This window comes from Diospyros lotus, chromosome 11 (genome assembly GCF_014633365.1).
Source record: "Diospyros lotus cultivar Yz01 chromosome 11, ASM1463336v1, whole genome shotgun sequence".
NCBI lineage: Eukaryota > Viridiplantae > Streptophyta > Magnoliopsida > Ericales > Ebenaceae > Diospyros > Diospyros lotus.
In genome coordinates, this window is record NC_068348.1 from 24324650 (window position 1) to 24396738 (window position 72089).

Here is a 72089-nt window from a genome sequence, read left to right on the forward strand (position 1 = left end):
GAAAATCAATAATAATAATAATAATAATAATAATAAACAGCTGAAAATGATTGGAAGTTGTTTGTTTTTCCTATTAATAGTTGTTTGATTTCCTTAAATTAATTTTTGTGGGTGGTGGTGACGCAGACGCAGAAGCAGAAGGAAAGCCAAGCTGACCTGACCTGACCTGACCTGCCTGCCCATTTCGTCTTGTCGCCCAATTATCAACTTCGGCATGTGTTAGTGTTTTATGCAGAATAAGGTTATTTGGTAGTTTTTATTTTTAACATTATATTGTAACTGAACAATTTAAAGGCTTAATACATGGATGTATCCTCATATGATTAATGGGTGGTTTAAGAGTTAATTAGATTTTGATCCATGAGGAACGGAGCCAGGGGAGCTTTTAAAATGTTAATTTTTTTCTTTGATTTTAAATTGAAACTCAACATACGTTATTTTAATTTGAACATAACATACACTAAAAGAGAATTACTTGTCAATTTTGAAATACAAGAAAATGGATTCCTCCATTTTACTTAACTTACCAACTTGGCATGGCGTGGGGAGTGCAATTTTGTGCATCTTCATTTAATGGACTGAATTAACCCCTGATTAGTTTAAGAGGTAAAAAAGTTATTTTAAGGGGTTTCTTTTTACAAAAAATTCACCTTATTTTTATCTCTCCATTCTCTTCTTTTCCTTTGCTCTAGTCACCTTTCTCTCGCCGTCGACTCTCTTGTCGTTAGTATCTCGTCATTGCATCCTCATTATTATCGCTATATCCTCGTCAATCGTTATTGTATCCTTCTTCTCCACGACAATCAAGAAGGCACCAAAGATGTTCCGATAATCAACACATGAGAAGAGATGAGGTGAGATGGTGAGAGGGTTGCTAAAAAAAAAGAGATAAGACGAGAAGAAAGAGAGACGAGAAAAAAAAAAATGAAAGAGACATGAGCCCCCAAAATTAACAGAGATTACGTGCACATCCGTTAGATTAGGTGCACAAAGTTGCACTCACTTATGGGAGAAGTTTTGCTTGCTTTTAAGAGGTTCAAGAGCAGGGTGGGGTTACAAAGTTTGATATTTTATATTGTGTTTGTTTAAAGAATTTCAACTTTCAGCTTCCTAAAGACTCTAAACCAAACCAAACCAAACTAACCATTTAACCCCGAGTCAAAGTTTGATAGGATATTGTTAGGCTGTTTCCTAAATAGACTTAACCCATTTCACTAAGCAAGGTACATACGTAACATGGGATGTAGTAGTGATGGAACAAGTCATTAATTAATTAATTTTTTATTTTTCCTTTTAAGCAACCATGGTAGCCGACAAATAATATTGGGATTTAAATAAGATTGAAGCCATCATACGATTGAAGCGTTTTGATTAAGATTGGGATTTTTAATCTCATCCATTTGTTATATGTAAATCAGACAAAAAGTTAATTAAAGAATAAAGAAAAAGAGGAGAAAATGATAGAAAGACAAGTGTGTGTGTGTGTGTGTGGGGGGGGGGGGGGGGGGGGGGGGGAGAAGGGGTACATTACATACCAAATGGCCAGCTTTCAATTTGTTCGTATTCATGAGATTATGTTGCCCTTGAGGCTCCCCTTTGTGGGCCCCTTTCATTACAACTTATATACATCTCTAAGTGGGACCCATTTTCATTACAACCTATTTATACTGGTCCCATCCCATGATGCTATACATATCCACGTAAGGACTAATAATATTTATTTTAGAACACATATAAAGTGGTTGAAATATATTAAGTTGAGATTCGCATCAACAGATCATGACTTTGATTCCTTATCTTACGTAGTGAGACAAAATCTCCATCTATTATTTACCTCTTTTGTCAAAATTGAAAACACGAGTGACGGAAAACCGTGTAAGGATGAAAATTTTAAGGATTAATAATATTTTAATAAAGTATATAGCTTATTAAGTGGGTTGAAAAATAAAATACAATATTCTTTTCAATTTACTAATTACTTACTCTAGAGAGGATAATATTGTAGCAATCAGTGGCTACCTTTTTATCCAAATTCCATTTCATGGATAATTTCAATTAAGGAGAGGAAATAGAAAGAATTAACAATCAAATCCATTTTCTTTTTTTAGTATGGTTTTGGGTTTGATCTGATGGCAAGACAACAGAATTATTAAGTTGAATTCTAATTCTTGAATAGGAATGATAATGAGTACTTACCTACTTATATATTTATTTTAATAAATTTTTAAATACGACGTGTCTACCTCTCAATTTTTATATTTATCTTAATTTTAAATGAGTAATTAGGAACTATTGAGCCTTTGCATGTTTGTTTAATAAATTTTCAGATAAGTTTTATTTGTTTATCTCAATTTTTATATTTATTTTAATTTTAAGGGTTATATTGATGAGCACTCTTAGTGTATCTAATGCACTTTAGTCATTGGGAGTTGATATCACAAATATCAATTTTAATATAAAACAGTGATTTAAATTTTTAAGTTGAATTGTAATTCTTTATAAATTATTTTACTTCTACAATTTAAAGATAAATAGGAGACTAATTTGATTTTTTGATTAAAAAATAAATTCAATTTCGCATAAATTATGGAATTATTAGTCTTTTGCACTTTATTGGAAATAAATTAGAATTTTGCTTTGATTTAGAGACTAAATAGAGTTAGTAGTTACATTTTTTTTTCACTTTTTCTCTAGTTTTACTTTCCTAGTGATCAATTATTGTTACTTTCTTCCATTTAAGTACGTTTAATATCTTTATTTTTAATTAATTTACAATAATAGAATTAAGTGTAATTGTTTAAGATTAATTGAGACATTGTGATTATTTTCTTTTTTTGAAATGTAAATATAGTATATTTTTTGGACAAAACAAATGTAAGGGATTATCCGTAAAAATAAAATTATATGGAAGTGAAGTGTCCTAAGTTGTAAATTTTGAAAGAATTTAGTAAAATTTAACCTGCAATTAATATAGAACTGGTCTATAATATTAATAACTTGGGACATTTATTTTAATTCTACTTGTGTTTTATGTAACATTTTGGTTATAAAAATAGAATAATATTAGAAATCATAATTGATAACGGTGTTATTAATTATGTGACGCTTCCTTATTAAAAGAGACTAAGAAAATCGAGTTCTTCTACAGGGCCAGACAAGCTTACAGAATGGGAGCTAAAAGATTAAAATACCCTCACTCACATTACATTGAAAAAAGTGCAATATAACGTGAGCGAAGACATTTTAGTCTTTTAGCCTTCATTTTGTAAGCCTATCTGTCTGACTCTAAAGAATTTTTCAAGAAAATCATGCAATATTATCTTCTTTGTTTAGTACCACTTTTAATAAAAATACATCACGAGGTGACTCTTAACATTACTCATAAAAATAATATAAACTACTAATATTCAGTATAATCATACCAGAGAGAGAGAGAGAGAGAGAGAGAGAGATTGGCAATGTGGTTACCGGTTAGTAAGTCATTATCATTGCTTAAATCATAATACAGACTAAATTATAAAAAACTACGAAACCCTTGCAAGCCAAGTATATATTCTAGAACAGGTCACTGGGAGTTGTAGGGTTTTGCAATTATTGTGATTTTTTTTTTTTGTTATTTTATAAAAATACTTTTTATAATTTAATTTAAAACCCAGATCACCCATGTAATGTTTAGAAAAGAACACAAATTTTCATTCATAAATTGAATTCTCATATCTCAGTGACACGCGTCCTAAACACTGATTGCAGAATCCTATGCGTGACGCGCACAGTAACAAGGACCGCGGTCCCCAATGCGGCCAGCCACGTCACCCCATTTAGCGGACTTTTTCTTTGCGTTTTGTGATTGTAGTGGGGCGCAATACGATATTCGTGAGGGGCCGGGCCCACCACACACACTATATCTGCAGCTCCACGCAAAGGACCTGTACTTGATCGCACCTCTTGTTTCGTGCCACGTGCCATCATTGTTCATCATCGACCTTGAACTTCATCATTGTCATTCTGAAGCCGGAGCAAAGTCAAAAAGAGAACACAAACTTGAGGGATAAGTTTCTGTTTGGCTTCCATTTTGGTTGCATGAAATAAATTTATCTTTTCTGATATCAGATATCATTTCAGTATGAATTCTAACATCAGGTAAAAATTACTCAATATTTTGATATACTATATAATTTGTATTAAATTTATTTTTTCTTAAACCCATTAGACAGACTGTTTTTAATGAAAATTGAATATTATAACAAATCTTTTCCTAAAAAAAAGAACTAGTATAGCAAATTTTGATTAAGTTGATGCAATTATAAGGCAAACAAACGATCGTCCGTAATTCAAGCGAGTTTCATCCTTTCACGGAGTTGGTGGCGACTGGACGTGAAAAAGCACTCACTGAAGGCGCAGGGAATGGTTTTATGTTGCGTCACACGTGGAGGCACCTGGTTCAAGGGTTACAGGAGAAGTATGAACTCTCCGGTGACAGGAGCGCCCTTTCGGCAGCTAGCAATTGAGAACGAGGGCCGATGCACCTTGCAGCGAGCAGTGGACCATTTCCAGCTGGCAAAGCAACTCCAGCAGCATCACGAGGCGCAGTAACGGTCTGAAACGTCCAGCTGTAACCCAACTACACCGGCGCATTTGTTGCCCTCACCGCTACCGTAAGCCTCTCTAGGCGCGTACGTTAGAACACATTCGGTGGAATTATAATAATTCTTATTTGGTACATTTCAGATGTATAAATGAAATTTTTCTACACAATACACGTGCCAAGTGCCGTTCATAAAACAACAAATTCAATGCGTCATCGCATGTACACGCGTGCTACGCTGCACTCGCACGTGGGAGCTCCACCGACGAAGTCCTACCTGTTCACTCAACACAGAGGGAGAGAGAGAGAGAGAGAGAGAGAGAAGGGGGGAGAGAGAGGAGCGTAGCAAAGAACCAGGACATGCGAGCTAGAAGTCGCCAATTTTCCGATGAAGCCGATGTTTCGCTTTCGCACCCTGTCTCCCAATCTCCTGTAAATTCCGAAGGCTCCGAATCGCCAGAACATCGCCTTTTTCGATCTCCAAAATCCGTCCGACATCGTCAATTCCGGTCGAATCTATACAGAACATATCGGATGGAAAACTATCAGCTACAGATAACACAACCAAACACTTCTAGTAAACACAAACTGCTTCTTTACCATCCGCATTATACCTGTAGGCATGGATGGCCGCTTGAATCCGTTGAACAGAGCCAAATCTGACACGAAAATTACAGAAAGTAGTCTGAGAAAAGCTGAGCGAGGACGAACAATCATGCTCAATCGCAGTGGTCGATTAGTGGTTACCTTTCTGAGACGGATCGTGAGAGGAGAGATAGAGGACGAGGAAACAGAGGACAGTGAGGAGCGGAATGATGTGCACGAGTCTCTCGGGTCTCGCCGGTGATTTGTAAGGCTTCTGTGATTTGTCCTCGTCGGCGAGCGAAGACGGTTCGTCCTTTCGCTTCTGGTCTTCTGCAACGAGGCCATCCTCCTTTGCTACGAAGCCTCCATGGCTATGGTGCTTGGAACCAGGTGAGCCAAGAGATTGCCGGTGCATCTTCAATGTAGAGAGAGCAGAAACAGAGCCAGTGGAGAGAGAGGGGGAGAGAGAGAGAGAGAGGTGATGTCTGATAGAAGCCACTGCTTAACGCCCAAGGTTCGGAATTAAGATAGTTGGCGTTAATGTTTCAGCTAATTGCAAAAGACCTCTTTATTTGCCTGGTCATATTTGAAGAAAATTACACATGATACCCCTAAATTATGGTTAAAATACATAAGTTAGTTTTATGTTTCAACTATTTCCACATTATTTAGTCACATATAAAGATTTGCAACTTTTTTAGTCTACTTATAAAACTGTAGTAAGAAAAAGCATTAATCTTTCTCTTACTCTGACCAAAACAAAGTTACTCGAAATACAAATTATTTCTTATTTACTTAAGTTGCCAAGTTTAACAACTTAATTAATATTTTTTTTTCTTTTTTTAGATTCATTATCTTTGTTTTAGTATTTTAATAAAAATTTTAGGTTACTAACAGAGATACTTCAAATAATATTATTTTAAATCATTTTATTTTTTGGTTTTGAACTGGGTTCAAATCCAAATGCTTATAATAATTATGCAACCAAAAAATAAAATTATAATTATAAATTCTAAATGACAAATGATAGAGTTTAATAACCTATTCGATTGCAATTTTAAATTTTTTTATGTATCGTGTTAATGCACGTCTCTACTTATTGAATACAACAATCGTATGTCTTGAATGTTGTATCATATGAAAATAAAGATATACTCTAAAGAATATTAACTGGAAATGTTACACGTAGACTCTAAACACATAATATAACATCGCATAGATTGCCACCTAGTAAATAAAGTAAGGCTCCTAACACGTAATATAACATCATATAGATTGTCACTTAGCTGATAAAATGAGGCGGTTGTTGAAGCTAAAAGATTAACTATACCTAAAGACTTATCATAATTCACTAAAATAATGGAGAAATAACAATCTCAATTTGTAAAATGACCTTTCATTTTATTATTGCATTAATTATATGCTTCAAAAAGCAAAATGACCTTTCATATGCTGTTCAACTCCTTTTAGTTTCAATTTTTATTATCTTTTAGTTTCCATATGTATTTGTTGAACTATTTCTTAAGTTTTATAACATTTTGCTGGAATTTGGTACATGAGAAATTTTTAAATTCTTAAAAATGTTAGGTTGAGAATTTACATTCCTATATTTGATACAACTTTTTCTAAAAAAATTCTGAGAAAATAACATTCTTAGAATTTATTTTTTATCAATTTTCTCACAAAAAGATGAACTTTGGGAAAGTTTTTAACAAATAAAAAAATAAAACACCCATTACCCTCTTATAATTCCATAGCTCTTTCACGATTATTTTTGCCATAACTTCCTTCTTACAAATATATATTATGTATATATAGATAATATATATACATAATATATTATACAAACATATAAAATATGTATATATACACACACATATATACATAATGTGTTAAAAAAATAACATTTTTTTTTATTTCCTAAAAGATTGTGGGTTTTAATATTTTATATACTAGAAGAAATTTATTATTTTTAAATAAAAAATCAAATAAGTGTAATTTTGAAAAAAATAACATGAATTCTCATAAATATTGTATTTAAACTAAATATAAGAATGTAAAATTCTCAAAAAAAAAAAATCCAATATTTTATAAAAATATTTAAATATAATCAAATATAGAATTGCATAAATTATAGAAATCAAAGATTTTCAAGAATCATGAAATTCAAAAATCTAAAAAATTTTCTTATACTAAACATCCCGAAAGGGATACAAAGTAGACTTCAAGTAAGAATGACAATTAAATTGAATATCCGAGTATTGTTTCTCTAACTCAACTACCTAAGGTTAATTTAGTAATAAGAGATTATAATAATTTTATTTCTCATTATGATTTAGATCAATTAAGAGTGAACTAATATATAAATTTTTGGGTATTTATCTAATAAATGTAACTTTTGAGATTTTACACCTACTTATGAGTTTTATTTAATTTCCACCTAAAAAGGTAACGATTGTGAAAATTTATCGATTGAGGAATGTATTTAATTTCTTGATTCTCATCTATATAAAATAATAGGTATCTATTAATCCTACTAATTGAGTGATATATTTGGTAAATATAAATATGTGGTATTAGAGTGCTTCAGACACTTTAATTGTTTTTTGTTTGGAATATGTTTAATAATTAAAGTGCTTATATACTTTATTATCCAAGGGGATAAAATTGGACCAACCCCTCCCCCTTATATTTATACTTATATTTATTTTTATATTTATATATACATATATATAAAGGGCTACAAAAGTAGTGCAAACTGCTCAACTCAATCATTTGTGCAATAATCCTAAGAGTAAGCCCTTATATAGACGGGCTTAATAACTAAGTGAAGCCTAAGAAATACAAATCACACTTAACAAATCTCCACATTGAGTTGTATTCCAAATTAACCAAAACACCAAAAAAAAGTCAATCCATCTCTACCTCTCAATTTAACCCCTCTTAGTGTCACTCACATGTTGCAAACACTAATCAAGTCTAAGCAATATTTGACTATCAGTATATTTTGCACTTTTATGTAGTGGTTCAATTTTAGCATTTAATTATTCAATGAATATGATTGCTACTCATTTTGGGTTCAATATTGTCAATATAGGTACACATCATATACAAAGCAAACATGGAACAAAAAAGAAACGATTTTGATGCATGATAGAAGTGGAAATAAAATTTGAAGGCATAGTCAGCTATCAACTTGAAATGAGATGGAGAAAGTGAAAGTGGAATAAGAGTGAAAAATGAAAAGCGAAGAAGAAAGAGGATAAGGAAGAAATCTAATGGCCTACAACGAAATGCATACCGCTATAAGACCGCTATAAGAATTAGTTTCTGGAGCTCTCTTACAGTGAAATGCATACCGCTGTAAGACCGTTTTAGGAATTGCTATCTGGAGTTCACAGGTTTGCAACAACAAGCATACCGCGGTAAGACTGCAATAGAGTTCTGAATTTTAATTCAAAGCGTGATTTTGGCCTGTTTTCGTCCAAATCAATGAGAAACGAGAGTTTTCACTGTGCACAACTTTAATAACCTAAAAGGCATTATATAATACTTATTCTTGAGGGATTTGAGGAGTTTTTTGGAGGAAAGAGAAGCCAACGGAAGATTGAAGACTATACGTTTGGGTTGTATTTTTCTTTTCTTTCTTAAATCTTTGTTATGGATTCCAACTCTTTTCTTTTTCTTTTGATTGTAAGAATGCATTGCTAAGTATTTATAGCCAGGGTGAATAATGAAACCTCGACTTCTAATGGTTTGATTTAAAGTTACTCGGTTTATTATTTCCTTATTCATTCGGGTTGATTGTTTGTTATGTTCATAATGTCATTTTGATACTTGATCACCATTGAAACGTATTTGTGATTTGTGTTGCTTTCGAGAGATTCAATACGGATTAGACATGGTAGCAAACAACGTAGGGTCCTATAATAGGTAAAGATACCGTTATGCCTTATGAAATCATTTTGTGATGATCACCGTGATTGAATGCATGTTTATATGTTCGAAGGTTAACTAGAGATAGTTAATCTCATATATATACATAGAACTAAATGACCATCAAGAGAGGATTTTAGTTGTAATTGGATTATCGATTTTTAACCTAAGATAAGGAATAGTAAGATTCGAGTAATGAACAATTGAATCATAGAAGGCCAACGATGGATTCACAAACCCTAGTGCCTTATCCTTGTGAGTTTTGAATCAAATGAATTGTTTTAGTTGCATCTTTTATTAGTAAATTAGTTTTCATTACAGTTGAAGTCATTGTTAACGTGTGTGTTAGGTTAAGGTTAAATCAGTTAAGAGTAAACGTCAAAAGTTAGTACTCGTGGGTACAACACTTTATTTATCATTGTATTACTTGTCATGATCCGTCCACTTGCAGAATAGAAATAGGCAGACACTTGAAGGCAATTGGGACTGCTTAGTTAACATGTTAAATTATTTTCGATAGCAACCTTTTTTATTGAAACTGTACCTTATGAGAAAACTTCTTGCATGAAATGATACCTAACATTAATATGTTTAGTTTTTTTATAATGCATTTGATTTTTGGTTAAGTGTAAAGCACTTTAATTATCACAAAACACAACAGTAGCTTCTTGTTGCAAACCAAGATCTATGATTAAACCCTTTAATCAGATAGCTTTTGCAGAGTATGTTAGCTTAAGAAAAGGTGAATTAAGATTTTTTATCTTTAAAATAATAGGAACTTAAATCAAAAGAAATTGAAAATTGTAGCACACAAAATGTATAATGGTTCAGCTTAATACCTAGTCCACTACCTTGACTCATCACCAAGGATTTAGTTAAACCAATCTTACTTGGGTAGCTTTTGAACAAGCTCAGCTACAAACCTTTACACAATAACTTTTAACTTTGGTTCAGCTACAACCAATGCCTTTTATATGATAAGCCTTAACTTTTACAAATTTCATAAAGAAATGTGAAGAATTTCAAGAAAAGAGAATGATATTACAGATAATAAAGACTTCTCTTGAAAAAACAAAGAGATAAGAAAAATGTGAAATTTGGAACTATCTCTTTGAATGGCTAACTCGAGTAAGATGATCTTTGAAGGCTTTGAGCTCATGAGAGTAGTAAGTTGGGAGTTCAGTTGTTGTAGATGTTGTAGACCTTTTTCATCATACTTCATCTCCCTCTTATACTCTTCTAATATTGAATGTAATACCTGACCTATCCTTAAACAAATGGAATGTTTGTTTTTGTCACAATTGCTACTTTTTATATCTACAAAGTTCAAACAATTAGTTAAAAATTCATAAAGCATCCCTTTGTTGTCTGAAGAGCATTTAATACATTAAAAGGTAAAAACAGATTGAATTTAATGAGCTGTAACGATTATATTTTTCAAAATTTGTCAAGTGTTACTTGAGTATAAACTAATACTTACTCGATTAAGTTTGATCTTTACTCGACTACATAGATTTTGTAATCGATTATTTTTACTACTTACCGAGTACAAAGATATTTTTATTCAATTAAATTAGTGTTACAAAAAAAATCTTTATATACTTGATTACAAAGTATTATCTAGTCGATTACAAAAAGATCTTTACTAGAATACAAAGTCTTATACTTGATTAACTTTAAGGTAAAAAAACTTGGTTTATTTTTTACATATGTTTACTCGATGACATTAATAATCTACTCGAGTACAAAGTGAACGTCATTTGATTACAAGATCAAGTACTCTATTATAGAAACATTCCAGAATCCAATAGAATTTTTAGAAATATATACTCGATTACAAAAATAATTTACTCAAGTATAAATTAATCATTACTCGATAACAACCTTAATTACTCAATTATTTTTAACAGGCTTGAAAGATGCATTATATATTCGAATACAAAGACTTAGTTGAGTATACTTCAACTTTACTCGATTAAGCCTCAATTTGTAATTGATTACTTTTAGATTTGACATAGCATTACTCGATTACAAGATTCTTACACTTGATTAAGCCTTTTTTGATTATTGAACTACTCGATTAACAAATCTTATTACTTGATTAGGGATCATGCCTTGAGTAAATTTCTTGATTAAAAACTTGACTTTCTCAATTATGTTTTAATATCATTTTTAATTATTTTAGTCATCATCCTTTAACTAAATTTACTAATTTTCTCACCAAATCAAAACATCAAATTTCTCAACAGCTTCTTTCATAGCCTATGTTGTTACCATATACCTTGCTTCTATAGTAGACAAAACACCAATAAATTGTAGAGTTGCTTTCCAACAAATAGTACTACCTAACTGAGTGAAGACATACCTAGTCAAGGACTTTTTCCTATCAAGATCGCCTATAAAATCAGAGTCCACATAACTAACAATTGAAGTATCAACACTACATATGCTAAACACCATACCTAAATCCATTATGCCGTTGAGATATCTAAATATCCTTCTCACAATTGTCTAATGAGCTTTCTCAAGTTATTCATAATTGCTAACAAAATTAACTACTTGTGTAATATCAAAACGAGTGCAAACCATAGCATACATGAGACTACCAATTGCAATAAAATAAGAGACATGTGACATGTATTCCATTTCTTCCTTACTCTAAAAGGGACAATGAATCTAAAAGTTTGCAATCACATGCCATAAGAGTACTAATAGGTATACAATTCAACATATCACATGGTTCAAGCACTCTTGTAATGTATTTATTCTGCAAAAGATAAACTTTTTGACCTTTATGTCTCTGTCAATCTCCATCCCAAAAGTCTTCTTAGCAACAGCCAAATCTTTTATTTCAAACTTATTGCTAAATTGCTTTTCCAAAACATCAATCTCTTTCATGTTTATACAAATGTTGAGTTTGTTAAGTATCTTTTGATGATAAATGTTTTATGCAAAGCTTTAATGATTCTTATTATGATCTAATATCCATCGAGGATTTGTTAAGGTTGCTTTGAGAATATACAAGCTAAATGAACTTTGATGGGTTTATCTATTAATATATATTCTATCTTTTAAGATTCTCATATATATTGAGATTATTTTATTATACTTTTTAATAGATATATCCGTAATGCATGAATATCATGTAGAGCTCATGGTATCTTAAGTGCTCAAAATATGTGTCAGCATTACTTATTGCTTAAGAAGTAATCTATCTCAAATATATATATTCTTGATATTAAAGTACTAAATATCCAATTCTTGAGTAAATAATCATATGCTTAAGCAGTGTTTCTTGAGTTTTGATCTATGGTGATTAAATTGCCTATTTGATATTTGATATTAAATTTTTAAAGTTCTTAATATTCTGAAATTTAATGGAAGAACAATTGAAGAACTTAAATATTTACTACTTTCTAAACAATATATTCAAGTGTTGTTTTATGTGCTTAAGTCAAGTCTGACAATCAAGTGATGTTTATTCAATCACTTGAAATAGAATTTTCAATGCATTTGAGTAGGAATGTGTTGGATTATTTATTTTTCAAATAGTACTTGTAATAAACAATATTTGTATGTGTAAAGAATAAAAATCATATATGCTCTAGTTTAATCGAATTAGAGGCAAGATATTCGACTTACGTGTGAATGGATAATTATGAATGAAAAATCGTGTTACTCAAATTACTTCATTTTTTTGGTGCTATGTATGAACTAGGTAGAATGATCTTTATTTGAATCTACTCAACCTATTTACAATCAAGAAAAATTATATTAGAATATCTTATTATTTTACTCTTATTGAGCTTTATAAGAAATCAAGTAAATGTGAATAGAAAGTTAGTTCTAATTAACTTTTTCAACAACACTTGAGTATTCAATGTCATCAATAAAAAAAAGATAAGTGTTTGGACTTGCTATGTTAGAATATCTTAATAAATATTAAATTTGTCAATCGATATTTCAATAGATATTATAAGGGTCAATCAAATACTTGCTTGTTAATCTTAAATATCTATTTATTAAATTTTTAATCGAGTGATTAACATTGTATTTAAATTGATCAGTTAGCAATCAAGTGAGAAGAGTAAGTTTAAGTATCAAGTCTGTATACTTGTATCATTAATCGATTAACATAATCTTTTAATAGAGTATTTGTTAGGCTTCATAATATCAAGCTCTAAAGCACGAAAACAGCTTAAAGATGTCGTTTCAGCGTTTCCAAATCGTTTTTCATTTTAAAAACGAAAAAAAATGGTCCAAAATGTTTTTCGGGTCATTTTTGTAATTTGGAAACCATTTCGGGACAATTTCGCAAATTATAGAAATGGGTCGAAAATGCATTTCCAACAACAAGAGGTTGTGGAAAAGAAGGATATAGTGACAAAGAGAAGAGTGTGCAACGGGAGCAAGAGACGATGAAGAGAGAGAATGCAATGGCAATCGACGACGAGAGACAAGGGTCGGGGCAATGACCGGCAAGAAGTGAGAGGAAATGGACGAGAGGCAGTTGTTGGAGAAGAAGATGAACATGTAATAAGGGACGGAAAGAGAGAGAAAGTTTATTGGGGAAAGGAATATAAATATATCATTTATCTAAATATGATATGTATGTATATATGTTAAATAATATATTTAAAAAATTATATTTACAAAAAAAACCTCATATTTTTTAATTTACACTTTACCCCACATTTTTGTTTTTTATTTTTTTGAAAAAAATATCATTTTTTTATTTCCATTTCTAATATAAAACGTTTTCCATATACATTTCCATACAACCTAGGTATTAGGCCTCTGTTCCTTGATGGTTATTAACTAGGAGTTATGCTCCATTAAATATTTGTCTTTCTTTGTTGAATAATTTTATGTTCTAGTCAAGTGAATTGTGCTAAACATACAGTGATTCTCTATATTCATTTTAGCAATCGATTGATATGTTTAGATCACTTGAGTGTTGGCACGGTGTCAAGAAATGCTTGATTGTTTAAAGTTAGAAGTATAAGTTATCGATGATACACCTTTATTTGATATAGGACATGGCTTGATAAGCATTAAAAGTGCCTAGATCAAGTATCTAAGTTAAAATGAAAATTGCTTATGTTATCATTATGTAATTGTGTGATCAAATGTCCCACTCAAGTAAGAATCTTTGGATGGCGTTTTAATCTTTGTATTTTGATCATCAATCGAGTGATGCTATGTTCATTTGAGTGTTAGAAATGTCCATTAGAGTGCAAATGCTTTGCCAATTGAGTGAGAGAAAGGCTCACTCAAGTAGTTTTTAGCTAGCAAAAACTAGTCTCTATTTTTGCAAAAGTATTCGATCGGCTTAAACTTTCAATTTAGTGACAGCTATGTTAATATGAATCCAATCGAGTAAGATTTTCTATCAATTGAGTGAATGGCAAATCCAGTCAAATGACATTAAAATTCACTCGAGTGACAATGTACCAAAACTAAAAAATATAATCGTTAAACTAACTGTTGCAAGTTCATTTCATGTATAATTTTGACCATTAAGGCTCTTAAATAGCACTAAATTTTCTCTCATTATCGTGATTTTTAAATATTTTAATAATTATTTAAAAGAAACTATTTATGCAAAAAATCAGATATTTTTATTCTCTAAACAGTAAGACCAATGGCTATAAAGAAAAAAAAGTACAAAGAGGGAGAAAAGTCTTAGGGAAAATATTGTTGTTCAAATACTTCCTGCCCTAAGCCAAAAGTCCATCCAGCTTTCATTTTCAATTGAATGTAAAACCCGGGAGGATTTTATCATCTATGAATGATAAATCATAGATTGAACCGCCAAATTTAAAAAATTGAATGCTATCATATAACTTTGTATCAGCTAAATTCATGAGTTGGAGATAAGCGAACTCGAATTGCTGACATTTGCCCAAGGTAAATTATCGTCTCTCAAGTCCCCTGACTCTGATTTTACCGTAGAGGCCAATGATAGACAATAAGTGCCTCTCATTTTTATTGTGAGTTATTATTGTAAAACTTCTCTTATACCCTCAAAACTTTGCTTTTTGTAAGTTACTTCTCGTAATTTACTTGTGATTACACCTGATCGCTAAAAATTAAAAAGTTTTGCCTAATCTTTAAACAGACAATAATTACATCTAATTCTTAAAAAGGCAATAATTTTAGTTAATCATTGAAAAACCGTTATAAAGCAATTATAACTGATCCCAATTAAAAAACTACTTAGTGTTAGTTGAAATCCCTAATAAGTAGACGTAAACAATGGGCCAAACCACTCTAAATATATTGTGTTGCTATCTCTTCATTTATCTTACTTTCAGCTTCTTTTCTACTATAAAATTTTTGGTCTTTTATCCTACTGCTTGCTTTGATTGCATTGAGCTGGTCATATATAGTTTTCCATTAATTTTTACACACAGCAACATTTTTCGAAGGCCGAGAAAGAAATTCAATTTGTTTACATACTCACTGGCATCGAATTTGCTATAAACTTAATACATACTACTTTCTATCAAGCTGAACTCTTATAAACAGTTTTCAAAGCCATAAAGGTTAAAACAGTTTGTGTATAGCTATTATTCAAATTTAAAAAAAAAATAAACACCCAATTCACCTCTTCTTGAGTATACATTATTTGCAATAAGCAAGTCATCAACATATAACAACTTTCTATAATAAACACAACTGTTATAGTTACTTTTAAAATAATCATAACTAAGCATAAAAGAGTTAAACCTCTCATACCACTGTCTTGAAGACTATTTGAAACCATATAAGGATTTCTTCAATTTGCAAACATAGTCTTTGCTTCCTGAACTAGGAATCCCTCAAGCTGATTCATATAAATAGTTTCTTCCAACTCATCATGAAGAAACCCTGTTTTAACATCTAGTTGCTCAAGCTCCATGTCATTTATAGCAACCAAAGCTAAAAGTGCTCGAATAGAAGTATGCTTCACAACTAGAGAGAGCACATTGCTAAAATCAATACCTTTCTTCTTACTATACCCTCTTTGCAACCAAACAAGCCTTAAATCTAGCATTGTCAACCCCAAGAATTCCTTATTTCTTCTTGAAAACCCATTTGCAGCCAATAGTTTTCTTGTCCTTAGGCAAAAACACCAGGTCCCAAGTTTCATTCTTATGAAGAGACTCCATCTCTTCAATCATAGTAGTGGTGCACTTAGCAAATTCATCACAAACCAATAGCTTCTGCACAAGTAGATGGTTCCTGTATACCCAAATCCTTAACAACAGAGAGTGCACAAGCAACTAAACTTAAAAAACTACATCTTTCAACATAGTTTGAATAGTCATATTGTTCGGGTGTCCTCATTTGTCTCCTTTGTCTATCACGAGCCAGCATATATGAGTTCAAATTTTAATCTGAAGAGTTTGAACCATCTTCTATCTCATCTGTCTGAATTTCATCTGCCTGTTCGTCAGCAACATGTTGCACTCTCTTTGGAGTCTCCAGCTGAAACTCTACCTTCTGATTGGCTTCGTGATTTTCAATGTCAGAATCCACTAATTTCTGTACATAGCCCAACATAGCAAACTCATTAAAAGTCAGATCACAACTAGTCACCAACTTCTTAGATTCATAGTCCCATAGCCTGTATCATTTCACACCATTGCCATAACCCATAAACAAAGCCTTTCTCGCCCATTTACATGATAGTAAGCAGGACAATCAAAAATCATCAAAACAGAAAAATCAGAAGGTTTTCCAAACCATACCTCATTTGCTTGCACTCAATGGTAGTCGCAAGTTGACATATTCGCCAAATAAGTTGTAGTGCTAGCAACTTCAGCCTAAGAAGTCTTACCTAAGCCAGCATTTGAAAGCATACATCGTGCTTTCTCAATAAGGGTCTTGTTCATACGCTTTCCTACGCCATTCTGCTGTGGAGTCTTTCTCATTGTTCTATGTCTGGCAGTGCCATGATCTGCACAGTAGTCATTGAACTCTCATTCAACAAACTCTAAGCCATTATCAGTTATGAGATACTTTTATCTTTTTACTAATCTAATTCTCAATTAACACCTTCTATCTCTTGAAGTGTGTCACTTTCCTCAAATAATCATCAATGAAAGTCAACATATACCTTGCACTTCCATGAGATGGCACAACAGAAAGACCCCAAAGATCTGAATGAAAATAATCTACCATACTTTTAGTGGTGTGTGCCGCAATACCAAAACTTCACTCTGCATTGCTTGCCAAAGACAATGTTTGCAGAAGTCAAGAGGTCCAATCTTCTGCCCACAAAGCAAGCCTCGATTACTTAGCCAATCCCTTCTTGCTCATATGCCCTAAATGCATATGCCAAATGCATGTAGTTTCTGTCTTAAATTCTGCTGTCGTAGCAGCTGAACCAGTTATAGTACTTCCCTGCATCACAAACAAGTTGTTTTTAACATTCCCTTTTACCACAACTAGGGAAACTTTTTTAATCCAAATGTTCCATCTCCACCTGAGAAGTCATACCCATTCACGTCCAGCTAACTCACTGAAATAAGATTCTTCTTAATGCTAGGAATATGTCGAACATTAGACAAAGTCTGCACCACACCATCATGACATTTGATTTGTACTGTACCAATACCCTGCACCTCGCATGTGGTATTGTTACACATCAGAACAGATCCATGCCATGGTTCATATGTAGTGAATTGTTCCCAAGAAGGTGTCATGTCATATATGTAGGTAAAATCTAGAATCCACTCTTCTGGATATCAAACCCCAGCATTACACACAACAAGAACATCAGATTCATTAGATTTGTTCTCAACCACACTTGCAGAACTCCCACCATCTTGCTTGTTCCTCGAATCTTTGATCTTTAGTTTTGGACATTGATTCTTCATATGACCTAACGTGTGACAATAGAAACACTCAACACCATTCTTGTCCAAGTTAGATCTAGACACTGATTTCCCTTTAGATTTACCCCGATAATTCCTTTTGCTATATTGTGTCTTTAATCTACTAGCTCTCACAACCAGGCCATCTGGTGTTCACCACTATCTCAAGCAGTCATCTTTGTATGCAAGTTAACAGAATTTGCTTGAAATAACCTGTTCTAAGGTAATTGAATCGTTCCATACAGCATAGAATTCACAAAACTCTCATAAGATCTAAGGAAAGAATACAACAAAAGAAAAGCCCGACCTTCATCTTCTAATTTCAAATCCAGGTTTTGCATATCTATAATAATTTGATTAAACTCATCAAGATGCAGTCAGATAGGAGAAACTTCTTTCATCCTTAAAGTGTATAATCACATCTTCATGTACAACCTCATTGTAAGTGACATTTTCATATGCAGCGATACCTAATTTCTGCCAGGCTTTAACATGCTGTCCGCAATTAAGAACTTGACGAAAGACCCCATCTCCCAACGATGACTATATTGTATTAAGAGCATTGTTGTTCATCTCTTCAAACTCAGCAGGTATCATATCAACAGAAGAACTTCTCTTCTCTGTACAAAACCCAAAACCTTGCTCTGATGCCAGTTTGTAAGGATTTAGAGACAAAAGAAACAAGAAAACAAAAAAGAGCACACAAATTTACGTGATTCAATCCAAACTCAGGTGTACATCCATAGAGAGGGAGAGAGATTGCATTACATAAAAAATAAGGTTATAAAAGTGGGGGTAACTGCTCAATTCAACCACTTATACAAGAAAACCCTAATAGTTGGCCATTGTATAGATGGGCTTAATAACTAAATGGAGTCACTCAACAATAATTTAAAAAAGAAAAAGAGTTAAGAGGGATAGTTGGCCAATATTAGGAATGGCAACAAAGTAGTGTGGGACCACCTTTTATCCCGATGTATAGATACTCGAATTTCATTAATGATAGGTGGACAGTTTTTTCTTACCTTTGTCCTTCCTCTGTTTCACTTGATAGCCACCAAAGCTTCATCACAGCATGAAAACAATGCGTTCTCGCATGCAAGCAATACAATACAATGCAAAACTGTTACAAGGGTTTCATGTTCTTAACAAATTGTAACAGGAACTGACAACAATTATGCATCAAGGGATCGTCCTCGATTACATCCACAACATACAATCAGATTAAGCCAACTGAACACAAAGGGATTATTAACAGCTTCAAGCGAAACTAACCCAGCCTCCTTAGCTAGGCATCTATTACCATAAACATGTTCTTTACCCAATATGAGACAGACCATCTGGACATGGTGCCAATTCTTCAATGGTTCCATCAAATGCATTCAGGCATTGGGTACCCAGAAGACAAAAGAAAGTAAACCAGAAAGAACCGTTTAAGATTCAGGTGTGATGTACCCGTTTAGTATTGTTTTCAAAACTTCTTAAAAAACAGCAAAGATAACCTTTTTTGGAACCGTTTCAAAACACTCTTTGACAACCTAATTTAATGGAACCGTTTCAAAACACTTTTTGAAAAATCCATCTAATTTGAGAGTAAATGAAAGAGAACTGAAAAGCAGAACTTCTGATCAGTTCCATTTCTGAATATTAGAAAAAGGAGAAGCCAAATTGGCACGAAACCAATGAAAATAAGCTCAATCAGGTCCTTGGAAATTCTGCAGTCTCTTCTTAGGGCAAAATCCACACTAAAATTTGCAGGAATATTGGCCTAGATATCCATGCATTTCCTCCATTCACAGCTACTAAAAGCAGGATAGGACATGGCATGACAATAATGCTGCTGCTTTCTACATATGATTCGTTGGTTCTTGAAACAAAAATGAAGGTTTCGGATTTGGAATCCTGCAATAGGAGAACAGAGATTTACAGTTCCACCGGAAGAGTACAGTACATAACAATTCCATCCCCAGGTCATAAAGCAACTGAGATGGACAAATTTCCAGATTCAAATCACCAGCAAGCAATTTCAAATTTTAGGTGGATCCCCTTATTTAATTTTACTGTGGGCCTATTGCTCATTTCCTCCCATAATCGAGATATGCTAATCAACCCTCAGGCATTGACTAGAAGAACCCATCCCCAGCAACACATTGCAAGGTTTATGCATGAAAATATTTGCCTTGATGATTTGCAAACACCATTCTGGCCCAGGTTTCCCCAGTATTTCAAAAGCTTATTTGGTCAACAAGAGCCAACTGACACCCTTCACACATAAAATATCCCAAATTAATAGACAAATCTTGTCACCATGCCTAAAGAGCCTCCAGAAGCTGCTTCCTATCTATTCATAAATTAAGGCTAGTGACCAAGAAAATGAAATAAGCAGCTTGTAGAGTTCTTTATGTTCCGCCATAAAACAATGGCAGTCCTGTGTAACATGCCCTTCTTGTTATATTATTTATTAAAAATTTAAATGATTCTAGGTAACCTCCTCCATCGACTGTGCTAGTAGCTTTAATACCAGTTTTATTACTAGTTGCTTCAGTCTCACCTACTTTTTTTTGGATGAACTAGTCTCATCTAGAGGTATCTTATTGGCAGCTATCTCCATGGCCAGATGGTTGAAGCACCCATCTGATAATTGGTGTCTAGGTTATTCTGTCACCTTTTAGCATGCACACCATGTTCCTATTCATATTTCATGTCCTATAACAAGCCACGTTCAAGGTAACATAGATCTCAATTTTTAATTTGCAAGTACAAACTCTAACAGTTTATATTCAAATTGGGAAAGAAAGACAATAGGCTGTCCCTAGTGCATGAGATTCCCCCATTTTTTCACAGTAGGTGTTTTTTTTAGTCTTTTATTTTGCAAAAAGGCTATTTCCCTAACATAAACCTGTGGCCTTCCAGTCACAAAGGAACCTCACCATTGCAATGGAGGTTCAATCTTACAAATGAACTTAGATATAACAACATTTTAAGTCTTTATCCAGCTATGTGAGGTTGACTACAAGAATTATAGTTCATTAGCCATTTCTTTCTATTGTCTTATCTTTTGTAAAACCTTATCATGCCTAAATGTCTTCCACCAACCTTTTTCTTGGTATTCTTTTATCTCTTTTGCTAAATGCTTGTTTCATTCCATCCACCGTCCTAACAGGAGCCTCTATTGATCTTCTAATATAATCAAACTATCTTAATTGTGTCTTTTACATCTTATCTTCAATAGGAGTTACTTCAACCCTAAGCACATTTCTAATATTTTGTATGACCTTACATCTCTCTTAATATCTTCATCTTCATTATGCTTGTATTTTGTACATGTTGGTGCCTTAATACCCATCATAATATCCTATATCATAAAAGTTGGTTGTATAAATTTTTCCTTTTGTTTTTCCTGAAAGATAACATGAAACTTTATTAGAAAAATCAAAATTCAACAATTCCAACCAAACATGATGTAATACATCAAAGTTGACAGAAATAGTATAACACATTCATAGACAATTAGTTATTTCACCAATATGAGGTATATTTCATTTATAGCAAGCTATTTTTATTACAAAAAATATTTCAAAAAACAGAACAATAATAAACATGTCAAATTTTGGTAAATGTTCATATTATCCAGTCACCACTACTTCATTTGTCAATGACAACCTCAAACTTTCAATTTTTCTACTTAAACACTTCAACTTTCATATAAAAATGAATGTGGAATAACTATGAATTGACAAATATTACAAAAACAATTTTATTAAAAAATTGTTTTCTAATTGAGTTGATATTTAGATTTAAATGAAAAAATAACAAGCAAATATAGACAAAGAAAATTATTGACCAACAACCACAATTACAAGCCTTAAGACCACAAGATAATTATTGATCATCATTTGGCTGGAGCACAATTTTACTTTTAGTTGAACAATCAATGAAAGTTTATTGAAGTTAACCATTTTTCCACACAAAAAATTGTTGATTGTCCCTTCCAACTTAGTTTCTTAATTTATATTTTTTTGCTTTAATTAGACATTTAAAATTATTCAGCTTTGAAGCAAATAATTTAATAAAAAAATAATTTTGTTCACCTCATAAACAAATTGGACAGCATTTATGACAATATAGAAGTTGGATGGCCTAAATAGAAAAAAAAAAAAGAGTATGGCTGACATTGAAATTTAAAAGAAAGTTGGTGGGACAATATAACAATTAACCCTAAACACTTTGCAAACATAAAAACAAAAGAGAGTTAAGAGGCAAACTTAACACCACTCAGTTTTCTTTCTTTCTTGATAAATTAGGGCCATTTTATAGAAACATTATGACTGCATTTCTTCTTCCAAATCATCTAATCTAGTGTTTTCATGGACCTTCTGATGCAGTGTAGTGCGTGTAGAGAAAACACATGAAAGAAACCTTGAAAGAAGCAAGTTTCAACACCAAAACGTGTCCCTCAAGTAGGCGCAAAGCTGAATCTAGCTTGCTGATAAAACCAAATAGGCTTGCAGAAAGTTCAAATTAAGAAACTATTTACAAACCCTAACTAATAAGTATATATAGTGTTAGGCTAATCCATCTAATATGTAAATAAAATCCAACTAGAATCCTAATCGAAATAAAACCCTAACAAATATGAAGTCGAATTAAAGTCCTAAAACATATGAAGTAAAATAGAAGTAAAAGTCCTACAATAATATGAAGATATGAAGTTTCGGCCCTTGTTTGGGCCGGGCTGGCCACTTTTGGGCCGGTTTGGACCGGCTCTTGAACTGCCTTCCATCTTGTCTCTTGAACCAGTTAGTGACCGCATCACCTTCTCATATAGTTAATGCCCTTTTGTTATGTGTTTTCAACATTTGTAGTCATTTATTATTATAAATGGACATTCACATTGCCTAATCCTGAAAGCAAAAGATAAAGTGGTAAAACATTTGAATGGGTAGTATATTGAAAGAAGCATAGAAATGGATGGGAGAAGAAAACATTTTATGGTTAACAAAATTATTCAATGTGATCATTAACTACAAGAAGATGCGTAACAAGTGGAGAAAGAGCATTCTAGTGCCTCATTTACAAGAATAAATGAATGTTTAAGGTTATAAAAGTTATAGAAGGATTAAACTAATGATGCATATTATGAAATTTTAAGAGGGTGATTGAAGAAGTTAAGGAGATTAACCAAGATCTCTGTAAACACCAATTTGGTTTTATACTTGGCAGGTCCATAATAAAAGCTATTCACTTACTGAAGTGTCTAATAGAATGGTATAGAGATAAATATAAGATCATATATGATATTTGTTTATAAATTTGAAAAAAGTCTCTGATAAGAGTTCCTAAACAGGTATTGAAAAAGTTGGGGGGGGGGGGTGTTGGAGTTGATTATATAGAGGTTCTTAACAGGCCGTTTGGTACGTGGATTAAATAGTGATGGGATAAAGTTAAGAATGGGATAAAATAATACTAATCTATGTTTGGTAAAGTAGGTACAAACCAAAGTAATAGCTATTCTATGTTTGGTATGTCAAATTGTAGATGAGGAAACACTAATCATTAATTGTCAAATGACCAATTTGTCCATTAGTTCAAACATATTATAACTACAAAAAAGATAATTTTGTTATGAAAATACTATAATATAAATATAGATATTTGTATTTATATAAAAATTTAAAAAGTAAAAAAGAGAAAGTGGGCAAGTGGCAATTGATTTTCACTGGAAATGAAACAGAGCAAGGGAGATGGAGAAATCAGAAGTCATCTGTGTGACAGGTGAGGGACTGGTGATGAGGGTGGCCAACAGTAGTCTGAGGCCTCTGAGGAATGAAGATCTAGAGCAAAACAGGAGAGAAAAAGTAGAGAGGGGGATTGAAAATGGAGGTCAGAGGTGATGCTATAGAGGTGGTGATGGCAGAAATCAAAATCTGGAAACCAGGACAGGACAGTGGCGGTCACCGTGGCAGTGGAAGTACAAGAAGAACAGATGGTGGTGGACGTTGACAGTCATGGTGGAAGAAGACAAATAGGAGAGATGAAGATGTGTCGAGCAGAGCAAGAAGAAGAGAGGCAACACAATCGCAGATATGGTGGAGAAGAGAAGAAAAGATGATTTATATAATGGTAAAGTTGTCCAACAATGGCAAATGTTTTATCCCACAATGGCCGGATTAATTAATACCAGGTGGGGGAGATTATTTTATCCCACAGGCATGGGATTGTTTTTGTCCCAGGATAATTTCGTCTCTCTTCACTTTTGGTTCCAAATAAGGTATTATCACTTCATCTGGTAATATTGTATCTTAAAGCAGCATACAATGCTCTAAGAATCAAGTAGAAACATATGTTAACATTGGCATTTATGATTAATGTACTCACAAAATACATCCAAAAAAATATTCCTCTCTTTATATTATTTGCATATGATGTTGTATTGGTAAATGAGACAATAGAAGACGTAAACATTAAGCTTGAATTGTGGAGAAATACCTTAGAATCTAAGGATTTCAAGTTGAACGCACAGAAAATCAAATATATAAAATGTAAGTTCAATAAAAATAGAAGTATCAATAATGTCATAGTGAGATATAAAGATCAAGTTATTCCTAAGAAATATCAATTTATATATCTAAGACCAATTGTTCAAAAGAAGTGAAGATTATTAAAGATGTTACTTATTAAATCATGGCAGGATGGTTAAAGTGGGAGGTGCATCTAACATTTTATACAACTGTACAATTACTTCAAAGCTAAAAAGAAAATGTTTCCAAATGGATATAAGATCATTTATATCACGTGGCTTAGAATAGCAAACAATTAAATAGCAACATGCAATAATATATGAGCATAATTAAAATAAGGATACTAAGTGTGTGTATGTGTGTGGCCATACAAAAAAGGATAGAATATGTAAGTTAGAGTGGCTTCTAACAGAAATATGATGCTTAAGGCATCATTAAGATAGTTTGACCACATAAAAAGAAAAATCAATAGATATACCTGTGAGGAGGCAAGTGAATGGAATTGAAAGAATTTGTAACAAAGAAGGTAGAGAATAATCAAAGAAAACTGAGTGAAAAACCTTTAAACATAAAATGAGATATTATTATAGAAGGTATGGCAATAGATAGAGATGGTTGAAACACAAGATTTCATGTAGTCAACCCCGTCGAATAAATCTTGGGATAGTTGTTGCTGACTTGCTGTAGTGGTTACAGAAGTAGAGCTTCATTGTAGAATATTTATCCATCAACCAAAGGGCATTTGTACTCTCTAGCCATGAAAACGATCAAGATAAACATAACATATACATAAGACAGCAAAGATCCACATCATATGGTCAAATTCAACATTCCAGTTACCTATGACATCGTTCCCAACCTAGGGGTGGCAATGGGTAGCCTCCAAGCATGGGGTGGCTTTGGGTACGAAAAAACAACCATCAAGGAGGGTTTAAGTGGGTTTTTGAAAATACCCATTCGGGATGGGTGGGAGGGCCAGGATTGGGTCCCCAACTTGTCCCCTACCTTGTACAATATAACATTAATACATTTCTTTTATGTTATATATTTATAATTCTAAAAAAATTAAAATTATTAAGGACCCAAATCAATATTACTATTGTTCCATGTTGAGCCATAAAAATGTCAATAACCAAATCAAAGAATTATTTAACAAGTATCTGAATGTTGAAATCCATTTTAATCTCATTCACTTATGCCTTGAATTGTGGAGAAGTCCTATATTCGGCACTTCCACACAATCTAATTTTGGCTATAAATTATAATACAACCTTTTTTTTCTTGTCCAAACACTTTGTATTACTAGCATTCTTCTGTAATATGAAGCTATGTACTAAACTATACAAGCTAAGATACCTACAAAACTAACCTTGTTTCTCTATATTAAATTGGTTACTTGATTGAAATTATTTGAACTATTAGACTTTTTAGAATAAAATTTACTAAGCACGGGTGCCTATCAGGTACCCATATCTTACAGGTAGAGGGATGGGGAGTTAAACAAAATACTCTTCAAGAAAGGGATGAGAATTGGGATGCAGGTATGGAGACCAACCACCCCGGGGGGGGCATATCTATACCATCCCCATTGCCATTCCTATCCTAACCTATTTCAATCAAATTAATACCCTTTCTTTGATAAACAGACTATCAAAAAACAGAACAATACAGTAAAGTTTAGCAGATAAGCTAGTGACCATATAAGAACAAGAGATATCAGATAGAAAACTCCCAATTGTCAAATAGAAATACCAACAAAAGAAAATTTATTAACCTACCTCTCTCCAACATTTAGCACTTGCTTCCCTTTCATCTACCAGTAGCTTATAGCACCAATTTGAAACCCTTTGTAAGGAAATCTTTCCTGAGAGAGAAACCCACTACATTATGACATGAAGTAGTACGACAGTCACTTAAGTGGGATTAGAATTTTCAACTCTTACTACAATAAAACTACAGGATGAGATCTCTTAGACAGGCCATGAAGTTGAAATACAAACCAAAATTGAACAAACACGCACAATATGCAAGACAGATACCCACATACACACACATATTTAAAAGGCCACTCTAATTGCAAATGACATAATTCAGTTATTTTATGGTTTGCATAAAATGCCCTGCAAGTATTGAACAGATATTTCATCATGCACGCATCCAAATTATGTTTACATTGAAAAATGGAAAGCAACATAAATTATAGCAGTAGCAAGACAACAGGTAGATTTGAAAGAGCTAATTAGATTAGATGATAGCTCACATATTCCTCTCCTCTTTTTCTTGCTGCTTCTTCCCATCAGTTTCACCACCACCATTCAAAGGAATAAGGCTTCCCACACACAGCTCCATTTGCATCATCATGTCTTGCGTGCCTTGAATCCTAACATCCCTGGCCCTCTTCAGTTTCAAGTCATACCAAATAAGCCTGCTGCTGTCTTGTTCTAAGAGTACTTCCCTGCCATCCTTTGAATAAGTAACGGGCCTCAAATACTGAAAAGGCCCGATTACTCCTGGTTGGGCAACTGAAATTAACCGAGTCCATGATGCCTTTACATCGTATTCTTTCATCACCCATATATCAACACGGGACAAGTAATAATTGCAGAATATCGAAAGGCATCCCCCTAAACTATGGACTAACATAAAGAAATTCATATCCGAATAGTCTGGTTGTGGCACTACGTGATAATCCTCTCGCGCGAGATCAAAAGCAACTATCGAGCCATCCTTCCGGACATCAAAACCTTGAGTCACAACCCAGTGCAAAGATCCATTGGCTAGTACACCACAAGTTCTTTTCAAGTTAGGGTAATGAGGGAACTTCCCAGCCCTGTGCCAAGAATTCGCTTTCAAACTATAAACCTTAACCTCGTAACGAAAAGCAGAAAGATCATTGCTTCGGAGCGCCACTATCCTCACCACCTTGTAATCATCACTAGCACTATCATACCCAAATCCATATACGCGACACGCATGAAACTTGGATGCGTCCTCAAACTCAACCGGCGAGTAGGGCAATTTTCGGGACTTCCTGGTGTTAGGGTTCCACAAAACAACGGTGTCAAGAGCATTGGACATACAAATCAACCCGTCGCAAGAGCCCCAAACCTCCGTGCCGTAGTCCTGACACCGGAGAGGGTGGTGATCGAGGCTCATCGCCTCTGCGACGCCGTCCATCGAATCGAAGTCCACCGAGTGGAGGTGGTCGTCTCTCAGGATGAAGCTCAAATTGGTCTTGGTCTCCAGTGACCGATTCAGATGCAATTTGACGAAGCTGGAGCTGTCTATTAGGGCACACCAAGGCTTGGAGACGCATCGGATACGGAGAAGCGGCTTCACGGGCAACCGGGAGAGTATGTCGGCGAGAATCTCTGCCGGCAGGGCCGACATTTCTGCAGAGGGGCGGATTGGCAAAGCTGAACGGAGAATCAGAGGAGAATCTATGGAAGTATATATGCTTGTGACAAGTAATCTACGATGTGGGTAGGATTATGAGGAAGAAAATAAATTGAAGCGCGAGCAACAGAAAAGAGGGATTGCGGCGAGCAAGAGCGAACTGGATTATGTATCAGGACGTGTTTATTTTATGTATCTTTCCTTTGGGGTATGGAAGGGGCAATAGGTGCAGGCATATTCTATTTGCACCCATCATTTTGCTTTCTACATTTATCTTTTATAATTGTATTAATTAATTATTTTTTAAAAATACTTTTTAGTCTACACAGTTATCTCTTTGCACACACCATCATCTCACCTGTCCATCATCACCAACGACTGCTCATCATCGCACTCGACGGCTACATTCAATCACCCATCATCGCATCTACCCGCGACTATAACAAACGCAGTCACCTATCATTGTCAATGGCCATCCAAAGCTCTCACCAATAGCCACGTTCCTCACAACATCCGATAATAATGGGCAATGATGGTCGGGTGTGATGATAGGCGACTGTTGGCAGGTGCAATGATGGATGACCACATTCGTCACATCCAAATGTGACCGCCAACAAATGCAATGATAGGCAGTCACATTCGTAGCGGCCACTAGTGAGAGCTTTGAGATGATGGACAGCTACATTCCTCGTGGCCGCTAGTGATGATAGGCGATGATGGTCGGGTGTGGTAATGGTGTGTGCGAAGAGATTGTTGTGTACACTAAATGGTATTTTTAAAAAATAATTGCTGCAATTGTAGAAGGTGGCTGTGGAGAACAAAAGAGGTGGGTGCAAATAGAATTACCCTAAGAGGCACAAGGCGACTTTGCATATTCAAGGGCTTTTAGCATATAAAGGTAGGGATATAAAGTAAAAGACAAATGAGATTTGGAGTTTATTTTATATCAACAATGCTTGTGTTGTTGCCTTAACTATAACAATGAATTTAGGTATGGAATATCGTTTAAGGATAACACAAGAGATGGCTTATCCGGATGATAGATGACTCTTTGGAGCGATAAAATAGCTTGCATGGAAATAGAAACATGAAATATTTCAATACGAAACAGAAACGGGAAAACAATATTTTTTCAAAAAAAAAATAGAAAATAGAAACGTAGGATAAAGTGTAAATTTAAAAAATATAAGAGTTTTTTTATAAATATAATTTTTAATATAAAAATTACAAAAAATAATTCACACATAATACAAATAAACACAAACAATATGTTGTATCATATTTTTTGATATATAAGAAAATGTGTTTGATGAAAAACCAACATTAGAATGAAAAAATCTTTATAAAAATCTCATATTTCGAAATAAGTTTTTCATATTTCGAAACATGTATGATTAGTATTTTGGCGCGAAAGCTCAAATATTTGAAAAATTCAAAATTCATGTATCATGTCTCGAAACCATGTTTCAATGTTTCGAAACATAGTTATGTTGTGTTTCTATACATATTCGAAATGCCCTTTGTTATGTTTGGATAAATTTAATTTTTATGCATCATGTTTCGAAACATTAGTTTGTCATGTTTCTATACATATTTCGAAATGTATATTGATAAGATTTCAAGTTTTGATAAGTTTATATGTTGTATTTTGAAACTTATTTGAAAACCAAGCATATGTTTCGAAACCTATATAATATGTTTCGAAACCTCTGTCATCTCTAACAGCAGTGTATTTAAAATCTTTGTTTAACATGTTTCTGAAGTATATTTTGAAACCTTCATATCATGTTTCGAAACATCTGACTATGTCAGAAGAATATTTGAAAATTTGTCATGCTTTTGCACTTTATTTCAAAAGCCTTTTGAAAAGCTTATTTTTTGAAATAATCTCCATGCCATGATGTTTTAATTTCAGATATGTTATAAGTGGAGAATAAAACCAAATCATTTTATTTTTAAAAGATGTCTTCCACTCATTCTGTCTATTAGTACATATCCAGTTGTAAAAGTTGTATGTTTCGAAATATGGTATGTATGTTTCGAAACATCTGTGTAAAAATGTGTCATTTCAAAATTGAAAATATGTGTTTCAAAGCCTACTTTATTATCTTGTCTCTAACGGTTATAATTAGCAAAAAAAAAGCTATCTCTTTGATATATATATATATATATATCAGTTTTTAAAGACAAGAAGCCACCATCTTACAAGCATACACAAGTTTACACATCTATAAGAGATTTTTGCCACAAGTACAAGCAAACGAAGCTCTTTTAACAAGCTTTCAAAGAAGATCCTTTCAATCATTCTTTGGTATGCATTGTAGTGTGAAAAGGAGAAACAAATTGAAACCAAAGCTCTCATCCTTTCAAGCTCTCCTCACTCCATACTAATAGGTTTGTAATAATTACTTGGTAAGGTGTTTATTTACATTCAAATTGTTGGGTTGTAAAAGATAAGTGTTATTTATCTTGTTGTAAGGTTTGAGTTGAGCCTATAAAAATTCATTGTGTAAGGTTTTAGGGCGAACCATGATAAAACCCTTGGTGTCGTTGATAGCTAGTGAAAGTGATTGTGGTTTGCAAATCCTTCAAGTGGGTAAACTTGGAGGTAGTGGAGTAGACGAGTGCCGAACCACTATAAATCTTATGTGTACTTGATTTCTCATTCTTACTTATTGTTATCCTTGTTCATACTTTCAAAAGAATTGTTTTTGAAAAAACTAAAGGAGTTTCAATATTTGCAATTGGAGAATAAGGTTTCGAAGTATACTATAATAGGTTTTGAAACATACCTGACAATAAATTTGATTTTGAAACATATTTATCCATATTTCAAAACATACTTAATAGAAAAATTAGTTTCAAAACATACTCCCTCGGGTTTCAAAACATAGTGTCCTGCAAGTAAAAGTTTTTAAGTTATTGAAAATTTATTCAAATCCCAATTCACCCTCTCTCTTGGGATATATTTTCCATTGTATAGAACTAACATAATAAATAAAAATTCTATAATACATTCAAACAAACATAAATATAAAGTTCACAATGCATTCAAACAACCATCAATAATAAAAATTATAAATTTGCTTCCTATGTTATTGGCTGCCTCCTCTCTCATTTCTCCCATTCTTTCCACTGTCGCTTGCTACAATTGTCAGTCGCCGCCTCACCTCGCCTCACGCTGACTGCTGTGTCATCTCACCTAACGCCAACCCTTGCCTCACATTGACTGTTGCGAAGAAGGAGGATCTGGGATGGTCGGTGCGAGGCAGGGGGAGGCAATGGTTGGCGTTAGGCCAGGTGACGTAATAGTCGAGGTGAGGCGTGGTGAGGCGACGACCAACGATTATAGCTAGCGACCATGGAAAGAAGGGGAAAAAGGATAAATGAGGCAGCCAATGACAGAGGAAGCAAATTTATAATTTTTATGAGAGCATTTTAATTATTTGTGCACTTAGATGTAACCCAAGGTATGACCCTCAATCTACAAGAAGTATTTTCTCCATAATAATGCCATGAAAGTCTTCTTCTCCATATAAAAATTGAAAATAAATCAACACAGTTCACGGACCTGAAATTGATAGAAGCTATCAACAATAATCTACACGGGAGATGGAAGCTATCATCAATGAAAATTTAAACATAATGAACCAAAACAAGTTGACAACCCACCATGCCAGACGCATTTGTCCGGAGAAAAATGAGAACTATTCGGCACTTCAAGTAAAATTAAAGGATCAAATCAATCATTTTATTATACATCTATTCTAAATAAATTTCACAATCAAAGTTGAAGTACTCAATTAATAATATAAGATTTGAATCCTTATTTTAACAAATTTTAGAAGAATGTCCTATTACATGCCACAAAGCTTTGAATCCTTATTTTATTTTGATTAATGTGTGGAACTCATGTGTATCAATGTAAATACAAATACGAACACAAACATAGCCTCTGAAATTAAAGAAATACAAACACAAAAAAAGGAACACAAACAATTAGATGAACATAGAGAAGGGGGATGGGTTACTGAGAGGGAACGACAGAAACAACAAAAAGGAGAACAACGGTGGTGACCGATAGTAGGAACAACCGGTGGTGAGGCTTCGAGATTTGACACCGAGAGGGGGGCAATTTTTAGCTAAGGAATGGTGATCGAAACAAGCAAAGGAACATTGGCGAGGGAACACTGGAACAGTAAGTACTCGCTTGAGAGATGGAACTTGGAATTTAGAAACAAAAACAAAGCGAATGAAGAAAAAGAAAGAAGACTGAAAAGAGAGGGGAAATGGGGCTTCAACTTCGGGATGAGTGACATTGTCGCCAGAAACGCATTTTTGGCCAATTTACGTAAATTGCAAAATAGCCCAAAACTTTTCTCAATTTACAAAAATAGCAAAAAAAAAAAAAACGTTTCAAACCATTTTCTCTGTTTGAGTGCTTCACTAGCAATATATAACTCTTCTAGGGTGGAGTGACAGTGATGGATGACTCTCCCAGGATGGAATGATAGAGATGAGTAACCCTTCTGAGCAATGGATAACTAGTTTGAAAAGAAAATCGATTAAGGACACGGGTAAGCATCCCCGCACAGACCATCCAATGCCTAAGTTAGTATTTCAAAAGTATGTAATACTTGAATGCAAGAAAGAAATGTGAGTGAGAGAGATGACGTATCTCAAAGGACCCCTATTTATAGTGAAGGAAGAGGCCAACAAGTGTCAGGCGGTCTGTTATTCTTGACGAGTAACTCGAAGGTAGTTTTAATCAGGTCTTGCGAGGGCAAAGGCACGCGGTACGAGGCCGAATGGTGCGTAGGCACGTATGCATGCTCATGATCTACTTATCCAAGCCTTAGGACTGAAGGTTTACAAAAATTAATATCAATTCAGTTATCAATTGAACCTAACACCATGGTTTGTGATAATTAATATTATTTATCTATTGATAATGAAATATAACCTCCTTTATAAGTCACCAAGTTATAAAGAAATGACATAGCCATGTATGCATGTTTGATGACATTAAATCGGAATTTAATACGAAACTTTAAGCACAAATATTAATATTCCAACAATTTGGTACTATGTAATTTCATAAAGTCAAATATGTATAAGATGTCAAACAAGTGGTGACATATGCAATAAATAATAACTCGTATGATCTCGGATTTTGAATGAGATTTGAGGGCATAAAAGAAAATTTTCAAATATGTTAGAATATAACAAAATAGAAGGTTCTTTTGGGGGGGGAGGGGGGGTTTGAAAACGTGATGCAGAAAAGTTTAAGATTTTTAAAAAATTATGCATGCCTTCCTTGAGTTTTTGGAAATTTCACGCATGCCCTCTTTCTTCTATAGCAACTTCATTGCCCGCAAACCTCTGACCACCCTTACACTGAGCTTTTAACCACTACTAACCATTGAATTAACTACCTATCATCTTCAGAGCACCACGTCGGAGTCTCCTAGCTAAAAATTATTGGAAAGTACTGTTTAGTCAATTTTTTGATTATTAAGTTTTTCGAACTAGTTTTTCTAGTGAACTCGAATCTCTTCATCTATTCTTGTTTTCTCTTGCTTTTTTGGACACTCTCACCCTCCTTTGTCACTTTTTTGTTGCTTGGTGCCTTACAATCAAAGAATAAATTTGTTGTCTATGTTAGAATTGTCTAGCAATGACACCATACACCCAAGATGGGATGAATTAGATGATTAAAAATTTTAGTTTAACTTGAAAACTTTTTTAAAAAATGAGGATTTTAGTGCAAAATGATCAATATTGAGAGCAATACTTATCAAGATAAAAGGAATGAAAAATAAAAGTAATGGAGACACAAGCAAATTTTAGAGTAAGTCAGCCAAATGGCCTAATCCACTAACTTAACTTCTCACTAAGAATTTTAAAAACTCCACTAAATCATCTTACTTGATCACAAGTAGGCTCCTCTGGTCCCTAAGACTAGAAAATACAACCTCCTATTATCAAAATAGACCCTCTAACATACTTTCTAGAAAAATACAAGAAGATTACAACAAGAGATGATCTGAGAGATGAATCTCTCAGTTACAAAATCTCTCTAAAATTAATACAAGACTTGAAGCAATAAATACAAGAAAAAAAATTTAGAACACTTGAGTAATTCAGAATGATTTGTACACTTGAAACTTTGTAATAAATTCTCTAATCCTCTTAAATGCTTTACTAGGTCTAAATTTATAGAGCTTGACGAGGGCTTTGAAAAATTTGGTTGTTGGTGGTAGTTGGGGGCATTTAATGAGCTTCAAAACTAGCCATTGGAGAAGTTTGCTAGAAAAACGATCGACAAATTCATAGAATTGGTCGACATGTTAGTATACAAATTGGAAAAATGGTCGACATGAGAAGAAAAACAATCGACATGTTGAAAAATAGTCGATCGATTTTTATGTTGTGGTTGTCGACCGCACTTGGGGGAGAGCCATGATTTGACAAGTTAACAGCAAGTGCAAAAGCAGTCGATTGTTTTTTAGAATTAGTCGACAGTTTGTCATTTGCTTTAAAAGATTTTTGCTCCATTTTTCAAGCACTTCAAAACCAATTTTGATGAGTCAATTTTGTAACGGCCGCCTCTCGGAGCTCCTGCTAGCATAGAGGATCCGTGAAAAGATTATAAATAGGATAATATAGAACAATTCTCACAAAGCATCTTGTAAAAAAAACAACACATGACATTTCATAGCCATTCTTACATAGCCAACCTCATGGTTACACAAATTAGGTTCCCATGCAACATATGACAATTTGAGACTATATAACACGTATCGTTCTCAAAAACAAAAGTTTATCAACCTGACAAAACAAAAACTATGCCTAGGACCCTATCTTCAATAGACTCTGCATACAATACTATGATCTGAAGGATAGGTCCCAGCACCACTGAGAGAACCCACCAACTCAGGCATCCTCCTTACCTGAAATGATGGAAAGTAATGGTGACTCACAAGACTCAATAAGTATATTCAAGAAGCAAAGGCCAATAACGCTTTGGGAGAATAACCTAGTACAAATAGTACACCATGTGCCCAAGGCATATACATTCACAACAGGAACCACATGACAGAGAATAACTGCATAAATTGACATGCACATAATAGTCTTTAGAGCCTACATAAAAAACACCGGTACCCAAATCCCTAACAAACCTACTGCTGCCATGAATTAGCAAGCATAAATACTCTGTGCTCCAACACTGAATCCCCTATTATGAACACCAACTTCAATCGACACTCCATCGTAGTCCCAAGCTTCCTCGAGTTGGTCCTCCTACTCGTGAATTATGTATGCAAAACCTCATATCAAAACAAGTCTTCCCTCGGGCTCTTCTCGAGCTAATCTAAAATCAAGTCTTTCCTCAGGCTTCTCTCAAGCTAATCTAAAATCAAGTTTTCCTTCGGCCTTTCCCCGAGCTAGTCTAAAAATCGAACCAAAGCTCCATCGGGTCAATACTCCCGTCACCCGGCCCGACACAGTCCTCCCGTCTAACTTAAAAATAATAATAGCAATAATAATAACCGCAAGCAATGGAACCATGCAATGCACAAATAAGAATGCAATGGCGTAGTAAGCATAAACGTGATACGAATGCCCTTATAAGTCATGCATCAGGTCATGCTTCGTCCATATAGTAATACACATTCAATGCAATGCTCATGTGAGACACATCCTAGACACCCTAAGATGCCCATGCTAAAGCACTCACAAAATATGGTCCCCCATTGATATAATTTCCAAAACCTGACACACATTGTTAACATCAGACTGTAATTAAATAAATATTAAATTCACATATAAGAGACCTAAAAACCCACCATCCGTCACACAACCACCCATTTGGAATTTGACCTAACAAGGTGAGAGATCATTCCACAAGAAACTAGGGAGCGATACAAGCCCTTCTCGGCTATGAACAAGACACAACGAGAGACACAAAAATTCCCCAACCATGATCCATTCAATCGTCTCCATAACTATATAGTCAAGATTTTTAACTTTTAATAAAATAGGCTCATGTTTCGAGAAAAAGAGGGTACAATGACTTGCCGTGGAAAATATAACGGAACAAGAATTTATATTTGGGAATAAAATGAAACAAGAACTTGCTTGAGATAATACTTTTTATGCTATTAAAAATTATTTGAAAAGTCAACGCCACGGCTCCAAACCACTTAAATAAAAATTCAATATGCTAAACCATAAAAATTATTTATTACAAACATTATATCAAATATCCTTCACTTAATTTTAATTATTTTTATACTTGATACACAATATCTGACTTTCTTTTAATTTTCTTCCCACAAAAATTCCCCGTCGAGAATCCAATTTCTCAAGTCCTATTTATAGGCATTTTTATGCCTTGGCTTGGCAGCCAAGCCTCTCGCATTTTCCCAAAGGCCATCATTTAAGCCATTAAGTCAATGAGAATTATCCTAATTCACTTGGCCGAGATGGCATAAAATGGAGTGAAATTTGAAGAGAAATTGGAAGCTGGACGCGTGGCTGCTCATGGAAGACTCCTCCCACTTCCCTTGCTTTTATATTGCACGATTTATTTGCTAATTTAATATACCATATGTGGTATATAATATATGTTATTAATATAATATATATCATTATATACACATACATACAGTTATGCACGGCCACCCACTTCTAATTTCCTTTATTAGTATTATAATATAATACATGTATTTTAATTTCGTATGCATAGCCTCCACTTTCACCACTTATGTATATATATATTTTTTAATCTCAAGAAGTGCTTATTTGCGTCATGACTGATGACAGTCATGACCCCAGCTGGCAGCACACCATTAGGTGTGCTGCGCCTCACATGAGAGGCGCGCGCCTCTCTCATGTGGTGTGCTGCCACGTAGGCGTCATGACTGTCATCAGTCATGACGCCTAGCATTGCTCCTTCCAGATTGCTCTCTCTTTCTTTTGATTACTTTACTCCATTTTCTTTGCTGGCCACTCAACACATGGAATAATAACATTTGACCACCTTTTAATACATAATGATAATTTAATTCCCTATCTTTCGAAGGGTACATAATTCTTTTTGTTTGAAAAAAAAAGATATGGATATAATTCTTCAATTAAATTTCTTCAAATTATAAATTTTTAATAATTTATTTTTAATACTTAAAATTACATTTTATTATTTTTTAAAAATACCAAGATGTTATAAATTTTAATTGAATCTTATGACATAAAAACTTAATTTTTCTAGTGCTATCAAGAGATATTTGACATTAGATTTTAATATGTGAAATTGATTTTCATTTTAAAGTTTATAGGCTTATAAAATGGTTCAGGGCATAAAGACAAAAATAAAATAAAATATTTATGTCATCATAAAAGAATATTATTTTTCATCATCAAAACTAAAATAAAGATCAAAACAACAATATATAGATAAAGCTCCTCATTTGTTTTTATCTTCAGTCACCTCCAAAATTCTTACGAATTTAATGACTGTCACCACCAATGCCATGCTATCAGCTTTGCCAATCATCCTCGCATTTGGATTGATTTTTTGTAGGGATGTGCATCAATTCTTGTTATTTTTGATTTAATTTGGACAATTTTTCCTCAATTCTCTTTCCATTTTTTGTTTTAAGATTAATTAGATCGAATGTGGAGCAACTCTCAGCAAAATGTGATCATTCTAGGGCTTTAACGGATGGTTGTTTGATATTCTTTTAGTTTTTTTGTCTCAATATTTCTTTAATCTTTAGTCTTCGATTTCTCATTTTTTGTGACTGAAATTTCGTACAAAAATCACTGAGTCACCAACTTTCATGTTATCTTCAAGAATCATTTGTCGATTTACTTCGATGAACATTTATTCTAAAATTGAGTAACTAGTTTAACATTTTTGATATGTTCACCAAGTTTAGTGCGTTATTTTAGACTTGATTAATCAAATTTGGGAAGTTAGAAAGCTCAAAATTAGGTCGATTAATCAAATTTGAGAAGTTAGAAAGCTCAAAATTAGATCGGTGGTTTGGTTGTCTTAAGTAAGTTCTAACTTTAAATGTGAATATTTCTTGATTCGTCCAACATTTTTCAATAAAACCAAGTTCTACAGATTTGCCTTCATTATGTTTACGAGACCTAGTAATGGACTTGGGCTAATTTGATTTGGTTTGCTGAATTTTTTGCATTCAAAGTTAACTCCTTGGCTTTGTAAAAAAAAACAAAAAAAAAACCATCAAGAATCACTCTTAGTCCCACTTCTTTCTAAAATTATCTTTGGTTCCCATAATTTTTTTTGGAAGGTTGGATAATTTTTCTAATTATCATTAAATCCCTTATCAGTCTTAAATTAATTTAAAATTTATATTTGATTTTTATTTTTTAAAAAAATCACATATTACAAAAAGATCATTAAATGGAACCCTATGAGTTTTTTTTTTAATGATGATCTAGGTGTCTGGGTTTCGCCTGCCTAGTTCTGGAAGAGATCGGTCTTTCCCCCTAGTTTGGTCTCTGGGTAAATCAAATGCGGTCGCAAATTTATACTCTTCTAAGTGAACACGCAATCAGTCCCCACCAAATAGGATATTTCTGTCTCCACCAAGAATTAATTTTCCGCCACTCTAAAAAAAAAAATCGAAATTTTATCACTTGTGCCATACCTTAGAGACAAACCCCATGAGTTTTAGCTCAGGGAAAGATTAATTCTTTTACACCTAAGGGAAAATAAGGGGGAAAGTGAAGAAAAAGATAGAAAATTTATTGTCAAAGACGAATGAAGCCATAAAGGTTCAATCAAGGAAGACAACTAATAGTGTGTTTGATTACACATATTTTCTATGAAAAATATGTAATTATTATATATTTTTTATAGAAAACAATCAAACACTTAATTTTTTCATGAAAAAATATGTATGGTACAACCATTTAAAGTTTTTTTCTATAAAATTCATTTTTTAAGAGGGTGAGATGCTTTTTATTTTCTAAGCAATATTACTTAAAATTAAATTCTAAATAATGCAATCAAACACACCTTAAATTCAATGATCTAGGATGAACCCAATGCGTTTGATCTTAAATGTCGATCGCTCATATTTTTGCATGGTTGGAAGCCATCTTCATCATTTTTTTTTTCTTATCCCCTTTCGGCTCTCTCTTTTTCTGCATCAATTCCCTGGAACTTTTCCCTAGAATTTATTGTCGACAGCAAATAACCCATTAGCAATAAGTTCTTCGTCCACTAAAATGTTCTAGTAGAAAATTATTTTTATTTTTCTACTTTTATTTTAATTTATTTAAATTCATTTTTTGATTTAAATAAGTTAATTAATGTTATGCAATAAAAAACTACATGGGAGCTTGTAAGGCTAATTTTGAAATATTAAGGGTGTTTGAACAAACAAATCAAACCAGTATATGCAATTTACCTTTATTTAATTAGCTATGAATAAAAATTTATTAGAATAAAAATTTATTCGATACATAGATATCCATCTAATACCTGTCACCTTAGGCATACCAAAGAATGAAAATAAAATTAGATGAGAGGAAAAAATGCAATACCCACACCCCGCATTCCTTTTAGGCATAATGTGGTTGGTTATGCCCACACAACCCATCCATTATTGTGGTTGTAGACTTAGAATAATGTTACTTGCACATTAGATTGACACTTATATTAATATTCTCTTAATTACTCTTTATTTATTGCATATTTATAGAGGTGTATTAATAATTTATTGTTTGAATAAATTATTAATATATTTTTTATTTAAATAATTTAATAAGAAATGTATTAATAATTAACTAATGCAATGTTAATTTAAATGTAAAAGTAGGATTACTTGTGGGCTTGTGGCTCGAGTGGTTGTAGTTGACTCTTCCAATGTCCACTATTCTCGATTATACTTGCATCCACCACAAAAATCTTTATTTTATGCTATGTTCAAATTCAAATTTCAAACTTCTAAGGATACAATCTAGAATCTTGACAATCTTTTACATTATACGAAGACAGATTTTTTTTTTGCTTAAACTGTAACAATATTACTTTTTAGAGGAAAACTTCCAAGTAAAAGAAATGAATATTTAAATTATAACTAGCTAGTTCTTTTTCAATTAAGAGAGCATTTGTTAAGATTAATAAAATAAAATTATATCAAGATAAGTATAAAATATTTTTCAGATTAAGATATAGAATGATCAAGATAATATTGAAAGATATTTTAAAATTTTTATTAAACTGTTTGTTAATTTTTTTAGAATATACTAGAGGACATATACATAATTTTTTCTTATTGTAAAGTTTAAAAAGGAAGAGAGATAAGCATATTTAGAAAATATTAAATAAGAAGTTACATAATTTTTTTTTTTAAGTATCACCAGATAAGTTTAATAAATACATTAAAAATGACAAAAATTTAGAATATGTTACGAGTATTTTCTGGACCACTCCTAATGGACTAGACTCAACCGTGCAGGCTGCCCCAATCTCCCGAAACCCAATGGGCTTAAGGCTAAGGTCATCACAATAAGCTTGCATATCGCTGAAACCCGAGCTCAAACCGCAAAAGTAAGCGAGCTCCCAGTAATGCCTTTAGCTCACTAACCGAACCGATCAGTTCACGAAATGAACCAAATTGTGGGATAATCGGGGGGCAATGTCCACCTACCTTATCTGTAGTAAATCAAGTCCCTGATAATGCGGAACCCTTTCTCGATTTTGTGGAGCTGATAAGGACATATTATCCTGGTAATATTATCTTTCTATATTTAAAAGTCATTAAAATTATAAACACATCACTCTATAAATAAGGGTTGAAAAATCATTGTATGGGCATGATCGATTACATATTGTTCCTTTGCCGAAATTATCAAAGAACAGTTGTAAACTAAGCATCATTCTGACCAAACCATGTAAAAACTCTTTTGCGTATCGTTTATTATTGGTGCTATTTATTTCTTTTCTTTGCATTCATGTTTATTTTATCAGTGCGTGCCAATGAATCACTGTAGATCAATTCTGAACGTCGACAGAATATTTTTTATATTTTACTTTTTTTGGATCAATATCTTAGTTAACAAAGACTGATTAAGTAAAAATTAAAAAATGGGGTTAGATCACTAGTCAGATTTGTTGAAGCAGTTGAATCTTTGCAATGGACACACAAATTCACACGAGCTGAAGTGAAGTGCTCATCAGTCATGAGTCATCAGGCATATAAAATTTCCCAAAATTAATGTTCTTTCATGAACAGAGATTTCAGCCAACCTTAGAAATGACATCAGTGGCTTTCTAAGGATCAGTGGCAGTGACATTCAATGCTAAGAGCAAATCAAAACTAATTCCCTGAACAAGGAGGCTAACCCAGAAGACTGGGGAAGAAAATCTTTCCACACCGATCAAGCACAACGATGGAGGATGAATCTACAACTCCTACAACATCAAAGATCTAGAAATTTGCTAACCGGTGAGTAGAATTAGCTCTCGGCCGATGTAGAGAACAACCTGCAGGCAGATGGATATGGGATCATGGCCTAATCTGGCATAGAAAAAACGAAATCGAGTCAGAATTTCTTGGATTGTTATTTAGCAAGCAAACAATAACAATTTCAGCAGCCCTGTTCAAAGATTCTTTGCAATGATATCTCTCTGTTTTGTTCGATCATCACTTACTCAAGAAATATAGTGCCTCACAATTTTCTTTAAACTAAATAAAAGGGAAGAAAGGGACTAATAAAGTTGTTAATTAAGTTTAAGGAAAGAGATATTATCCGTTCGCTCTGAGGGAAATAGGTTTGGATTTGGTCTTCTGCATGCAAGCTTGTCACATACTCGAAAAGACAAAAGAGAAAATAACAGAACAACGGTGAAAAATTATGGCACCTGAAAATTTCCCAAAATCAAGCCCAAGAGTTGTCAAAGGCAGCTGAAGTGATGGCCTGAGAGAACTCCTGAAAGCTAATCCGGCCGTCGCCGTCTGTGTCGGCCTCCCGGATCATCCCGGTGAGCTCCTCCGCCGTCAAAGCGTGCCCGAGCTTGGCCATGGAGTGTGCCAACTCCGCCGCTGTGATATACCCGTTCCCGTCGCGGTCAAACATACGGAACAGCTGCCGGAGCTGCTCCTCCGTGTAGGGCGACTTCGCCGGCAGAAGCTCCGGCGCCACGAGCGCCACGAACTCCGAGAACTCGACCAGGCCGTTGCTGTTGATGTCCGCTTTCTGTATCAGCGCCTCGAGCTGGTCAGAACTCGGCTTCAGGCCAAGAGATCTCAGCAGCGAGCCGAGCTCCAGCTGCGTTAGGCTCCCGTCGTTGTTCCGATCGAATGACCGGAAAATTTCTCGCAATTCCGCGAGCTGTTCGTCGTCCAACTTCGCAGGCTCTTTGCTCATTCTACCTGCAAATCTTTATCCACAACCCACAATCTACAAAAGTCGCACCTTTCAATCAATCAAATCAATTCAGCTTTCTTCCGATCAGATCCCCGAGTTCATACGCCCTAGAAACATCTGAATTCGAGCGCACCTCTTCAATTTCCGAGGGTGCTCTTAATATGAATCTTTCCCAGAATTCGATCGATCCGGATTGGGAGCGAATCGAGGATCCAATCGGACCATTTGAATCGTCGTCGTCTGGGAGCGAACAACGCGTAGTGGAGAGGCTTTTTCTACTCAATTCGGTTGAGAGTTCAGCATTTTGTTGCGAGTCAACACCGATACCAACAACAATTTACTCCCAGAAACTTTATATTTTATTTTACTTTTCCTTCGCTTGGGACTTGAAATTTTCCTTCGCTTCCCATATTTTCCCGTGAAAGTTCCGAAATGGCTAACTGAATCGGCATAAGTGGCGCCAATCTCGTGAACGAGTACATCTGTCTATGACTTTGTCAACAGATTCTTAAAGTTTGGGAAAAGTGGGTTCTGTGCGGCCGAGATTCATTTGGCTTGTTACAGTCGGGTCGTTTGGACCAATAGATACCCGACACATCACGGTAAGGCATTGTTGTTTGATGTGCTTGTGGATTGGAGCTTTCAAAAAAGGTGGGTTGAGGAAGAAATTCGACGCTGGTCGTGCTTAGCATTATTTCTATTAATTATTGGATAATATTATTTATTGTTGGTAAGGTAACAATTAAGTAATAATAAATATATTATTTTTAAATAATATTAATTTATTACATTTTATTTTTAATATTTAAACAATTTTATTAAGTAATAACAAATATATCTTATTTTAACTCGTTTAACTAATTATTTGAATGTTAAAAATAGCATATAATAAAATAAAATATATTTATTATTGGGTTACTATTATTGTAACAGCCCACTTCTTTAGGGCGTGTTATATCTTAGGAAATTTGGTCTTTTCTTTTTTTTTTTTTCTTTACATTATCCCGAAATTCCCTAAGACCTCATCTAGTGCGAGATATCTACACTAGAAAATAAATACAAAGCGGAAGCTGAATCGAACCTGCTCATATAATAATAACTAGACATGACATTCATTACAAAGTTAATTCATAAGCGTCTGACAATACAATGTACATAATTCTTAAACTACTCATATTACAACATAACATGATACATTTACTCGCTTCTTGACGTCTCACGTCACTACATATCACTATTCTCGGAATCATCTTTGCAAGTCCCAACTGGAACGTTGAATGTTCCGGGGGCGAACCCAAATTAGATTATGAACCATCTAAGTAAGGGTACATAATGCTATGTCATGAGTGTATGCAATGTCTTTCATCGTAGGTGTCAACTGCACCCCTCATGCTACCTACCATTTTAGCGGCCTCCTCTTTTGAAGCCGGGGTGTATGGGTGCACCCTTGGTAAGGCAGCGGTGCCAGTTTATACTCCCTACGGCCTCATATGCGTGTGATCAATGATATCAACGTGTATTCATGCATTTCATAGTCATGTATGCATTCTACGTGATAGATACATATCAGGGCATGTCAATATGATGAAAATATTTTCGAGAAAGTACTACTTACCTTCTAGAGCTTATCGGGCTACCTCGATATCCGTGTCTTGCCTCGATTTACGTGCCAACTTCAAAATTTGCACGAGTCTTTTCAACTTCAGCCTCAAAGTATCCTAATCACCATAATTATTTAAATAAACATTAAAACCTATTTTTTCCATAATTACTGGCATTTTCTATAATTTTCTCTCCATTTCTTCCTATTTTTCCTCAATAAATCTAGATTAAATATTTCTAAAAATATTTTCTCAAATATTTCACTACGAAAATTCATAAAATAATATTCTAGAATTTTTGGAATTTTCTAGGAAATTTTACTCACCTTAACTTAGCATCTTGGATTTCGTTGGTATGCGTGCCCTATCCTTGAAACGCGTGCCCGGACCGTTTTTCTCACCAAAATCTCCGGGATATCACCGAAACATAATTTCCTATTTTTTTGGGATTTTCTAGGATTTTTTCCCATCATTTTTCTATTTTTTTCTTTTTCTTTTTCTTTTTCTTCTTCCTCCTTCTTCTTTCTTCTTCCCTCCCCTGCTTCCTCGCGAACGTCTGCAACGCACCAGCTATCGTCGCCACCGCGAGCCGCTGCCAGCGCCGCTGCCGCCCGCGCCATGCCCTCCGCCGCGAGCCACCGCCCGTGCGACCACCGCCATCGCAGCCATGGCCGCACCTGCTTCGCGCCCAGTAGCTTTGCGTCGGCCATGGCTGACCGGTGCTGCTGCTCGCCTTAGCCCTCGCCGGACGCCGCACCCATAGTCGCTGCCTCGACCTGCTGCCAGCGCCTTCGATCGTTCCAGCTGCCTTGCTCGAGCTTGCTTCGCGAATAGCCATGGCCGACTTCGGCCCACCTCCTTCCATCTCACTCTCTCTTTCTCTCTCTCTCTCTCTCGGATCACCCAGCCCTAGCTCGATCCCCCCTCTCTCTCGCATCACTCGGCCCCCCTCTATCCGAAGCTCCCGTGCTTCTTCTTCTCCAATTGCTCCCTATTTATAAGCGCTCGGTTAATCCCTCCCCTCACTGGCCGTACCCCATTGCGTGCAAATTTTCTTGGCGTGTAAAATCTCCCATAAATCTCGACAGGCATGGAGTTTGCGTGTAAAGGCTTCCAAAATTTACACAGATGTGGGTTGCGTTTTACAGAGCCTCTGCCATGCGTGTATACATATATTATATATATATATATTACATATAAATTACCTTATAATAAATGAATATATATATATATAAATGCCCAATTTTAACCCTACATTTATTAAAATAATTCTCTAATTATCATAATATCCTTGAACACTGAATTATTTGGCATTAAAATACTGAAAACACAAAATTAATAATTCAAAATTACTTGATATTGGCAATTCCATCCCAGTGTCCTCACCGGGCTGTCATTTCATCCCGAAACCACTGAAGGGTTGATCCTTACGAAAAACCGGAGCTCCCCTAGGGTCCTGCAACAATTCGGTTTTGCAGCTTAAATGGCAGCTGGATTTTAACTGTACCGAAAACTGTTCCCGATTAGATTTCTTTCGATACCATAAATTCTATTTCGGAACGCTCATCGAAACTATATCATTTTTCTTAGATAATTCTATCCCGAGACACTCTCTGCAGTTGATTCGGTACTTGTAACTGCTATTAATTCAATTTTTCAGTATCCTAAACTCATCAAAATTACGTGACAGCTCACACGAACACACGAACATGGGGTATTACAATTATCCTTAATTATTTTTATATTTTTTCTTTATTTATGAGTTAGACTTTTTAATAAGATGCAAATTTTGCTTCTGACGGTTTCCAAATGTTTAGTTAGCAAAATGATTGACTGCATAATTTATTATCGGTTAGATATATGTGTTTGATTATTCTATTTTATTCTCTATTTTATGTAGTTATATATATATATATTTTGGGTTTAAGACAGTTCTTTTAATGTTTAAATTTGCTCACTCCAATTATCAAATGTGACATTTTCTTGAATTCAAATTTATCTTATTTAATTTGGATAAATTTCATGAATTATCTTTGAGTTTTGTTTAAATTATACATTATTCTTATGTTTTCAAAAATAATATAAAATTCTATTATTTGTAACCAGAGCCGACCTTGGGCATAGGCTATCTAGGTAGCCACCTAAGTCCCCATCCATCCAACTACTTTTAATTTTTTTTTATAATTTTAGTGAGGTTCATAAATTAATATTTAAATTATTTAATAATTATCAAAATCTAAATTATTTTATCAGTTATTATAATCTTAAATTATTTAATTTTTGTCAATTAAATAATTATTAATATTATTTCTATAAATTATTTTATTTTTTATTTAACAAAAAAATATTTCAAAGAAAAAAAAATAATGATAGAAATGCCCCTCCTCTTTCCCTTGACCAAATCTCTAAATTTTCTAAGTTCAAATTTCAAATCCCCATTGCCTTTATCTCTCTCACATACTTCCCTCTTCGTCGTCTCTAGCCCGATCGTTGTTGCTTGTCAGTTGACGTTAACGGAATGCCACTATTCTGCTTTGGTATGCATTGCTTTTCAATTTACTATTCAAGCTTAAAATTTTATTTGGCTTTTCTTTCTTTTTATTCTAAATTTTACAGTTAAAAGGAAAAAAAATGGAGGACAACAAAAATTATTTTTAACGAAGAAACAAGTACACGCTAAGTTCTCAAAATTTTTGGTAGTAGTGGGTCTAGGCTTGTTTTGTGGGCGATGGGAAATTCTAAAAAGTGTAATTAATTTTTTTTATTTTTCATGGTTATATTCTTCTATTAATTTGTTTTGCAGATTTCAATTTAAATATTAAATATAACTAGGTTCTATTGTTTCTCAATTACATTTAAATTTGATATTGCATTAATTTTCGTATTTGAATTGATTTATTATGTTTACTAAAAAATATTTGTTAATTTTTCATCTAAAATTATGAAGAGTAAATTTAAAATGAAATATTGTCAATTTTAAATTATTATTGTGATAATTTTGAATATTTTTATATAATAAAAAAAATTATTTATATTTATTATATGTAATTTTATTTTTAAATATAGAAGACCTCATATATAATCACGCTTGGTACTCGGCTCTTTTTGTAACCAACTCTAAATTTATCTATTTTATTTTATTTTTATTTAAATTAGTTGTCTTCTGTCCGTTTCCTCTCCTGTTCCCCCACCCTTTCTCCCTTCTAGTCTCTCTCTTTAGTTCTTCTTCCTTCCCATTATCTTCTCTCTCTTCTCTCCTCTATTTCTATTTATTCAATCAAAACCCAACATCTAATCAAAGATGATCATCTAGCTAGGACCCAAATCGTTCGAAACTCAGAAGTCATTTTGATCTGAGTTCAATTTCATGCGAAATTAAATAAAGCAAATCTTGAACCTAGCTAGCTAGTTCATTTTCATCTAAGATGAAGACTTCGATGAACATGATTTTAAATTGAATATGAATCCTAGACGGTTCGATTTCTGATTGAAGGATCTAAATTCACTTACTAGGAGGGGAAGACCAAAAAAATATATATATATATATCTATATATATATATTATAACAAAACAACCGTTAAAATTTTTCCCACCCATTTTTAATTACTATTTTGATATTTTATTATATTTTTTAATTTTTTTACTTACCCAGAATAAAATTTTTATAAGTCATTAATTAAGTCTAGATTTATGAAAAAAGTGTAGTTTTTGGAACACATAAATGGTTTTTTTTATGATTGAATAGTGTTTGGAGAATGTGTAAGCATGTTGGTATATGAAGAGACAAGATCTAATTTATATTATTAATTTTTAAATATTAACATAAAATTTTAATTAAAATAAATTACAGAAAAATGAGATTTTTTTAAATCGGGAGAAATCTTGAAATATAAAGTAATACCGTCAAATACCGACTGCCAAATAAATTTTTTATTTTATTTTAATTTTATATATAGTCTAATTAATTTAAATTTATTTTTTTATAATTTTAAATGTTATAATTTTATATATAATTTAAATGTTATAATTTTATTTTTTAACTTTATTTTTTTATTGCTTTCTTTAAAATGTGACATGTCTTAAATATGATAATTGATTGCTAGAGGGAATATGTAAAGTCATGTATGGATAATCAATTTTAAAATTTTGATTATTATTATTTATATAATTAATTAATTATTTAAATTATCTTTATTTTATATATAGTTTAATTATTTTAAATTTATTTTTTTATAATTTTAAATGTTATAATTTTATTTTTTAACTTTATTTTTATTTGTTGTTTTCTTAAAAATGTGACATGTCTTAAATGTGATAATTGATTGCTAGGAGAAATATGTAAAGTCATGTATGTATAATTAATTTTGAAATTTTCATTATTATCATTTATATAATTAATTAATTATTTAAATTATTTTTATTTTATGTAGTTTAATTAATTTAAATTTATTTCTTATAATTTTAAATGTTATAATTTTATATATAACTTAAATATTATAATTTTATTTTTTAACTTTATTTTTTTTGTTACTTTCTTAAAAATTTGATGTGTCTTAAATGTGGTAAATGATTGTCAAGAAAAATATGTAAAGTCATATATGGATAATCAATTTTAAAAATTTGATTATTGTCATTTATATAATTAATTGATTATTTAAATTATTCTTATTTTATATATAGTTTAATTATTTTAAATTTATTTTTTTATATTTTTAAATGTTATAATTTTATATATAACTTAAATGTTATAATTTTATTTTTTAACTTTATTTTTATTTGTTGTTCTCTTAAAAATGTGACATGTCTTAAATGTGGTAATTGATTACTAGGAGAAATATGTAAAGTCATGTATGTATAATTAATTTTGAAAATTTGATCATTATCATTTATATAATTAATTAATTATTTAAATTATCTTTATTTTATATAGTTTAATTAATTTAAATTTATTTTCTTATAATTTTAAATGTTATAATTTTATATATAACTTAAATATTATAATTTTATTTTTTAACTTTATTTTTTTTGTTGCTTTCTTAAAAATTTGATCTATGTTAAATGTGGTAATTGATTGTCATGAGAAATATGTAAAGTCATATATGGATAATCAATTTTGAAATTTTGATTATTATCATTTATATAATTAATTGATTATTTAAATTATTCTTATTTTATATATAGTTTAATTAATTTAAATTTATTTTTTATATTTTTAAATATTATAATTTTATATATAATTTAAATATTATAATTTTACTTTTTAACTTTATTTTTTTATTACTTTTTTAAAATTTGACATGTCTTAAATGTGGTAATTGATTGTCAGAAAAAACATGTAAAGTCATGGATAATCAATTTTAAAAATTTGATTATTACCATTTACATAATTAATTGATTATTTAAATTATCTTTATTTTATATATAGTTTAATTAATTTAAATTTATTTTCTTATAATTTTAAATATAACTTAAATGTTATAATTTTATTTTTTAACTTTTTTTTTTACTTCTTTAAAAATTTGACCTATCTTAAATGTGCTAATTAATTATTAGGAGAAATATTAAAGTCATGTATGGATAATCAATTTTGAAAATTTGATTATTATTATTTATATAATTAATTGATTATTTAAATTATCTTTATTTTACATACCATTTAATTAATTTAAATTTATTTTTTATAATTTTAAATGTCATAATTTTATTTTTCAACTTAATTGATTATTATCATTTATTTAATTCTCTTTTTTCCCATTGGTTTACTCGGAAGATGTGCTATATGTTGGATTTGGAGAAATTAAATTTGTGTTTTGAAAATTATGTTAAGTAAGATTTGGATTGTGTGGCAAAGCGTGGGAAAAAAATGAAACTTAATGTTAACGTGTGATTTGATAAATTGAGAGAAATTGGAGAATTTAAAGGAAGAAAAATTAATAAAAGAAAACAAATATCTCTCTCTTCTTTCTCTTCATTCCCATTCAACACTTCTATTTCCTCTCTTCTCCTTTCTCAATTCTTCTTCTTAAATTTTCTCTTCTTCTTTACTTTTATTTAGTAAATTTTAACCATATTTTTTTTATCCAGTTTAGTCTTCTGGTATAACATAGCACCACTATTATGTCAAGTGAGTGATATGAATGCAACTAGGAAAAATTAGGCCTTGAGGGTTCGTATGGTACACACATATGAGACAAATACACGTAAAAATTAAAAAAAAAAAAACGTCTACCCTTGAATGTATATTTTAAAATAAAGAGGTTGGTTATCGTTTATTCTTTTTTTTTTTTTCCTGTTATCGTGTAATTTTTGTATTTTTTTACGCATTGCTTATTGTATTACATGTTAATTTAGGTTTATATTTTACATGGTTTCGGGATAGAGTTATGTGTTTTTTATTGTTCGTCTACCCTTAAATGTATATAAGGAAATCTTTCAAAATTTGTAATTATTTTGTTGTATTCTCATGATTGTAACATGATTATTTTGTTTATTTTTTACTTCTTTATTATGATTTTTATTTATTGTAACTACTAAATTATATAACTTTCGCTTTAACGATTTTTTTTTTTTTAAGATATTCATGCATCACATGGATGATCCACTAGTATATATTTATATCATTAAAATGATACCAATGAATGAAGAGGAGCGATTGAGATTGACTCTAACCCTAATTTATATTCTATTTTTTATTATATTATAAATAATTCAATTATTGTTTTAATCTCATTTTGAAAATTGTGTCGAGAGACACCTTATTCTCTCCTCTATTTGACTCAATATTTTATTTATTTATTAATAAACTTCAATTTTATTTATTTTATCTTATATTTAATTTTCACAACTATAAAAATTTATTATTGATGTTATAATTTAATAATAAATATTACTGTATTAAATATTAATAATAGGCAAAATAATTAGATACACATAATCAATAATCAAATATACAAAATAATCATATACACACACATCAAATCAATAATTAAATACACAATATCACTCATTCAATACAAAATAAATAAAAAAAAAAATTCAAAAACACAAACCTTGCTCGATTTGCTCCTTGCCGAAAAAGACTCCGCCATTGCTGCTGTTAGTGGTTTTGCTCATTGTCGCAACCTCAACTGGTGGTCGCCTCAATTTAGTCTTTTGTTGTGCTTGTAATTTGCTTTCTCCGATTGTCTTTTCTAGATTTGCTAGTTATCATGTCTGCAAAGTCTCTTTTCTAGCCGATTTTGTCTTTGTCGTGTCTGGTCGACCCTCTTCTAACGTTGATGGCCATTGTGGGGGGGGGGGGGGGGGGAGAGATGGCGAGGTGAATTGGCGTTAGCGAGCAACGTTTGGAGAAAGAAATTGAGGTTCGGCTCCCTATTTTTTGGCCTGGCGATCTAGCAAAATAGAGAATGGTTTGAGTTAGCCTTATAACATGTAAGATGATGGATCGCCAATTTATTTAAATGAATTAATGATTAATTAATACGGTTCTTTTAAATCATATGATTTCTCATTTTATTTTGGTTCCTTAATAAATGATGGGATTACACAGTGAAAATAACTAACTTGAGGGAGGGAGGGATATTTTGAGATTTTGCTTTGTGGGATAGGACCCTCTCAAATCCATTAATTCATACCCCATCTCAAGGCCGGTATTTACTAAATCAAATCTTCTGCTTGAGAAAGGTGTCCGTTGTAAGCTTAATTTAATTTAATTTATCGAATGCCTTGTGCATCCCTACAAATGTTTCTGATCGTCTTTGAATGGGTGACCCGACTTTCTTGGAGCTGCTATGATTTTCTCTCGCTTCATGCTCATTTCATTCAAGTGTTACTTGAAGTGATTGTGGAGGTTCATTGTCAAGATTTCTCCCTTGTTCGGAAAGGAATTAAGTAGTCATTCAGCCAATATATTTTGCTAGTTTTGATTCTTAATGTTTTTTTTTTTTTTCTCTTTGTAGGCCATTGATTTGGCTGCTAAGGATGTTTCTTAAGCTCTTCTACTAATAAAAGTTAATTTTTCAAAAAAAAAAAAACCATCAAACATGTCTCAAATCAAAACAACAAATTAATAGCATCATATGTCTATCATATATATGGGCACCGTTTAACTGGCCAATACACATACATCTCAAAGTTTCGTTCTCTTTGTGGTCATCTAAAAATATTGAGCATGTAATTAAGAATGAGCTAAAACAACCTAATAAGTCTATATACAAAGCATTAAATACTTTAACAAGCACGTAATCATCAGTAGCTTATTTTAAATGAGGGACCCAGTTATTTGTTTTCATTTTTGCTTCTCTACTCTCTTTAGAGATGGATGCTATTAGACTAGATTTGAGTAGAAGATTTCATTGCATCCTTGTTAATATTGAAGATATTTTGTTGCCCGCATCGGCATAGCCTAGCGATTAAAACCGTACATGTGTTGATCTCAAAGAGTTTTGGATTCTTGATGCTATATAGTCAGTCACAGATTCCGTGTTCGAATCTTATTGTTGGGTTCCTTAATTTACCTCTCTTGCAAAAATCTTGATGCTGAGCTGCGAAAAATTCTTAAAGTGAAAGATTTCACCTTCTGGCCCAAAAATATTTTGTTTAACTTTACATCTCATGTGGTTAGATAATGACTACAGGACTAGATCAATAAATTTCATGCTAAAAATAGCTAATATTTATATTTTAAATAATTTCTAACAATTTTTTTAAGAAAAACATATTTTTTTTCTCACTCTAAATTAAGTAGAAAATCCCCAACGATTTTAGTGTGTAGGTTTTCTTATGATTGGCTTCATGATTTATATTTTTAATGCTTTATTCTTAGAATTGATTGTATTCTTAAAATATCCATTAATGTACTCGTCAATAATAATAATAATAATTTAAATATATATCTTGCCTTAGCCAATTTCTGATGGGATCTTTGATTTTTTTTTTTTTTTTTATAATCTAAGTGTCGAACTTCGCCCACCTAATCTTGGAAGATATTGGCCTTCCCCTTTGATTCGGCCTTTGGATGCGGTCTCAAGCTTATGCACTTTGGATATGCGGACAATTTTCACTAAGATAGTATTTATTAAAACGAGTAAGATAAAATGCTATCAAGATAACTTATTCAAGATAAGTTATCCGAAAGGAGAGAAAAGATAAATTTATCTTGAAAGTTAAAAATAAGAAGTCAAGTGACTTTTTCATAAGATTTAACAAATACAATATAAAACACTTTTGTTCGATATGCTTTTCATATCCCATTTTTTTCGATCTATATCTTGATAAACAAACGCTATTTAAATGAAATATTTCTACTTCAATCAAAAGTTGATTCCTCACCACTCCCAAAAAAAATTTGAAAACTTTACCCCGGGGCAAATAACAAAAACATATTCATCAACACCTGATTTAATTTTTGTTAATGCCAAAGTTGCTCCATGTAGATCATGGCATAGGTTCGGCGAGTCCTAGCATAGGAGAGTTTCCGTGATAGTGTGATATCAATTTCCCTTGGGGTGGTTGAATAAGGATATATATATAAAGAGAAATTAAGGTTGGAACTGGATCGTTGAAATTATTAATTAATTTGTCATGCAATGATTCGCGATTTTGTTCATTTTAAGAACTATGATTTGTCATTCCCAACTTTTGTCACAATTACTTAGGCTGTGAACATGTATAGGTAGTGTAAATTTTCTGCATTTTTCATCTCCATTTTCTTCATTTCCATCTCCATCTCCATCGTATCATAATAAGAAAAAGAACTGTCATGAAGAGAGAGACAGAGAGAGAGAGAAAGAGAGAGAGAGAAGCCACTTACATCATCAAGAACAATAATATAGTAGCTAGCTAGCTAGCAATATTAATTAATTAATAATTAAGAGACAAAGACAAAGGTTTAGTAATAATTCATATCATGTAACAAAAGCAGAAGTCAATTCCCGAACCACCACCCTTGCTGACTTGCCACTGCCCAGCTGGAATATGTATAAACATACCCCAAGTTCCAACCCCTCCAGTTCATTAATTAATCTCTCTCATTAAGCCTGCCTAATTACCAAGACAATGCAGCAAGGGTCCTATCTGGTGCGCTCTTGACTTCCCCACACAGCTACCTCTCTATCTCTCTCTCTCTCTCCCTCCTCAGAATCCTTAAATCTTCTTCTAAGAGAGAGACAGAAAGAGATCAGTCTCTCAACTACCAACCCCGTCGATCAATATTCTAAATTCGTTTCACCTTTTATTTACCAAAACAAACCAAACCAAACCCAACCCAACCCCAACCCCACCCCATAAATTTAAACCATTGAAACTGAAAATCTACCATCCTAGCTAATTACCCACAACATCCCAACTCTCTTTCTGTAGAAAGAGAGATGCGGGAGGTTTTGGGTAATCGGGATTCATAACCCTACTACTCTGATTGTTTGGCCGCTGCCGGCTCCGAGGAAGAGCCAGCAATGCTGCCGTTGTCGCCGCCGGAGCCGAGAAGGGCGGCGTTGATTTGGTGCAGTGTGTTGCAGAGATGGTTGTTGATGGCGGTGACGCTGGAGAGGTTCAGCTTCGCGGTTGGGACGGTGCTCGCCAGAACTTGCAGCGCGACTGTGAGTAGGCAGCCTGATTCCGGCCGGTTTCCGTCCTCGGAAGATGGGGCAGGATTAGTGTCCCCATTGTTGGCGGCGCCTTGCTCCATGGGAACGATGATGAAGCCTAATGGCAGGAGCGGGATGCAGGAGGGGTCCTCGCTGCTCATGGCCAGCTGTATGGCGTCCACGTTGACAGTGGAGTAGACGACGAGGCTGCCGGAGTCATCGGTGCAGCTCTCCTGCAGCATCAGCTCAACGTTCTGTGATGAGTTACTTGCTACCTGCATAAAACCCAAAAGTGAGTTTTTGAGATTTCAGTTCAATTCCCAAGATTTATCAGAATTTTATCTAATTTATGTCACTTTATTTGATTTGTATTTGAATTTGATATCGTTTGATGATTGATGTACTATATATCCCAAAAAATGATTTTTAACCCTTCAAGAACATTTATAAAAATAAAATACAAAATCGTGAATATATATTTGTGAGCCAGTGCACAAGAGAAATTGTTCCATCATTCAGACCCATGACTAACTTTTTATCAATATTGCTACTAAAACTCGCATCTGCAATTATACAAGTACGGTTTGAAAAACCATATATTCGCCATCTTGATAATATATATATATACTTACATTTATGCGAAGAAGAGAAATGCAATTTCCAGGATGAGAGCCATTTGCAATGTGAGCCACTTCATGCAGTGAATTGCCATTAGAAAGAACATCAAGCTGCCACATCCATAGACTTAGATTATTATTATTATCAAATGAATGGATATATTTGCAGCAAACTTGGTTGTATATATAGTTCAGAGATGAGGCAAACCTGAGCTCTGCGGCGTTCATCCCTCAAGAGATCGAAGACCTGGTAGTGCGGACAAGGCAGCCAAGTGGTGGAGACAGCGCTTAAGATGAGGCCATTGGGCTGGCCTGGCTCTGTGACTTTCCTTGTCGTTATTCTTATGGTGTCATCGGCCGAATCCGAGAGGGCCGTCCATGACTGGCCGCAACAAGTGCTTATGTTCATGCAGAATGTTCTTATCATCCTCTGCGCTAGATTCATCAAGTTTTTCCTAGCTTCCGGCGATGGTATCACTGTAAATTTTCACGTCAAAAGTCAAAACCTTGTTCTATATAGAGATCGATGCGCCCAATTCAAATTTGATCTGATTCTAATCTTTGCGACGAGGAAATAGATAAAATATAGATGGTCACCTCCAAGATCGGATATGTTTCTGGCCATGAGGCTTGCGAGCCTCTCGCATTGTCTCTGTAGGATCGCTAGCCAGCGTTGAGCTCCAAACGCCGACCCATTGCCAACAAACTGATCAAAAATATGGTGGACTGGTTTATCTTCTACCTCGGCCTGTTCCACCCAAGTAACCTGCATTTATATATATGATTCTGTGAGCCAGAATAACCATAGTGGTAAGAGACTATAGTTGTCTTATTTCAGCTTTACAGTTTCCTTCACAAAGAGATTTTTGGGTGTTTTAACGATGGTCCTAATAATTAGTTAATTACCCTTGAGTATCCATTGGGCATGTCTTGGATGATGCAACCAGAGGGCCTTCTCTTGTATATAGGGACGGAAGTTTGGAAATTTTCATGCAAATTTTCTAATGGAAAATCGACGATTGCCCAAGTTCCCTCCTCTACATTCTGCTGGCAGTAGCGAAGAAAATGACACTCTCGTGTTGGCACCAGAGGAGAAAGGGCCTGCAGTTCTGCATACATCTGCAAGAAATAAAAGTAGCAGGCTATGAGACCTCTATTATCTCGTCAGTTTTTTCTTTGTTAAGCCCATATACATAAAAGTGAATTCTTACCAGCTGAAGGGAACCATTGGCATGGCCGGAAAGGCCCGAAGTTACACCTTGAAGAGTTTTTGCCCTGGAAACGATGGAAGGGAACAGCTCCATCCATTTGTTCTGAAATTATGAATTGAAAACGATCGAATTATAAGACTTTATCCCGTATCCCACAATATGAAGTGGACTACGTGAATTTAAAATGGTTAGTAAAATTTAAGACTTACGGCGTCTAGTAATGCATCAACCAGAGTTATGCTGTTCATGATGACAACGGCGGTGGCCCGGGTAGCTTCCAACCGGAACTCGGCCGAGCTCTGTTTGAGATTCATCGACCATTGAAACAACCTTGAATGCTCTTCCAAATTAAGCACTTCTTTTCCACTTTCGTTGTTCAGGACCCAAAGAGGCTCCGCTGCCTGACAGATCTTCACGAGCTCATCCATTGATGACATGGCCAACTCCATTGTGAGTGATTTCTCTTCTTCCATGATTATCCCTCCGCCGGAGAAATTGGAATTTTCCGGCAAAAGGGGCATCGGAATCATGTCACTGCAGTTTGCCATTGGCTCCTCCAATTGCCTCGGATAAATGCTCATGTCCAAGTCCAAGGAAGGCGCCAGAAGAGGAGCCGCAGGCCCCAGAGCTTGGATTGGCCGGCCGCCGTATCTCGAAATCAGGCAGCATACTTGTTCATACTGTAAAAATAACCATGCCATTTTCAAGAAAGCATTCGAATCGAATCACACACATTATACATACATAAATAAAAAGAAAAAAATACTGGAAAATTTTACCTGGTATTGGTAATGAATGTTCTGATTCTAACAAGTGGTACAAGAGTTGTCTAATGAGAAACTAAGCATGTTGCTCGCTAATTGGGAAAATGAATATGGTACCTCTTCTCTGAGTCGAGCATTTTCGATACGAAGTTGTTGTTCATCATAAGCCATGTCGTTTAACATCGCCGGGTCGCCACAATTAGGGCATATTATGCACCGGAGAGCCGTTTGCAGCCGATAATTTTCATTCTTAAGGTTATCGTTCTCAGCTCTCAGTATCGCATTATCTTGCCGATCTTGTTGCGCCTGTATTAATTACCAATAACTATAATTCAGACGAAACAAATAAACAAGAACATTTACTTAGTTAATCACGAGTCCATTATTCTGCGCACCAAGGCGCACGGTATGCTTAGCGGCCAACAGCGCACATGACACCTTTGAAATGTAACTCGATAACCCTAACCCTAAATGGGAATGCATTAAAGAAGGGGAAACCCGCTGTGCAGGAGGTAGGGTTGACTGCGCCCACTGCCCATATTAATGGAATGCAGTCTGTGAAAGCAACCCCCACAGTTAATGTGACACTCCTCAGTCTACTGTGTTCACGGCTATGGCGTATTTTGACCACCCATTTTAAGGCTCAAAAGCGATAACCCAAGAAATGGAGTCGGCATTGGAAACTGTGCGGAGATATGTAATGTCAATGGGTTTCGTAGCTGGCAAGGGCAAGTTCTAGGGTTACCATGAAAATATATTGCAAGGGCAGTTAAATGGTGGGTGGATGCTAACGTGCACACCTTCATCTGGGTCCGCCGGTTCTGGAACCAGAACTTGACTTGCCTGGGCTTGAGCCCTAGTTCTTGGCTGAGTCTTAGCCTCTGCTTGTCATCCGGGTGCGGACATTCCTTGAACAATCTGTCGAAACAAACATGATTTTACAAGGATTAAGCAATTTATCATTAATTTTAGTGGAATAAAAGTTTAATATGTCCACGTATGAGGTATAAGTGTGTAATTTAAAAGATAGAGATAGACGGAGATGGAGCTAGGCATTGACTGCATAAAGAGAGCGTTGGAAAACATAAACAATTGAAATCTCTTGATATTCCGAGAGGGGGAGAGGGAAGGAGAGAGGTGGTTGTTAATGAGTTTGTTGGAAAGTAGAAGTACTTTTAGAGTGTAATGAATCCTTTCCGGTTATTTGGCATTCGATTCACAAGGTTCATAAATTTTAAGTGAATTCATACACAAATTTTTATATATATATGTACTTGATATAAAACGAAAAGAGAGAACATACGCTTCCATTTCTTGGATCTGGCGAGCAGTGTGGCGGTGATAGCGTTTCTTTTTGGGCTGTAGCGCGCTATCTTGCTCGTTACCTGACATTCCTTCCATGTGTTCACTCCCCGATCCGCTTTCCATCTCCTCCTTCCCTCTCAACAGCACCATTTCTTCTTTCTGTATATATATATAACTCAAAACATTACGGGTAAGAGAGAGAATTTTACCTTTTTCTTGCGACGTAAAATCATCAAATCAAAACAATCTAACCAACGACATTACGAGTGATGAATTTCACTTACGGGTATGATCGGAGGAAAAGTGTGGAAGGACATGTTAGCCATGAAGTTGAAGTTAGGGGTTTGGGTCTGCGGCGAAAAGAGGGATTCTGAAGAAACTCCATTCCCTCCCAGGGATGACAGTACTTGGCAATCTCCATACATTCTTGCTGCCCCCTCTACTCTTTTTAATCAGTTTCAACCCACACACAAAAAAAAAAAAAAAAAACGAAACAGTATCAGATGTATTTTCTTCCTGCCTAGGGTTAGTCCATAATTTCGATCCCAACAATGTAGATATTCAAAGAAAACCTAGGAAAATAAAATAAAAAAACCCAGAAAGAAAGACGAAAAGGAAAAGAAAAATGAAAAGGAAAAGAGATTGACTTCAAATGAAAGGTGGGTTGAGTCTCGGAACCGCCATCAAAGTGAGGAAGACGAAAAGGGAAAGGGAAAGGAAATGGAACACAAAATAAATGACCGAAGTGAAGAAGGTTAAAGGTTAGAGAGAGAGAGAGAGAGAAGGGGTAAATATATACCTCAGTGTCTGTTGAGCTTCTTCTGGAACAGAAGAGAGAAAGCTTAAGGATCTTTTCAGCTCTCTCTTTGCTTGCAGATTGCAGAGCTCTCTCTCTTTCTCTTGTACAGTAGCAATTCTAAGTAGGGTTTTCTTCTTTCTTCTTTCTTCTCTCTCTGTGTGAGTGATTTTGTAGCGGATGCATGGGTTAAATGCGAGCTTTAACTGCGGTGGAGAAGAAACCGATCAACGCCTAGTAATCAGTCGGCTGATTTAGGCCCACGTGGCGATCATTCAACGGAGGAGAGAGAGAGAGAGAGAGAGAGAGAGCCAAAAGTCAAACTTGTTTTTTAATTCCTTCTTCTCTCTGAAACGCTTTTGTTTTGCATCCCTAATTCCCTTCCCTTCCATTGCATGTACGGCGCGTGTGCATTCCATTCCATTCAATTCATTTCCTCCCTTATCTTTTCTAAACGGCTTCTTGGACGAGCAATTCTGGCATCAGAATGCTCACACCATCTCCTCATCAAATGAATAATATTTCTATTTTATCACAATTCAAACTTTTATTTTTATTTTTATTAAACTTGTCAAAAAACAAACTAACACTTTTTATTTATTTATGTTTTCTTTAGCCTGAGATAGTTTGGGTAACGTTTTTTAATTACTTTTTTTTGTTCTAATTCATTCTTATTCTCTAGCATATATATATATATATATATATATACCAAATACTTCCATAATTCCCCAACATGTGTAGCTAGTGATCGAGTATTAAGAATGGTCAAAATTATCTTTAGTCTCTTCATACTATTTCAAATAAATATTCTTCAAAATTTTATAGCACCAAATTTATTTATTAACACAAGTAAATAATTAAGGATCATTTTAGGAAGGGTTTTCTATCACGTTTCAGAACCCAAAATAAGTAACGTTTATTAACCAAATTTCTCTCCCATCTTTTCCCTTTCTTCTCCATTTTCTTATGCCCCCCATCCATCGTCCGGTTGACAATGAATTTTGGCCTCCTATCCAGTGTTTGCAACCGGATGAAGTAGGAAGGATTCTTTTTTTTTTTTTTTTTTTATTGTTACATTGAGCTTGTCTATATTCTTAATGTATTTAGGCTGAGATAATTGTCTTAGTACATTTTTCCTTAGAGTTTGGCAAGTTTGGCCTCGTATCATATATGGTTATATAAGAAAATGTATTTCATAGTCTTCAGAAAAAAAAAATCTAAATTTAAGAAACCTAATTAAGCAAGCAAATGAACCTTATAAGTTTTTGTAGTGCTCCTATTTTTTCTTACCCTTTTAGTGGCTAAAACATAATATTACTTTTTATTCCAAAGAATCATTATTGGTGACTAGCAACATCTTTCAATTGTATCCCCTTCTTTACCCATTTAATGTTTGTCTCATCTGCATTTATAATAGTCAATCGATTTAATCAGTCCCAACTTGTAATTAATTTTCTGTCATATATGTCTCTCTCCTTAATCTTCACTTAACAATTATTAATGTAATATATTGTAGTAATACTATAAGCAGCCGATCGAGGGCTTTGCTTCCACCAATATTACTAGTTTCTGGATTTTTTTTTTTTTTATGAGATATTAGTTTCCATGTATCTTTTCCACTTTTGTTCTTTCATCTGTAAAGGAGACAAGCAGCTCAATCTCCCAATGCAAAGAAGACCATGCAAGAAAAGCAAACTCTTCAAGTCCAAATCCGATGGTAGGTTTACTATATGATCAACATAGTCATACACATATAAAATTGTGTTTATATATATATGGGTCAAACGAAATTAAGAGAGGATGTGTGCCATTGATTTCTGCGTTGTGGATCCCACCCAACATATCCATTGCCTTTGTTTCCCACCTCTCCACAGAGCATAGAGCTGGAAACCACCACCATGGTGATGATGAGGAGGAAAGCCTTTAATGCTATTGCAATTATGGCTCTTTCTCTCCCAAGCTGCCGAGCCCCCTAAACATTAATAATAAATTGTACATGCAACGCTGGCCTGCAGCCTGCCTGCCTGGTTTTCAACCTCGTTTGGGACCCCTCTTGGTTTCAACCAAAATTCAGACTGAAATTTAGGGTTCTTCTCCTGGCTTTGAATTTCTAAGATTCAATTAATGTGTAGGCTGTTCATGCGTACAACACCAGATCATATGAGAAATTATGGAGCTTCAGTTAAGCTGCATGAAATGGTCAAATGGATTATGGATGAACGCCAGTTTGGTATTAAGTGCTGCGATTTTGTGGCTAAATTTTTGAAAAATATAAGAAATTATTTATTTTTTATGAGAGAAAAATGTATTGTTGTATATATTATAAAATATACATTATATACTAAGTTATATATATATATATATATTAGTAAAAACTTTAAAAACATACATATATATATTTTATTACATTATGTTTAATCTATGCATATGTATTTGTTGCTTATATATCTGTTCTATTATACAAACAAATTTGGTGTTACGAAGTTGTATTTGTAAAAATGCCTTTCATACATTTCACTTAAAAAAACACAACTAAAGAAGTTGTTTGTTTTATTGAATTTATTATACCTCTACATCACAGTACATTAAGAGCAATCAATCCTAATTACTATTGTACCTAAATATTTTCATTTAAATGTTCTTAATTACATACATGCTCCACCCTCAAAGGTGAGCATTTGCATGTATAATTTTATCAATATGGAGCAAAAACAACTTTGTCAATTGACACCACCCTAACAACCCCTTACTCCCTCTCTAATCTTTGTAACATTGTGATACGATAGATTTAGATTTATTGTTCAATTTTAATTTCCAGTCACAAATATGAAGTTCCCTCTATATTTTGATATTATAAAAAAAAATTGTAATTGACAACCTATTTTGTCTCCCAATCAATTTAAAAATTTGCTACAGGTTCCGCCTATCACTGTGTAATGTTGTCACTAAATCCGTTGAATAATTAAAAAATAATTTTTATTCTTTAACTATTGAAAGTGATGTTAGTTTCCCACAGTGCCTGGGTTGTGGGACATGTAGTAGATAAGTGGCAACAATTATCTCTTTTTCCATGTATGTTGGTTTGTGTCCTAAGTTGTTGACTTTTCGACGAGTCTTGAAACATTTTCTCTTTAGAGTGTGTTTCATAATTTAGATTTTTTTTTTTGAAAAACATTTCTCGCGAAGACTCATCATCATCACTAAATCTTACAATTTACATGTTCCTTTTAAAACTTTTCTTCACTTAATCTTCCATTTTTACTATTTATTTTTCTCAAATTTACTAAAGATTATTCTTCTTTTAAGTGTTTACTTTTACTAATCTCGCATTTTTATCTAAACTTTTGTGTTTGGTATAGTTTATCAAGATAGAGTTTTTGTGTGAGCACTCAATTTCTCGATCGAACTTAATTCAATTCATAACTCGTATTAAGAAGTTTAAATTTTCAACTATTTCAAAATACTTATCAATTTAAAGAAAAAAGAAAGACTTGTTAAAAATTTCTACCCAAAATCTTTAAAACCATTAGAACAATTTTAAGTCAGTACAACTCAAAATATGAAAGTTAAATTTATTTATATTTTATCAAAATAAAATAATGTGAATTAAATGAAAACCAAGTTCATATAATGAATTTGACATGTTTAATTCACTTATATTACCAAAATAAAACTTATACGTGCTTTTAGGGCATCACATGAAAATATGTATAGTATTTATAAATCATAACATGCCACATAGGACTTCCAAATCCTTTTGAATCGCTTGCCTCAGCTCGGAACATTTAAATATTTTAGAAAATGAACCCAAATTAGAATATGAGTATTCTAAGTGAAGAAATCCCCTCCCCCAAAATATATATATATATATATATAACATGTGCATGAAAAAAAATACAAATTTCTACTTCACAATGTCATTTATGATGTTGGCCATCTTCTAAGAGTTTTCTCAACTGATGCTTTAAGCACCTCTTGCAAGATTCTCAATCACTTCACCTCGAGCCCAAGTGACGTAAAACAAAATAGCATGACTATACATGATCGTGGATGTAAATTAAAAATTAAATAAAATACATTGTCAAATCAATTTCTTATGCAATAGAAAAAATGATATGGCGTAAGACCTTTGTGAGTGGGGAAAACTCACCATCTGATCTCTTTAAAGAAAATCTTGTTTATTTCTCCTAACTTCCTAACCTTTCTTTGATCATTTTGATAAAAAAATTTATTCTCTTCACTAGTTTTTCCAATTTTTTTCCTTTTTTTCTCTATTTTCTTTCATCTCTTACACTTATTTCAACTCCCTCAAGTGAAAAACCATCCCTCAATTTTGTAGAGGGCTAGCTGCCACATATATATATATTTAAGCCTTTTGACCTTTTTACTTGGTTAATATTTTCTTTTTCAACTGAAACTCGAATTTATTTCCCTAAGCCTCCAAATATTCTAAAAGTATTTTAAGATGTTACAAGCTTAGCTTAACTGTTACAAATAAACAGAGATAGCAAATCTCCACACACACACTGTCAAAATCGACTCTGATGAAATAAAGACATAAACGAAACAAGAGGCAGAAAATTTATAGTGGTTCACCCCAAAACAGGGGCTACGTCCACTTGAGCTCCGGTGAGAAGAGCTCACTCCACTAATATATTCAATCCGATTACAATGAAATCGAAACCCAAAAAATAACCCTGATTTTCTATACAAAAACGCTCAGAATCACTAACAGATTAAGAGCTTACATTCAATCAAGACAAAAAACCAGAGAACACGAAAGAGAAGACGAACTGTACAACATTTATAGAGAGAGAACAGAGGGAGAGAGAAAATGAAGAAACCCCAAATGACGACCACCTCAGCACCCCTCTGTTCTTTCGTCTTTTCCTTCTTCGAATCATCAATCTCAAGGTGCGATAAATAAGGCGATTGAATGGTTGGGATTGCACACAATAAAGCAGCACAGACGGCCTAGATGAGATCGTGCAAAAGGGACGGCTGCAGGCAATACGACAAAAGCCAAAAGCCAAGGGCTTGGGCTGGCCCAAAGGTGCCTGCAAAATTGGCCCTCCAGTGGGTGCCCAAAGGGCAGCCCACGGTTGCCAAATTTCCCCCTCAATCCTTTGGGCCACATTTGATGTTTCACAGAAAAATATAACAAACTCCACCTTGAAACATCAAATGACTAGGTAATCAGACAAAAATATAAGTGCAGCATGCTACAATTCTCACCTTCACAGCTCTAGATGACTAAAATACTTTAGCCATCATCAATATGCAACAAATTCAAGTAATGCTTGAATTTAGTTGCAGTCAATACCTTGGTGCCCATGTCGGCAGGATTGTTGGCTGTAGAAACTTTCTGGATGCCCACAGTTCCGTTGGCTATCATTTCCCTTACATAATGATACTTCACATCCACATGTTTGGTTCGATCATGATACACTGGAATTTTGGACAAGTGGATGGCACTTTGGCTATCCGAGAAAACCACCACTTTGCTTTGAAGCAAGTGTATTTCCTTAAGAATACCTTGGAGCCATATGGCTTCCTTGAAGGCATCTGTTACAGCCACATACTCTGTCTCAGTAGAGGTCAGAGCTACAAGTGGCTGCAACTGAGACTTCCAGCTGATGCAGTTTCCACCCAAGATAAAATAGTAGGCAGTGGTGGATTTTCTAGAATCTCTATCTCCTGCAAAATCAGAGTCAACATACCCAACAAGATCAAGTGTATCAAATCTTTTCTTAAAATTTAAACCAATGCAAACAGTGCCATTTATGTACCTAAGCAAATGTTTTAAGGCATCCCAATGAATTTTCCCAGGGTTAGACATGTATCGACTAAGTAATGAAATTGAATATGCAAGGTCTGGCCTAGTACTTATCATTGAATACATAATTGTTCCAATTACATTTTCATAAGGGACATTTTCCATTTCTATTATTTCAGAATTGGATGTGGGACACTGTAATTTAGATAGAATAAAGTGTCCAACCAATGGAACTATAACAGTTTTGCATTCCAAATTTATGAACAGCTTTTACCAAATAATCATGTTGATGTATCTTAAGGCTATTGCTGCTTCTATTTATCTCAATTTTCATTCCTAATATTTTCTTAGCATGGCCTAAGTCTTTCATATCAAAGGCTGTGTTTAACATAAATTTTAACTCCTTAATCTTTGACTTAGACTTGCTAATAAGTAGGATATCATCTACATACAGCAGTAGATAAACAGGAATATCAGTGAGCATGAAATAGAAGCAGTTGTCATATTGACTTCTAACAAAACTAACCCCCAGAACAAAATTATCAAATTTTTTGTACCATTGTCTTGGGGCCTGTTTTAAGCTATACAAAGATTTTTTTAGCAAATAGACATGATCAGATTTTTCAAACACAACATAACCATTAGGCTGAACCATGTAAATGTGTTCATCAATGTCTTCATGTAAAAATGCAGTTTTAACATCTAACTGTTCAAGTTCTAAATCAAATTGAACTACAACTGCAAGCATCATGCGGATTGTCTTAAATTTAACAATAGGAGAGAAAATTTCAGTATAATCTATCCCTTCCCTTTGAGTAAACCCCTTAGCTACTAATCTTGCTTTATATCTAATAGGGTCATTAGAAGACATACCTTCATATAATTTGAACAGCCACTTACATTGGATCAGTTTCTGATTTTCTGGTCGAGGGACAAAAACCCAAGTTTTGTTGGCCATTAGAGAGGCCATTTCTTCATCCATGGCTTGCTGCCAATTTTTACTTTCCTTTGAGCTGACAGCCTCCTCATATGAGGAAGGCTCACTGCTCCTCATTTCAATACCTGCCACTAGGGCACAAAACACTAAATCTGAGAAAGCATACCTAGTAGGTGGCCTTATAGACCTCCTGCTTCTATCTCGGGCAAGTTGATAGTTACCAAGATCTTGTTGAGGTAAGTCATGATGCTCCACCTCAATCTCAATTTTACCATTTTGTTCCTCATGATCAGATTCATGATTAGAGGTCTAGTCTAGGTTTGATATAGGTGAAGGATCACCTTCAGGTAGAGGTTTTGGTATAACTGGAGCATTAGGAGGGTTATCATTTATAACTTGGTGCTCCACCTCTATTTGGGTTCCTCCTAAGCGGATAAAATTATCTGTGTCACTATGTTGATTGGATTCATCAGTTTTAGATAATTTGCAAGGGAAGACTGATTCATTGAATATAACATCTTGGCTTATGATAATTTTTACACCCTTAGATTGTCTTTCCCATAGGCTATATCTCTTAGTTCCTTCCTGATACACAACAAAAACACACTTAGTGGATCTAGGTTCCAGTTTGCCTTCTGACTGATGAGCATAAGCTTCACAGCCAAAAGTTCTTAAGTAGTTGAAGTTTAATTTCCTTTCAGTCCACTTTTCTTCAGGACATTTAAAATTAAGGGCAGTTAAGGGACTTCTATTTACTAGATGTGAAGCTGTTGCTAAGGCCTCTCCCCAAAAGGATTTAAGCAAACCAGATGTGAACAAAAGGCACCTCACTTTTTCAAGAAGGGTTCGGTTCATCCTTTCAGCCACCCTATTTTGTTGGGGTGTGTTCCTAACAGTCTTATGCCTATTTATTCCTTGGGAGTTACAATATTCATCAAACTCTTTATTACAAAATTCTAACCCATTGTCTGTTCTAAGAGTTTTGATTTTCCTATCAGCTTGGTTTTCTATTAAGATCTTCTAAGTTTTGAACTTCTCTAATGTTTGATCTTTAGTTTTTAACAGAAAAACCCACACCTTCCTAGTAAAATCATCAATGATAGAGAGAAAATACCTGTTGCCGCCATGGGTGGGAACCTGGGAAGGTCCCCAGAGATCTGCATGTAAGTACTCAAGGCATGCCTTCGCCAGGTGAGTCCTCTTATGGAAACTCATCCTGTGTTGCTTGCCTAGCACACATGGTTCACAAAAACCTAGGGTCTCAACAGGCACTAGACCAAGGTATCATTGGTTTAACAGTGCCTGCAAACCTTTCAGGCTCATGTGACCAAGCCTCAAGTGCCATAGATCTGTCTTATCAGTATTAACACAGCATGCAAAGTTTGATATAACAGAAGAGTGAAAGCAACCATTTAAAACATATAAGCCATTTTTCTTTAAACCGATTAGGATTAACTCCTTTCCTTTAAAAACATTCATAGAACCATTTTCAGCTATGTATGAGAATCCTAACTCATCAAGAGTACCGAGAGAGATTAAATTTCTTTTAAGGCCTAGTACATATCGTACATCAATGAGTCTTCTTACTTTGTTGTCATGTAACTTAAGAGTTATGTCACCTTTACCCTGAACACTACATGAATGGTTGTTTCCCATATATACTATTCCACTTTCTCTGTTATCAAAATTATGAAACCAGTCAATGTTAGGGAACATATGAAAAGAATAGCTAGAGTCCATAATCTATTCATTTTTAACAGTATTAACAGATATATTAAGCACCTTAGCTAAATAATTAGAACTACTAGCTGCTACTGTTACATTGCCCCATTGCCTTTGTTTTTTCAAAAAATCATAACAGTATTTCTTTATATGTCCCTCTTTCCCACAGTGGTAACACTTCCATTTTTGTTTTTGTTTTCCCTTCTTATCTTTCTTTTTTCCCTTATGCCCTGATCCATTAAGTTGTTCAGTATTCACAGTATAATTTCTTTTATTAGCATTTCCTTTTATAAACAGATTGTTGCCCGTTTTCTTAGATGTGCTAAGTTCTAGTTCTCTAGCCTTTATTCCAGAAATAACAAGTTCCATACTAGGGACTATACCAGTATAACATAAAGCATGCTTCACTACATCATAATCATCAGGTAGAGAGTTTAACAAAATCATGGCTTCACTAGTATCACCTAAAGCCTGATCAGTACCTCTTAGTAACAAAGTGAGTTTAGTAAATTCATCTATGTTTTCATCCATAGATTTAGAGGTATTCATCTTAAAGTTAAACAACATGCCTTTTAAATAAACCAAATTTGGAGCAGACATAACAGAATATAGAGATTCTAATCTATTCCAAAGATCAAGGGGTAGAGATATACCGTCAACCTTACGGATTACAGAATCACCGAGATGAAGAAATATCAGATTAAACGCCTCTTCTCTGATTTCATCAGTTCGAGCCAGCTGCTCAGGTGACCATTTTCGGTCATCTGGCTCAAGTGCTATAAGCACTTTGTGATGAGAGAGAAAAACCCTCATCTTCTTTTTCCAACTTCCGAAATCCCCATTTCCATCGAATGTACCGATTTCAAATTGGGTTGTTGTCATTTTCGTGTTGCACGAAAAATGCCCAAAAAATAAACCCTAGATTACTGACTGAGACCTGTACAGCAAACTCCCGCTGACAGGGTCTTTTCAGTAAACCCTAAAATTTTTAAAAACAACACCGACACAAAAAAAAAAGAAAGGAAACCCTAGATTTCAAAAAATTGAACACGATTTTGACCCAAAACTTTTGATACGAAACCAGAGGCTCTGATACCACTGTTACAAACAAACAGAGATCGCAAATCTCCACACACACACACTGTCAAAATTGACTCTGATGAAATAAAGACATAAACGAAACAAGAGGCAGAAGATTTATAGTGGTTCAGCCCAAAACAGGGGCTACGTCCACTTGAGCTCCGGTGAGAAGAGTTCACTCCACTAATATATTCAATCCAATTACAATGAAATCGAAACCCAAAAAACAACCTTGGTTTTCTATACAAAAACGCTCATAATCACTAACAGATTAAGAGCTTACATTCAATCAAGACAAAAAACCAGAGAACACAAAAGGGAAGACGAATTGTACAACATTTACAGAGAGAGAACAGAGGGAGAGAGAAAATGAAGAAACCCTAAATGATGACCACCTCAGCACCCCTCTGTTCTTTCGTCTTTTCCTTCTCTGAATCATCAATCTCGAGGCGCGATAAATAAGGCAATTGAATGGTTGGGATTGCACACAATAAAGTAGCATAGACAACCTAGATGAGATCGTGCAAAAGGGACAACTGCAAGTAATACGACAAAAGCCAAAAGCCAAGGGCTTGGGCTGGCCCAAAGGTGGCTGCAAAATTGGCCCTCCAGTGGGTGCCCAAAGGGCAGCCCACAGTTGCCAAATTGCCCCCCCCCCCCCCCCCCCAATCCTATGGACCTCATTTGATGTTTCATAGAAAAATATAACATTAACATTTAGCGAAAAAGAAAAATTAGAAAAATTTATAAAACATTACAAATAAAAAAAAATAAAAAGCTATTTCTTTAATTGAACCTATAAACTCTAGATCAAAATGCCTTTTATATATTTTGCATAAAAAAAAAAAGAAAACACAGCAAAAAAAATTTGTTTCCTTAATTGAACCTAAAACCTCTAGATCACAATGCAACAAAAATAATCTTATCATTGCACAAAACTCAAATTTCATTTTTAAATATGCCTACAAACAAACAAAAACTAATTAAACTTTTAAGCTCCACCCCTTGAATGGAATTTTGACTGTAAATAATTTTATTTTATTTTTATTTTTACCCCGTTATCACATTGAAGTAAGAATAACCATGTCATTGCACCAAAACTCATTTTCATTTAAAATATGCCTAAAACCAACAAAGACTAAACTGCAAGTGACAAGTATCACCCTTCTAGGTGAGGCTTCATTTATAATTTTTTTTTATTTTTTACTTGTGCATTCACAAGACAAATCACCTATCTAGTATTTTAATAATGAAACCTCTTTTTCATCCATGCAAAATGAGGCTTGCAAAACCAACTAAAGCTCACATGGATAAGGACTCTTTGGCTTGCATTATCTTCTGTGTGATTCTCCGATCTTCTCCGAACAATACCCTGCGGCTGACCTAGTGACAAAGCTAGGCCTATGATTGATCCATTTGTAAGATTATTAATTGGATTGTTAATAATTAAGATTAGAGGGTTTTTCTCTCTCGGATGGCAGCTCATCCAAGGCGATCTGCAAATTGGATGAGATCTGGGTCGGTTTCACCAGCAAGAATATCATCTAGGGGATGTGCCCCGATGAGAATAGCCGCGACTAGTCGATGCTCGTGGTCAAAATCAAGGCCACATAGGGTCTAGTTTTGACCTAGGCGTTCATCTTTATGAGTTTCCTCTCGTTTCTAACGTGGTAAAAAGTTCTAGAAATCGAGCCCAAGTGAATCGGGTTGTTGGTCATAGACAGGGGCAGATCTAAGAATTTAGAATGCAGGGGCTGAAAATCAAAAAGTCAGGAATGATGTCTATGAAGGTGAAGGAAGAGGGAGAATGAGAAGGATATGATAAGTTTGGGTATTGGGTCAATTCAAAAAAAAATTATTTGAGCTAGATTATGGGATTGGTTTGGGGTAGCATAATTGAATTGGGGCTTGAGAAACACGGCCTAGTTAAAAAGAATATAGACTGACAATTCAAAAATTAAAAAAATAAAATAAAATTTACATGAATCTGTGCTAAGGTTGGCACGGACTATAAAGCCCAGTCTAATCCTCCCCCAAATCCGTCTCTATTCGTAAGGTTGTTCGTATTGGCGACAATACAGTTACTATGAACAATCGTCAACTAGGGCAAGTTTTGGGTATGTCGAATTGACCGTTGTTTTGTTATTTGCCAATTCTTACTGATGGATCAAGGATTTGGGAAACATCCAATGACAAAGAAAAATCTGGTAACTCAAATCTATTTGCTGAACAGATAAAATTTTTACAAACCTTATTGAGCAATCAATATCTACTTAAGGAAACAAAAGTTGCATTGTCTTTGTCCATGGCCACTACTGCTCCTTTTCATGTTTTACAAATAGCCATATACATGAAGGGTGGATTGTTAATTTTTGTGCATCAAATCATATGATTGGAAACATAACTAATTTTTCAACTTATGAAGAGTGTGATGACGATATTAAAATCACAATAGCAAACGGCATGATATCAAAAGCAGTAGGTCGTGTTTCTATTGATGTGTCAAGATTAAAATTAAACTCAGTTCACCATGTTCCAAAACTAAACTACAATCTCATTTCCATTAGCAAGCTCTCGAGAGACCAAAAATGTGTAGTAACTTTTTTCCCTTCTCTTCATGTGCTTTATGACTTATATTTGGGATGGACGATTGGCAATGCTAAGGAGAAAAATGATCTCTATATTCTCAACGGTGTCAGTTCTACCTCTAATATTCAATTATTTGAAAATATTTCCTTGTCAATTTCTTTGCATTCAGAAATAATGCTTTGGCATAAATGTCTCGGCCAGTTTAGTTTCGTTTATCTAAAATCATTATACCCAAAATTGTTTAGTAATAAAGATTCTTCTCTATTTTAGTGTGAACATTGTATTTATGCTAAACAAACCCAGAACAATTATCCTTCTCATCCATATCAAATAGCCAAACATTTTCATCATATACATAGTGACATTTGGGGTCCTTCTCATTCTACCTCTCTAACGAGTTTTAAATGGTTCATTACTTTTATTGATGATCACGCTCGTATATGTTGGGTGTACCTTATGAGAGAAAAATCGGAGGCTGATGTGCAAAATACAGAAACGCACATACACACTGATACCACTGACGCCATTTTCAACCCAACAATAGAGATATAATCGGTACTAAAAATAAACACAAACAGCAAACATGCAAAAACAGAAAGTGAAGGACACGAGAGATTTTACCGTGGTTCACCCAAATGGGCTACGTCTACGTTGAGCTCCGGTGAAAAGAGCTCACTACACTATATGAGAAATAGAGATTACACCCACAGAGAAAGCTCATGAAACACTCTATACAATACTGATTTAATAACCAAAATCGCCCAAAATCACTAATACGGATTATGGCACAACTATCAAACCAAAAA

General features: G+C 33.9%; 4 protein-coding genes across 11 annotated transcripts; all 4 read right to left on the reverse strand.

Annotated features, from left to right (window-relative positions):
• Window positions 1–4731: 4731 nt before the first annotated feature.
• Window positions 4732–5714, reverse strand: LOC127812587 (uncharacterized). Its single transcript, XM_052353021.1, has 3 exons — window positions 5333–5714; window positions 5200–5244; window positions 4732–5101 (listed from the first exon to the last, which is right to left on the reverse strand). The coding sequence occupies exons 1-3, from the start codon at window positions 5583–5585 to the stop codon at window positions 4953–4955; spliced, it is 447 nt and encodes a 148-aa protein (XP_052208981.1). The 5' UTR covers window positions 5586–5714; the 3' UTR covers window positions 4732–4952.
• Window positions 5715–15639: 9925 nt separating this feature from the next.
• On the reverse strand, window positions 15640–28122 carry LOC127812883 (F-box protein CPR1-like). 5 transcript variants are annotated; one of them, XR_008026005.1, is made up of 4 exons: window positions 26752–28121; window positions 26270–26355; window positions 22663–22874; window positions 15640–18590 (listed from the first exon to the last, which is right to left on the reverse strand). XR_008026005.1 is itself a non-coding variant. In XM_052353427.1 (3 exons), the coding sequence occupies exons 1-2, from the start codon at window positions 27879–27881 to the stop codon at window positions 26316–26318; spliced, it is 1170 nt and encodes a 389-aa protein (XP_052209387.1). In that variant the 5' UTR covers window positions 27882–28122; the 3' UTR covers window positions 15640–18590; window positions 26270–26315. The 5 variants fall into 5 exon arrangements, 3 of the variants coding, with proteins under 3 accessions (XP_052209387.1, XP_052209386.1, XP_052209385.1); XR_008026004.1 differs by lacking the exon at window positions 15640–18590 and adding an exon at window positions 19095–19872; XM_052353427.1 differs by lacking the exon at window positions 22663–22874 and having other exon boundaries at window positions 26752–28122.
• A 12970-nt stretch (window positions 28123–41092) lies between these two features.
• LOC127812576 (probable calcium-binding protein CML18) lies at window positions 41093–42762 on the reverse strand. Of its 3 annotated transcripts, none has more exons than XM_052353007.1 (2): window positions 41797–42762; window positions 41093–41418 (listed from the first exon to the last, which is right to left on the reverse strand). In XM_052353007.1, exon 1 carries the CDS (start codon window positions 42300–42302, stop codon window positions 41814–41816), a length of 489 nt encoding a protein of 162 aa, XP_052208967.1. In that variant the 5' UTR covers window positions 42303–42762; the 3' UTR covers window positions 41093–41418; window positions 41797–41813. The 3 variants fall into 3 exon arrangements, with proteins under 3 accessions (XP_052208967.1, XP_052208966.1, XP_052208965.1); XM_052353006.1 differs by having other exon boundaries at window positions 41093–41447; XM_052353005.1 differs by having other exon boundaries at window positions 41093–41452; window positions 41797–42760.
• Window positions 42763–53716: 10954 nt separating this feature from the next.
• LOC127812445 (homeobox-leucine zipper protein ROC3) lies at window positions 53717–59366 on the reverse strand. Of its 2 annotated transcripts, none has more exons than XM_052352825.1 (12): window positions 59183–59366; window positions 58668–58827; window positions 58382–58542; window positions 57879–57996; window positions 57196–57384; window positions 56524–56994; window positions 56315–56416; window positions 56010–56222; window positions 55701–55869; window positions 55312–55580; window positions 55119–55214; window positions 53717–54761 (listed from the first exon to the last, which is right to left on the reverse strand). In XM_052352825.1, the coding sequence occupies exons 2-12, from the start codon at window positions 58806–58808 to the stop codon at window positions 54309–54311; spliced, it is 2382 nt and encodes a 793-aa protein (XP_052208785.1). In that variant the 5' UTR covers window positions 58809–58827; window positions 59183–59366; the 3' UTR covers window positions 53717–54308. The 2 variants fall into 2 exon arrangements, with proteins under 2 accessions (XP_052208785.1, XP_052208784.1); XM_052352824.1 differs by having other exon boundaries at window positions 58668–58822; window positions 59183–59365.
• Between the last annotated feature and the right edge of the window lie 12723 nt (window positions 59367–72089).

Bases quoted from the DNA above. Each gene is read 5' to 3' on its own strand.
- LOC127812576 (XM_052353007.1), bottom strand. From the start codon at position 42,302: ATGAGCAAAGAGCCTGCGAAGTTGGACGACGAACAGCTCGCGGAATTG.
- LOC127812883 (XM_052353427.1), bottom strand. From the start codon at position 27,881: ATGTCGGCCCTGCCGGCAGAGATTCTCGCCGACATACTCTCCCGGTTG. The intron at 26,356-26,751 runs GTGAGCTATCAT...TTTCTCTCTCAG, and splicing joins GAAAAAGAGGAGAGGAATAT to GAAAGATTTCCTTACAAAGG.
- LOC127812445 (XM_052352825.1), bottom strand. From the start codon at position 58,808: ATGTATGGAGATTGCCAAGTACTGTCATCCCTGGGAGGGAATGGAGTT. The intron at 55,870-56,009 runs GTAATTAACTAA...ATATAAATGCAG, and splicing joins TGCCCAATGGATACTCAAGG to GTTACTTGGGTGGAACAGGC. The intron at 55,581-55,700 runs GTGACCATCTAT...GAAAATTTACAG, and splicing joins AAACATATCCGATCTTGGAG to TGATACCATCGCCGGAAGCT.
- LOC127812587 (XM_052353021.1), bottom strand. From the start codon at position 5,585: ATGCACCGGCAATCTCTTGGCTCACCTGGTTCCAAGCACCATAGCCAT. The intron at 5,245-5,332 runs GTAACCACTAAT...TTTTCGTGTCAG, and splicing joins TCACGATCCGTCTCAGAAAG to ATTTGGCTCTGTTCAACGGA. The intron at 5,102-5,199 runs GTATAATGCGGA...TGTTCTGTATAG, and splicing joins GCGGCCATCCATGCCTACAG to ATTCGACCGGAATTGACGAT.